This window comes from Dryobates pubescens, chromosome 35 (genome assembly GCF_014839835.1).
Source record: "Dryobates pubescens isolate bDryPub1 chromosome 35, bDryPub1.pri, whole genome shotgun sequence".
Taxonomy (NCBI): domain Eukaryota; kingdom Metazoa; phylum Chordata; class Aves; order Piciformes; family Picidae; genus Dryobates; species Dryobates pubescens.
This window is the reverse complement of record NC_071646.1, coordinates 5,494,038-5,562,019: the sequence shown is the minus strand read 5'-3', so window position 1 is coordinate 5,562,019 and position 67,982 is coordinate 5,494,038. Positions and strand designations below refer to the sequence as shown.

The 67,982-nt window shown below is 59.1% G+C and overlaps 1 protein-coding gene and 1 long non-coding RNA gene across 2 annotated transcripts; both read right to left on the bottom strand.

Annotated features, from left to right (window-relative positions):
- Window positions 1–46,762: 46,762 nt before the first annotated feature.
- Window positions 46,763–49,392, bottom strand: LOC128898926 (uncharacterized). Its single transcript, XR_008463028.1, has 3 exons — window positions 49,331–49,392; window positions 47,891–47,990; window positions 46,763–46,972 (listed from the first exon to the last, which is right to left on the bottom strand). It is a non-coding gene; the product is annotated as an uncharacterized LOC128898926 (long non-coding RNA).
- A 1,162-nt stretch (window positions 49,393–50,554) lies between these two features.
- PNPLA1 (patatin like phospholipase domain containing 1) lies at window positions 50,555–61,593 on the bottom strand. The gene is made up of 6 exons (XM_054176300.1): window positions 61,301–61,593; window positions 55,627–55,859; window positions 53,805–53,870; window positions 51,812–52,024; window positions 51,585–51,663; window positions 50,555–50,598 (listed from the first exon to the last, which is right to left on the bottom strand). The coding sequence occupies exons 1-6, from the start codon at window positions 61,500–61,502 to the stop codon at window positions 50,555–50,557; spliced, it is 837 nt and encodes a 278-aa protein (XP_054032275.1). The 5' UTR covers window positions 61,503–61,593.
- Window positions 61,594–67,982: the final 6,389 nt, after the last annotated feature.

The following is a 67,982-nucleotide window of genomic DNA, read 5'->3' as shown; positions in this document are numbered from 1 at the left end:
TCCAGGGATGGCTTTTCAATCACAGCTTGAAAGCTTCACCCAGGAGAGCTGCTCTGTGCTCTTGTGGCCAGGAAGGCCAATGCCACCCTGGGCTGTACCAGAGGGGCTGTGGTTAGGAGGTGAGAGAGGTTCTGCTTCCCCTCTCCTCTGCCCTGCTGAGGCTGCAGCTGGAGGATTGTGCCCAGCTCTGGGCCCCTCAGCTCAAGAAGGACCTCAGGGAACTGCTTGAGAGAGTCCAGCACAGGGGCACAAAGATGATGAAGGCAGTGGAAGCTCTTCCTCATGAGGAGAGCCTGAGGGAGCTGAGGGCTCTGGAGCCTGGAGCAGAGCAGCCTGAGGGTGAGCTCCTTGCTGGTGCTGGAGCTGTGCAGGGTGCTGCCCAGAGGCTGGAGCCAGGCTCTGCTGGGGGGTGCCCAAGGACAGCCCAGGTGGAAGCTGAGGCAGAGGAAGCTCCATGGGAACAGGAGGAAGGATTTTGTCCCTGTGAGGGTGACAGAGGCCTGGAGCAGGCTGCCCAGGGGGGCTGTGGGGTCTCCCTCTCTGGAGATATTCCAACCCCCCCCTGGCTATGTTCCTGTGTGAGCTGCCCTGGGTGATGCTGCTCTGGCAGGGGGCTTGGACTGGATGGTGTCCAGAGGTCCCTCCCAGCCCCTACCATTCTGTGATTCTGTGATCCCAGGATCCAGCTGCTCTGCAGCTGTGCACAGCTGGTTTCAGGGTGGTGATGCTGGGCCCAGGCAGCACAGCATTGCTCCATCTCCTGTGGTTCCAGGGAGCCAGGCAGGAGGGGAGCAGGTTTGTAGGTTGGCACACAACCTCCCCCTGCCATCCTGTGCCTGTGCAGGGCAGGCAGCCCCCAGGGAGGTCCCTGGTGCTGATTGAGCATTCTTGATTCACTGAGGTCTGTGCTGCCACATTCCCTGCCAGATGGATTATCAGGCACCCCTTCCACACACTCATGGATTAGGTTGGGTTGGGTTGGAAGAGATCATAAAGCTCATCCAGTTCCAACCCCCTGCCATGGGCAGGGACACCTCCCCCCAGCCCAGGCTGCTCCAGGCCTCATCCAGCCTGGTCCTGAACAGCTCCAGGCAGGAGGCAGCCACAGCCTCCCTGGGCAACCTGTGCCAGGCTCTCCCCAGCCTCACTCTCAACAATTTCTTCCTCATCCCCAGTCTGTGTCTCCCTTTTCCCAGCTCAAAGCCATTGTCTCTCATCCAGTCCCTCCCAGCCCTTGTCCAAAGTCCCTCCCCAGCTCTCCTGGAGCCCCTTCAGGTACTGCAAGGCTGCTCTGAGGTCTCCCTGGAGCCTTCTCTATACCAGGCTGAACAACCCCAATCCTCAGCCTGTCGGAATGGAATGGAATGGAATGGAATGGAATGGAATGGAATGGAATGGAATGGAATGGAATGGAATGGAATAGAATAGAATAGAATAGAATAGAATAGAATAGAATAGAATTAACCAGGCTGGAAGAGACCTTTGAGATCATCAAGTCCAACCTATCACCCAGCACCATCTGATCAACTAAACCATGGCACCAAGCACCCATCCAGTCTCCTCCTAAACCCCTCCAGGGATGGGGACTCCACCACCTCCCTGGGCAGCACATCCCCAGGGCCAATCTCTCTGGCTGGGAAGAATTTCTTCCTCCCCTCCAGCCTAACCCTCCCCTGGCACAGCTTGAGACTGTGTCCTCTTGTTCTGCTGCTGTCCCTGCAGCAGAGGTTCTCTGATCATTGTTTGTGGCCTCCTCTGGAGCCACTTCAGCAGCTCAAGGCACCATGCAGAGCCCCTGCCGGTGTGCCTGGGGGGGGATGTGCCAAGCCCTGAGATGCTTTCCAGCAGGCTGAAAAGCTCCCAGATTTCTCCCAGCCTTCCCCCAGACACCTTCAGCTCCCAACCAGACTCTTGCAGAGCTGCCTGCATGAAAAGCAGATGCAAATCTCCCCTGCTGCACCACCAGCCAGCTTGAGAGGAGCCTTTTGGTCCTTCCCAGGCCTAAGTGCAAGCAGAGGGAAGCTCTCCCCTCTCAGGGAAAAGTCTGTCTCACCTCCACGTTATCCAGAGGTGGTTGAACTCCATCTGTCCATCTGCAGCAGCTGGGAGGGAAGCACTGAAGGAAGCTGATAACCATCTCTCGTTTCTCAGGGCTAAGCCTGCAGCCAGCCTGCTGCCAGCCAGCTCAGTCCCTTCCTTAGTCATCCTGCCCTGTGCTCAGCACTGCTGAGGCCACACCTGGAGTCCTGTGGCCAGCTCTGGGCTGCTCAGGTCAGGAAAGAGGTTGAGCTGCTGGAAGGTGTCCAGAGAAGGGCAACAAAGCTGGGGAGGGGTCTGGGGCACAGCCCTGGGAGGAGAGGCTGAGGGAGCTGGGGTTGCTTAGCTTGCAGGAGAGGAGGCTCAGGGGAGACCTTCTTGCTCTCTGCAACTCCCTGCAGGGAGGTTGGAGCCAGGTGGGGGTTGGGCTCTTCTGCCAGGCACCCAGCAGCAGAACAAGAGGACACAGTCTCAAGCTGTGCCAGGGGAGGTTTAGGCTGGAGGTGAGGAGAAAGTTCTTCCCAGCCAGAGAGATTGGCCCTGGGGATGTGCTGCCCAGGGAGGTGGTGGAGTCCCCATGCCTGGAGGTGTTCAAGAGGGGCTTGGATGTGGCCCTTGGAGTCATGGTTTAGTTGTCAGCAGGTGCTGGGGGACAGCTTGGACTTGCTGGTCTCTGAGGGCTTTTCCAGCCTTGGTGATTCTCTGATTCCCCACTCTGCAAGGCACCAGCTGCATCCTTCCAGGTCCCAGCAGCTCACTTCCCTGGCTGGCCCAAGCCTGCCATTTCCACCACCAGAGTTAAGCAATGAGATCAAGAGTTAGCAGCAGAGCTAGGGAGGTTCTTCTCCCCCTCTACTCAGCCCTGGTGAGACCTCACCTGGAACACATCCAGATGGGGCTGGGAAGGCTCCAGAGCAGGAGACTCCACAGCCTCTCTGGGCAGCCTGCTCCAGGGCTCTGTGACCCTCATGGTGAGGTGGAGCCTCCTGTGCTGCAGCTTACATCCATTGCTCCTTGTGCTGTCCCTGGGTGCAGCTGAGCAGAGCCTGTCCCCTCCCTCCTGACCCCCAGCCCTCAGATATTGATAAGCATTGATTAAATCCCCTCTCAGTCTTCTCTTCTCCAGGCTGAACAGCCCCAGGTCCCTCAGCCTCTCCTCACAGGGCAGTGCTGCAGTCCCCTGATCATCCTCATTGCCCTCTGCTGGACCCTCTCCCATCTGACCTCTCTCCTGATCTCTCACATCTGACCTCAGCATCCCTGCCACTAAACCACAGGCCCCTCTCAGGCCAGGCAACAGCTCCAGGGGAGCTGCCCAGCAGCTCATCTGGGCTGCCTTGCACAGAGCTGCCTCAATTCTCCCTGCTTCCCTCACTCAGGCTGCAGCAGGATCCATTCCCACCCCCAAGCACCTGGCCAACACCACCTCAGCAGGTGAGATGTGCTGGGGGCTGTGTCACACTCCAGGAGGATTCTATTTTGAGGTGCTGCTGTGTGACTGCTGCAGAAGTGTTTTGCTCTTTCCCAAACCTTCAGTGGTGTGAAGAAAGCCTCAGGGAGAAGGTGGAGGCCTCAGCCCAGCACAGAGCAGTCACAGGTTTGCCTGTGCAATGGGATCGACACAGTTGCAACCTGAGCCATCACAGATGAAGGGAGAAAGAAGTCTCCCTTCCCTTCCCTTCCCTTCCCTTCCCTTCCCTTCCCTTCCCTTCCCTTCCCTTCCCTTCCCTTCCCTTCCCTTCCCTTCCCTTCCCTTCCCTTCCCTTCCCTTCCCTTCCCTTCCCTTCCCTTCCCTTCTCCCTTCCCTTCCCTTCCCTTCCCTTCCCTTCCCTTCCCTTCCCTTCCCTTCCCTTCCCTCCCCTCCCCTCCCCTCCCCTCCCCTCCCCTTCCCTTCCCTTCCCTCCCCTCCCCTCCCCTCCCCTCCCCTTCCCTTCCCTTCCCTTCCCTTCCCTTCCCTTCCCTTCCCTTCCCTTCCCTTCCCTTCCCTTCCCTTCCCTTCCCTTCCCTTCCCTTCCCTTCCCTTCCCTTCCCTTCCCTTCCCTTCCCTTCCCTTCCCTTCCCTTCCCTTCCCTTCCCTTCCCTTCCCTTCCCTTCCCTTCCCTTCCCTTCCCTTCCCTTCCCTTCCCTTCCCTTCCCTTCCCTTCCCTTCCCTTCCCTTCCCTTCCCTTCCCTTCCCTTCCCTTCCCTTCCCTTCCCTCCCCTCCCCGTCCCTCCCCTCCCCTTCCCTTCCCTCCCCTCCCCTTCCCTTCCCTCCCCTTCCCTTCCCTCCCCTTCCCTTCCCTTCCCTCCCCTTCCCTTCCCTTCCCTTCCCTTCCCTTCCCTTCCCTTCCCTTCCCTTCCCTTCCCTTCCCTTCCCTTCCCTTCCCTTCCCTTCCCTTCCCTCCCCTTCCCTCCCCTTCCCTCCCCTTCCCTCCCCTTCCCTCCCCTTCCCTTCCCCTGAGGGTGAGAGGTGCACAGTGCAGGCAGACCTCCATTACCCCTCAGTGTCACCAGGGCTCAGTGACTTTTCAACCACTTCTCTCTGCCCCCCTGGAGACCACAACTCAAACCCATCTGATAGGTAAGAGCAGATCAGAGAGTCACAGAACCCCAGAGTGGTTTGGGTGGGAAGGGAGCTTCAAAGCCCCTCCAGGCCAACCCCCTGCAGTCCCCTGGGGATTCCCAACCCCAGCAGGCTGCTCCCAGCCCCAAACAACCTGCCCTGCCCTGCTGCCAGGCATGGGGCAGCTCCCAGCTCTCTGGGCAGCCTGGCACAGGCTCTCCCCACCCTCAGGGGCAAACATTTCTCCTCCTCTCCACTCTCAATCTGCCTCTTTCAGTTCCAAACCATCCCCCCTTGTCCTGTCACAACAGGTCCTGCTCAGAAGTCTGTCCCCAGCTTTCTGATTGTCCTCTTTCAGCACTGCAAGGCCACCAGAAGGTCTCCCTGGAGCCTTCTCTGCTCCAGGCTGCACAACCCCAACCCTCTCAGCCTGGGCTCCCAGCAGAGGGCTTCCAGCCCTGCCAGCACTGCTGTGGCCTCCTCTGGCCCTGCTCCACCTGGTCCTGTTTTGTGCTGAGGGCTCCAGAGCTGCCCCAGCACTGCAGGGGAGGTCTCAGCAGATGGGAGCAGAGGAGCAGAATCCCCTCCCTGCCCCTGCTGCCCACAGGTCTCAGTGCCCAGCAGCTGCACTGCTCCCTGCTCTGCACACAGCCAGCCTGAGCTCAGGGAGGGGCAAGGTATGTGCCCCAGCAGCCCTGCCATCAGAGGGTACATTGTGCTCAGCTCCCTCCTGGCCAGCAGCTATTTGTCTTCTGGCATTTGGGAAGGTTAGGAATACAGAAGCAAACCCAAGGAGACAATAAACCCACAGTGCTTTAGCAGCAGCAGATGTTGTTTCAAGGGAAGGTAAAAATCCTGTCAACAGTGACTCCAGCCCAGGGGTGGCCAAGCCCAGGCTGCTGAGAGGGACTTTAACCCAGTGCTGACCTACCCTGGGCTGCTAAGAGGGACTTTAACCCAGTGATGACCTACCCTGGGCTGCTGAGAGGGACTTTAACCCAGTGGTGACCTACCCTGGGCTGCTGAGAGGGACTTTAACCCAGTGATGGCTAACTCCAGGCTGCTGAGAGGGACTTTAACCCAGTGCTGACCTACCCTGGGCTGCTGAGAGGGACTTTAACCCAGTGCTGACCTACCCTGGGCTGCTAAGAGGGACTTTAACCCAGTGGTGGCCAACCCCAGGCTGCTGAGAGGGACTTTAACCCAGTGGTGGCCTACCCTGGGCTGCTGAGAGGGACTTTAACCCAGTGGTGGCCAACCCCAGGTTGTTAAGAGGGACTTTAACCCAGTGGTGGCCAACCCCAGGTTGTTAAGAGGGACTTTAACCCAGTGGTGGCCAACCCCAGGTTGTTAAGAGGGACTTTAATCCAGTGCTGACCTACCCTGGGCTGCTGAGAGGGACTTTAACCCAGTGGTGGCCAACCCCAGGTTGCTAAGAGGGACTTTAACCCAGTGCTGACCTACCCTGGGCTGCTGAGAGGGACTTTAACCCAGTGGTGACCTACCCTGGGCTGCTAAGAGGGACTTTAACCCAGTGGTGGCCAACCCCAGGTTGCTAAGAGGGACTTTAATCCAGTGCTGACCTACCCTGGGCTGCTGAGAGGGACTTTAACCCAGTGGTGGCCAACCCCAGGTTGCTAAGAGGGACTTTAACCCAGTGGTGACCTACCCTGGGCTGCTGACTGAGACTATAACCCAGTGGTGGCCAACTCCAGGCTGCTGACTGGGACTGTATTTATTTGTGATCAGAATTCTTCTGTTAAATCAGCAGGGATTGGAGGCTGTGGAGAGAGAAAAGTGGGTGAGGAAAAAAGGGGGTATTCAACCTGGAAGCCCAGGCAGGGCCCTCTATTGTTTTCCTTATCCCCCAAAGGATCAAGAAGAAGGTTGTCCCAAGGGCTGGGAGGGTTTGCTCTGCAGGGGGATCCACTAAGCTTTCTGCAGACCAAAGGAGAAAGCTCTCTACACAGGGCCCTGCCTGAGGGAAGTAAGGAGAGCCTCACTGATGGGATTGACTCAGGGATTGAGTCCCTGCTCAAGGCAGAGTTTGGATTCAGAAACCAAGAGGGGGAAGCCAGGACCAAAAAAAAAGCAGAGGTGTGGATATTGGGATCCCAGCAGGGATCCCATCAGCAATCAGCTGAAAAAACCCCTGAGCCTGAGGGAGGATTTGTGGTAGGTGAAGGCAGCTGGGGGAAGGTTTCAGGGCTGCTGCCTTTCCCTTTCGTTGGGCACCGAATGCTCAGCTCAGTGACAGCGAGAGAGATGGGGCTGAGGGTTTCACTCTAGCTCAGAGCAGACCCCAAGCCCACCAGAAGGATGCTGAGGTGGGGCTGGTGCCCACCACGAGTTTGCATCCCCCACCTCTTGCTGGGGAAAGCCAGCCCCCTCCCCCCCCGCGCTGCCAGCGCAGCCCTGCTGCTTGTTAGGAGGATGCTCACCGCCTGGCTGATGGATCAGACAGCCTGGGGATGCCTCCAGTCCTCCTCTGCGTGCCCCAGAACCTGCTGCCCTCTGCCCTGCCCCAACCTCTGCTCCCCCAGGCAGCAAACCCGCGCCGAGAGATGCTCCTTCCCCATCGCAGCACGGGAGAGGATGCGGCCCCGTGCCGCACGGCCTCGGCCGCGGGGAGAGCGCAAACCCCTCCTGCCGGCGTGCCTGGAAGGGCTGCAAACCCCAGGAGACCTCAGCCCAGGCAGCCCCCAGGCAACTGCTCCTCTTGCTGTCACAGGACTTGACACACTGCTGCTTTCCCCACGGGCAGTCTGGCTGTCCGGCTGTCCTCGCCGAGGAGAGGAGAGGAGAGGAGAGGTTCAGAGAGGAGAGGTTCAGAGAGGAGAGGAGAGGAGAGGTTCAGAGAGGAGAGGTTCAGAGAGGAGAGGAGAGGAGAGGTTCAGAGAGGAGAGGTTCAGAGAGGAGAGGAGAGGAGAGGAGAGGAGAGGAGAGGTTCAGAGAGGAGAGGAGAGGAGAGGTTCAGAGAGGAGAGGAGAGGAGAGGTTCAGAGAGGAGAGGAGAGGAGAGGAGAGGAGAGGAGAGGAGAGGAGAGGAGAGGAGAGGAGAGGAGAGGAGAGGAGAGGAGAGGAGAGGAGAGGTTCAGAGAGGAGAGGTTCAGAGAGGAGAGGAGAGGAGAGGAGAGGAGAGGAGAGGAGAGGAGAGGAGAGGAGAGGAGAGGAGAGGAGAGGAGAGGTTCAGAGAGGAGAGGAGAGGAGAGGTTCAGAGAGGAGAGGAGAGGTTCAGAGAGGAGAGGTTCAGAGAGGAGAGGTTCAGAGAGGAGAGGAGAGAGGAGAGGAGAGGAGAGGAGAGGAGAGGAGAGGAGAGGAGAGAGGAGAGGAGAGGAGAGGAGAGGAGAGGAGAGGAGAGGAGAGGAGAGGAGAGGAGAGGAGAGGAGAGGAGAGGAGAGGAGAGGAGAGGAGAGGAGAGGAGAGGAGAGGAGAGGAGAGGAGAGGAGAGAGGAGAGGAGAGGAGAGGAGAGGAGAGGAGAGGAGAGGAGAGGAGAGGAGAGGAGAGGAGAGGAGAGGAGAGGAGAGGAGAGGAGAGGAGAGGAGAGGAGAGGAGAGGAGAGGAGAGGAGAGGAGAGGAGAGGAGAGGAGAGGAGAGGAGAGGAGAGGAGAGGAGAGGAGAGGAGAGGAGAGGAGAGGAGAGGAGAGGAGAGGAGAGGAGAGGAGAGGAGAGGAGAGGAGAGGAGAGGAGAGGAGAGGAGAGGAGAGGAGAGGAGAGGAGAGGAGAGGAGAGGAGAGGAGAGGAGAGGAGAGGAGAGGAGAGGAGAGGAGAGGGCCTCAGCCAGGCTCTTCCTAAACACCTCCAGGGATGGGGACTCCAGCACCTCCCTGGGCAGCACATCCCAGTAGCCAATCTCTCTTTCACCATAGGAAGGAGAGCTCTGAGATGTTGTTTTCTTCCTTTAAATTGTAAGAGGAGGGTCAGGTACCACTGGCAGCCTTCCCACAGGGATCCTTGAACAAGGACACCATGAATATGACTCTGCCTCCAGTGCTGGAGTCCCCAGCAGGAGAAGGACACAGAGCTGCTGGAGTGAGGCCAGAGGAGGCCACAAAGATGCTCCAAGGGCTGGAGCAGCTCTGCTGTGAGCACAGGCTGAGGGAGCTGGGGCTGTGCAGCCTGGAGAGGAGAAGGCTCCAGGGGGACCTCAGAGCTGCCTGCCAGCACCTGAAGGGATCCTGCAGGGAGGCTGCAGAGAGACTTTTCCTGAGGGTGTCTGGAGACAGGACAGGGGGAAGGGTTTGAAGCTGAGGCAGAGCAGGGTTGGACTGCAGCTGAGGAAGAAGTTCTTCAGTCTGAGGGTTGTGAGACTCTGGCACAGGCTGCCCAGGGAGGCTGTGGCTGCCTCCTCCCTGGAGGTGTTCAGGGCTGGGTGAGACCTTGAGCAGCTGAGTGTAGCTGAGAGGTGTCCCTGCCCGTGGTGGGGAGCTTGGAGCAGATGATCTCTGAGATTCCTCCCAGCCTAAACCATTCTGTGATTCTCTCAGTCACAGCTAGGCCCCAAAGAAACCCAGACCCTGCAGATTCTGATGCTAAGTAAGGTCCTGGAGGGACCCTGCCACACTCTGCTGCTGCAGGCTGTGGAGCTGCAGGGTCCCTCCCAGCAACCCCAGGCTCAGGACCTGGGCTGCTGGGGATTTAACTTTGAAGCCAAACTCCTCTCCTAGCTCCCATCCCCTTCTCAGCAGCAACAGCCTGGTGAGCTCAGCCTTGGCCTGCCAGATGGAGGACCTGGAGGCAAGCAAGCATGGGTGGATTTGATGTGCTGAACAATCCCAGAGACATCCTGGCCCCAGCTCCTGCATCTGCTCTGGTAGCCTGCAGCCAACCTCCCTGGGGTTCCCCCTGTGTGGAGGGAATCCCAGGGTGAAACTGACACCCAGGGTGGCCAAAGGAAAGGAGGGCTGGGCAGGAGCATCCACCCAGCCCTGGAAGAGCACCTTGGGGACAGGCTGGGGTAGCCTTGGAGCTGATCTAAGGGCTTCATGGGGGCCAGCAGCCATAAAGCAGGGCTGGGTGGTGCTGTCCCCTGTGTGTCAGTGGGGCAGTGACACAGCCAGGCTGGGATAAGGTGAAGGAGAAGCATGGAGATGTTTGGCTTGGAAAAGACCTTGAAGGTCTTTGAGTCCAAAAATTAACCCAGCCCTGCCAGGGCACCACCACCCCAGGGCCCTCAGCACCACAGCTCCAGGGCTCTGAAACCCCTCCAGGGATGGGGACTCCACCACTGCCCCTGGGCAGCCTGGGCCAGGCCTGGGCAAGCCTCAAGGGGAAGAAATTGTTCCTCATGGCCAAGCTGAATTGCTCCTGGGGCAACCTGAGGCCATTGCCTCTGGTCCTGCCCCTTGTTCCCTGGGAGCAGAGCCCAATCCTCCCCTGGCTCCAGCTTCCTCTCAGGAGCTGCAGAGAGCAATGAGGTCTCCCTCAGCCTCCTCTGCTCCAGGCTCAACCCCCCCAGGTCCCTCAGCTGCTCCTCTCCAGACCCTTCCCCAGCTCTGTTGCCCTTCCCTGGCCCTGCTCCAATCTCTTAATGTCCTTCTTGTCATCCATCCTGCTTGATGACAACACACCACAGACCCACCTCAGACCACCCCTGCAGCACCAATGGCATCCAAACCACCTCCACCACCTGCATGGACATGCCCTGGGTACACATTTTCCATGAGGGGAGGGGAGGGGAGGGGAGGGGAGGGGAAGGGGAAGGGGAAGGGGAAGGGGAAGGGAAGGGGAAGGGGAAGGGGAAGGGGAAGGGGAAGGGGAAGGGGAAGGGGAAGGGAAGGGAAGGGGAAGGGGAAGGGGAAGGGGAAGGGGAAGGGGAAGGGGAAGGGGAAGGGGAAGGGGAAGGGGAAGGGAAGGGAAGGGAAGGGAAGGGAAGGGAAGGGAAGGGAAGGGAAGGGAAGGGAAGGGAAGGGAAGGGAAGGGAAGGGAAGGGAAGGGAAGGGAAGGGAAGGGAAGGGAAGGGAAGGGAAGGGAAGGGAAGGGAAGGGAAGGGCAAAGCAAGGCAGGGCTAGGCAAGGCAAGGCAAGGCAGGGCAAGGCAGGGCAAGGCAGGGCAAGGCAAGGCTGCTGGGGCTGCTGAGTGGCAAGCTCCTTGCTGCAAGCCCCTGCCTGCTATCTTTAGCAGGCACACATGCTCTGCTCCATTCCTTCTGCTCTATTTCCTACATGAAGCCCTCCCTGGTGCTCCCTGGCAGGGGTGTGAAGGGAGGAGGGGGGGGTTCTCCCTGCCCCACAGCCACTGCTCATCAGGCACCCAGCACCAAGCAGGTTGGCATTCAAGCTGTGACACTATGATGTGTCTCCTCCTGCTCAGCTCTTTGCTGGCACTTTGTCAGGAGCCACAGGAAGGTTTTGCTCCAGTGAGGCATGGAATGAAGCTTCTCCACACTCAGCACCACGGGCAGCTCCAGGGGCAGGAAGGCTGGGGCCAGGCTGTCTGGGGTTGATCCTCATATTCCACCACCCAGACTCATCCAAGAGCAGGAGCTGGTGACATCCACCCTTTTATACCCTCACCAGTGCCAGCCTTTTGCTAACACCTATCAGAGAGGTTCCTTTGGACCTCTACAGGGCCAGGAGGGCTCTGCATGAAAGAATTCCACCACCCAGACCCATCCAGGTGCAGGAGCTGGTGACATCCATCCTTTTATGCCCTCACCAACTGCTAACACCTATCAGAGAGGTTCCTTTGGGCCTCTACCGGGCCAGGAGGGCTCTGCATGAAAGAATTCCACCACCCAGACCCATCCAGGTGCAGGAGTTGGTGACATCCACCCTTTTATACCCTCACCAACTGCTAACACCTATCAGAGAGGTTCCTTTGGGCCTCTACAGAGCCAGGAGGGCTCTGCATGAAAGAATTCCACCACCCAGACCCATCCAGGTGCAGGAGCTGGTGACATCCATCCTTTTATACCCTCACCAGTGCCAGCCTTTTGCTAACACCTATCAGAGAGGTTCCTTTGGGCTTCTACAGGGTCAGGAGGTCCCTGCATGGAAAACCCACCCAGGAAATCCTGGCAGCTGCTTGAGGCTGATGCTGTTAAGTGAGGTCCTTCCAGCAAGGTTCTCCACCTTTGGCAGAGATGAATTTCAGCCCCCCTGGGCTGGGGGCCAAGCCCTGCATCCCCCTGGGGTGTTCCCCACTGCTCTAAACGGGACAAAAGGCTCTGCAGGGAACGTGCTGCTGGGCTGTGTGGTGCTTGGGTGTGAGCTCAGCCTCCCCCCTCACAGCCCTCCCGAGGCTTAGTCATCCACTGCCCTGGTTTGCAAACCCCAGCGAGGTCAGAGCAGAGGAGAGGCTCTCAGCTCAGCCCAGCCAAGGGAGCTTGACCATTCCCTCTGCATTTCAGGGGCTTCCAGGCAGCAATCTGTCCCCCAGACCCCACGTCAGGAGTGAAGGCCAAGTGTTCACACAGCTTGGGAATGGGGGGGGGGGGGGGGGGAGGAGAAAGAAGTTCCCTACTGAGGGACAGATGAAACTCAGGACCCCCAGCCCAGCCCTGCCCTGCCTGCACACTCCCACCTCTGTGAGCCCCCCCAGCCTGCCCTCTCCTCGGGGGGTGGTGGGGTGGTTTCTCATGTAGCCAAAGCCTGTGAAGCAGAAAGTAAAAACCTCTGGCAAGGAGTCGGCAGCCGCTCGCCTGGGCTGCCAAACCTCATCAGAGCTGCCTGCAGGCGGAGCAGGGACTCCGCCACCTCCGCGCAGCCTGGCGCGCAGCCACCCGGCAGGGCTGCGGGGCCGCAGGGAGCTCAGCGCCAGCCACGGGACCCGGCAGGGTCGGCTCCCCCTTGAGCCGAGGCAGGGGTTTTAGCAGCCAGCCCCGTTCCTGCCGTTCCAAACGACCCCCAGCCGGAGGGAAGGGTCCCGAGCCGCCCCCCAGGGAGCTCAGGCAGGGTCGGCAGGGGAGATTCGAGGGAGCGGTGCCAGAGCTGCCGCCCGCACTGACCTTGCCCGCGGTGCGCTGCCAGCCGCCCGAGGCAGCAGGGAGCCTGCAGCCCCCGGGGCATGCACAGCTGCCTGGCCAGACAGCCGGGATGACCCCCGGGCTGTTGCATCAGCAGAGCAGGAGCGGGGGGCAGGCAGAGAGCCGCTCAGCAGAGCCGAGATTCCGCCTCTGCCAGACGCTGCCAGGGGCCAGCTCCTCTCTGCCTTGCAAGGGGAAGTGGGAATCCTGCAGAGGGATCCAAACTGCCTCAGTCTGGGGAGAGAGCAGCACCCAGCCCCAGGCCTGGCAGAGTGTGGGCAGCAGGGCAAGAAAGGAGACTCTGCCACTCGGCTCTGCTCAGACCTCACCTCCAAGCCTGCCTCCAGTGCTGCTGTCCCCAGCAGAAGGAGGACACAGAGCTGTGGAGTGAGGCCAGAGGAGGCCACGAAGATGCTCCAAGGGCTGGAGCAGCTCTGCTGTGAGCACAGGCTGAGGGGGCTGGGGCTGTGCAGCCTGGAGAAGACTGCAGGGGGACCTCAGAGCTGCTGCCAGCACCTGAAGGGATCCTGCAGGAAGGCTGCAGAGGAACTTTTCCTGAGGGTGTCTAGAGACAGGCTAAGGGGGAAGGGTTTGAAGCTGAGGGAGAGCAGGGTTAGACTGCAGCTGAGGAAGAAGTTCTTCAGTTCTTCAGTGGGGAGACTCTGGCACAGGTTGCCCAGGGAGGCTGTGGCTGCCTCCTGCCTGGAGGTCTTCAAGGCTGGGTGAGACCTTGAGCAGCTGAGAGGTGTCCCTGCCCCTGGCCAGGCAAGCAGTTAGCACAGTGCCAAGGAAGCAGGAGAGTCCTGGTGACTGCAACTGCCCAGCAGCCTCCAGCTCCTGCCCTTCCCTTTTGGAGCCAGCAGAAAACAGAGGAAGGAGTCATTGGCCCTGTTGGCCCAAGGTCCACTTCCACTGGATCACAAGACAAAGCAGGCTGGGGCTCCCTGAATGCCAAGCTGAGATGGGTGAGAGGCTGAACATGAGCCAGCAGTGTGCCCAGGGGGCCAAGAAGGCCAAGGGCATCCTGGCCTGCAGCAGGAAGAGTGTGGCCAGCTCACAGGGACAAGGTTTTCCCTTCTGCTCTCCTGGCACCTCCTCTGCTCCAGCTTGCCCCCAGCGCCCCTTGTGCTCTCCTTGGCCATCCCTGAGCAGAGCCTGGCTCCAGCCCTGCACATCTTCATCCCCAGCCACGAGGGCAGCCCTCAGGCTCCTCTGCTCCCAGCTCCCTCAGCCTGTGCTCACAGGCAGATGTTGCACTGCCTGCAGCAGCTCTGTGCCTCTGGGCTGGACTCTCTCAAGCAGTTCCCTGAGGTCCTTCTTGAGCTGAGGGGCCCGGAGCTGGACACAAGATTCCTGCTCCACAATCCTGCTCCACCTGGGAGAGAAATCCAGGCTGGGGACAAGGTTTGCAAGCTGCACCTTCCAACCTCTGCAGGAAGAAAGAGCTTTTGGATGGCCCCATGGGGCCTGAGCACCACTTGCAGGCAGCATCAGGGAGCAGGATGGGGGCAGTGCTCCCACTCTGAGCCTTTGCTCTGGCCAGCAGTGACCAGCAGGACCTTCTTCAGCTGAGAGGCCCCGAACTGGACACACTATTCCAGCTGTGGCCTCAGCAGGGCAGAGCAGAGTGGGAGGAGAACCTCTCTTGACCTCCTAAGCACACACATCTGGGGACCTGGCTGCACACAGAGCAAACCCCCCAGAGGCTGCTGGTGGCTCCATGCACCCTCCCTGTCGCTTGGTGTCCTGATCAGCATCACCATTTTCAGCTCCCTCACACTCCAGAGCGGGGCTGGGGAGAAATCCAGGCTGGGGACAAGGTTTGCAAGCTGCACCTTCCAACCTCTGCAGGAAGAAAGAGCTCTTGGATGGCCCCATGGGGCCTGAGCACCACTTGCAGGCAGCATCAGGGAGCAGGATGGGGGCAGTGCTCCCACTCTGAGCCTTTGCTCTGCCCAGCAGTGAGAAACCCCAGAGTTTACAGGGCCCCAGAGGGAAGCACCAAGCCCCTGAGACAAAGCAGGTCACAACCCAGGCTGGCTGTTTACAGGGCACAGCAGGGACTCCAGGAGCATGCCTGAACTTGGCTGACACAAGGAGGAGAAATTAAACAGGGGGGAAGGGATGGGGGGGGGTGGGGGGAGGGGTGCTTGATTAATTATTCATATGAAAAAGCATTCCTCTGCTTCATAAATAACAAAGCTGTGCTGCTGCCTCATTAATATGCACCACTCCTAACTGCTCTAATGAAGCCAAGCTCTGTCCCAGGCACTGCACACTAATTCCTTCTGGCAGCCACACGCAGCAGCACTCCCAGCTCCTTGGCCAAGCTGCTTGGGTTTGGGTTTTTCTCCCCCCAAGGCACCAGTGGTGCCCCCCCAGGGATCAGTGCTGGGCCCCAGCCTGGTCAAGGTCTTTCTTGATGATCTGGAGGAGGGGATGGAGTCCATCAGCAGTGGATTTGCAGATGACACCGAGCTGGGGGCAGGAGCTGAGCTGTTAGAGGCCAGGAGAGCTCTGCAGAGGGACCTGGACAGGCTGGGCAGAGGGGCAGAGGCCAACAGGATGGCAGTGAACAAGTCCAAGTGCCAGGGGCTGCACCTTGGCTACACCAACCCCAGGCAGAGCTACAGGCTGGGGGCAGAGTGGCTGAGAGCAGCCAGGCAGAAAGGGACCTGGGGGAGTGGTGGACAGCAGCTGAACAGGAGTCAGCAGTGTGCCCAGGTGGCCAAGAAGGCCAAGGGCAGCCTGGCCTGCAGCAGGCAGAGTGTGGCCAGCAGCAGCAGGGAGCTCATCCTGCCCTGTGCTCAGCACTGCTGAGGCCACAGCTGGAGTCCTGTGGCCAGCTCTGGGCTCCTCAGGTCAGGAAAGAGGTTGAGCTGCTGGAAGGTGTCCAGAGAAGGGCAACAAAGCTGGGGAGGGGTCTGGGGCACAGCCCTGGGAGGAGAGGCTGAGGGAGCTGGGGTTGCTTAGCCTGCAGCAGAGGAGGCTCAGGGGAGACCTTCTTGCTCTCTGTAACTCCCTGCAGGGAGGTTGGAGCCAGCTGGGGGTTGGGCTCTTCTGCCAGGCACCCAGCAGCAGAACAAGAGGACACAGTCTCAAGCTGTGCCAGGGCAGTTTAGGCTGGAGGGGAGGAGAAAGTTCTTCCCAGCAAGAGAGATTGGCCCTGGGGATGTGCTGCCCAGGGAGGTGGTGGAGTCCCCATCCCTGGAGGTGTTTAGGAAGAGCCTGGATGAGGCCCTTGGAGCCATGGTGGAGTTGATCAGATGGTGCTGGGGGAGAGGTTGGACTTGGTGAGCTCTGAGGTCTCTTCCAACCTGGTTAATTCTATTCTATTCTATTCTATTCTATTCTATCCTATCCTATCCTATCCTATCCTACCTCGCTGCCAGCCGCCGCTGGTCACCGCCTGGCTTCCATCGCTGTCCCCTGCAGCCTGTGCTCCCCGGGCAGGCTGCGAGCCGGGGCAGCAGGGTGCAGAGCCGTGTGAGAGCGCTGAGCTCTGCCTCCTGCAGGCTCACTCACCCCCAGGCAAGCAGGAAAGGGAAAGTCCTCCCAGGCTACCAGCAGAGCTGAGCTGTCCAAGGCTTCAGGAGCTGGGGAGCAAAGCTGCTCCACATAGGTTCACTGAGGTCTCCTTAAGTCACTCTGCATCCTGAAATCACCTCTGAGGTACATGAAGAGTGCAGACAGCAGGCTGAGAGAGGTTCTCCTCCCCCTCTACTCTGCCCTGCCGAGGATGCATCTCCAGTCCTGGGTCCAAGAGAGACAGAGTCCAAGTGAAGGCCACAAAGCTGCTGAGGGGCCTGGAGCAGCTCTGGCAGGAGCTGAGAGCCCTGGGGCTGAGAGCCTGCAGCAGAGCAGCCCCAGAGGGCAGCTGAGCAATGCTCAGCAAGAGCTAAAGGAGCTGTGGGGGGCAAGAGGCTGGGGCCAGGCTCTGCTGAGTGGTGCCCAGGGCCAGGCCAAGGGGCAAGGGGCACAAAGTGGAACCCAGGAGGTTTCACCTGAGCAGAAGGAGAAACTTCTCTGGTGTGAGGCTGCTGGAGCCTGGAGCAGGCTGCCCAGGGAGGTTGTGGAGTCTGCTGGGGTGGAGAGCTTCCAACCCCCCCCTGGGCACTGTGCCCCTGGGCAAGCTGCTGGGGGAGCCCTGCTGGGGCAGGGGGGGTTGGAGTGGCTGAGCTCCAGAGCTTCCTTCCAGCCCCCACCATGAGTACAGCTGCAGCATCTCTCCTGCTGCTCCCCAGTTCCTCCTGCCTTTGACAGCCCCCAGGCTGCTGAGCCATGCCCAGCAGCACAGCCCCATGGCTCACTGCTCCCCAGGCTGCTCTGTCCACCCACTCTAGCAGCCCCCAAAGGGCTGACAGCCTCTCTCTGTGTGTCCAGCTGCAGACCAGAGGCAGAGAGCCAAATGCCAGCCCTAAGAGTCCTTCCCAAGGGGGCATCTGGGGTCACTGCAATCCAAGGGCAGATGATCAGCCCCGTGCAGGCTGAAGCCCTGGGGCAGCTTCTGAAGCTGCCATGTTGATACCATCCTCCTCCTGCTCTATCAGCTCCAGCCCTAGGGAGGAGAGCCTCAAAGCAGGAGCAGAGAGGGGTGCAGGAGCCAGAGGAGCTCACAGCAGCTTTGGGGGTGAGGATTTGGGTGGGATTCCCCCATTTAACCCCTCCAAAGTCAGGCTTGCACAACCAAGGAGTAGGCACAGGTTCACAGGTTGATAGATTGCCCAGGGAGGTGGTGGCAGCCTCAGCCCTGGAGGTGTTGAAGGCTCCCAGGAGACCTCATTGTGGCCTCCCAGGAGCTGCAGGGGGCTGCAGGAAAGCTGGGGAGGGACTTTGGAGGGGGTCAGGGAGAGATAGGACTGGGGGGGATGGAGCAGAGCTAGAAGTGGGGAGCTGGAGATTGGCTGTGAGGAAGAAGTTGTTGGCCAGGAGGGTGGTGAGAGCCTGGCACAGGCTGCCCAGGGAGGTGGTGGAAGCCTCCTGCCTGGAGGTGTTTGCAGCCAGGCTGGAGGTGGCTGTGAGCAACCTGCTGTGGGGTGAGGTGTCCCTGCCCATGGCAGGGGCTTGGAGCTGGCTGAGCCTGGAGCTCCCTTCCAACCCTGACAATTCTCTGACTCTCTGTCCAGCTCCTCCTGTGCCAGCTCCCAGCACCTCCCAGCAGCACACAGCAGAGTCTGGACAAACAAGCAGCAAACAGCCTCTGCTTTGTAGCCTCCTCACACAGCTCCCATTCAGCAGGAGCCTGGAACTGCTGCATCCCCAACGTCTGCCTTCAGCAGCCTGGCCCCCAAACCCCTTCTTGTCTGCTTGAGAGAGCACAGGCTGGGAGCCAGGAGGAGAGCCAAGAGCAATCCTTCTCAGCCTGCATTAGCAGCCATGAGTCACCCATTTATTTTCACTGGTATCTTCAGGGTTATTTTAAGCTCTGTCTAAAGAATGCCAGCTCCTGGGGAAGGGCTGGGATGGAAGATGGCAGTGTTTGTGTTTGGCTTTACAACTCCAGCTTTATTTTTAGCCCCTTGAAGCCAATCACCACAATCAGCCAACAACAACAAAAAAAAAGCAGCAGGGAGGGGAAAGTGGCCTCGAAATGGTTTGGAACACTCTGGGCCCTGGATCCCCCCTCAAGGCAGATCTGATGGAGCAAGTTTCCACCCCCAGGGCAGAGAGAGCCTGAAGGGGGATGCTGGTGGCCTGGGTGCCACCAGCCTTGCATCCTGGATTCATCAGCTCCTCCACACTTCCTCCCTGGCTGCCAGGGCCAGGCCACCTCACAAGGTGTAAGGAGTAAGCCAAGCTCAAGCCCAGGTCCAAACCACCCCTGCTGGGTTTGGCCAAGCTCCTGCCTGGGGTTTCAGCAGGCTGGGGATAGGATAGGGTAGGATAGGATAGGATAGGATAGGGTAGGATAGGAGTGGGGTGGGATGGGATAGGATAGGAGTGGGACAGGATAGGATAGGATAGGAGTGGGATAGGATAGGATAGGATAGGAGTGGGATAGGGTAGGATAGGATAGGATAGGATAGGAGTGGGATAGGATAGGAGTGGGATAGGATAGGATAGGAGTGGGATAGGGTAGGATAGGATAGGATAGGATAGGAGTGGGATAGGATAGGAGTGGGATAGGGTAGGATAGGAGTGGGATAGGGTAGGATAGGATAGGATGGGAGTGGGGTGGGATGGGATAGGATAGGATAGGATAGGAGTGGGACAGGATAGGATAGGAGTGGGACAGGATAAGATAGGGTAGGATAGGATAGGCTGGAATGGAATGGAATAGAATGGAATGGGATAGGATAGGCTAGGATAGGATAGGATAGGATAGGATGGAATGGGATGGGATGGGATGGAATGGGATAGGATAGGATAGGATGGGATGGGATGGGATGGGATGGGATGGGATAGGATAGGATAGGATAGGGTAGGAGTGGGATAGGATAGGATAGGGTAGGATAGGATAGGATGGGATGGGATGGGATGGGATGGGATGGGATAGGATAGGATGGGATGGGATGGGATGGGATAGGATGGGATGGGATGGGATGGGATGGGATGGGATGGGATGGGATAGGATAGGATGGGATGGGATGGGATGGGATGGGATAGGATAGGATAGGATAGGATGGGATGGGATGGGATGGGATGGGATAGAATGGGATGGAATAGGATAGGATGGGATGGGATGGGATAGGATAGGATAGGATGGGATGGGATGGGATGGGATGGGATAGGATGGGATGGGATGGGATAGGATAGGATAGGGTAGGATAGGGTAGGAGTGGGATAGGATAGGATAGGGTAGGATAGGATAGGATGGGATGGGATAGAATGGGATGGGATGGGATGGGATGGGATGGGATGGGATGGGATGGGATGGGATGGGATGGGATAGAATGGGATGGAATAGGATAGGATAGGATGGGATGGGATGGGATAGGATGGGATAGGATAGGATAGGATAGGATAGGATGGGATGGGATGGGATGGGATGGGATAGGATAGGATAGGATAGGATAGGATGGGATGGGATAGGATGGGATGGGATGGGATGGGATAGGATAGGATAGGATAGGATGGGATGGGATGCGATGGGATGGGATGGGATAGGATAGGATAGGATAGGATGGGATGGGATGGGATGGGATGGAATGGGATGGAATGGAATGGGATAGGATAGGATAGGATAGGATGGGATGGGATGGGATAGGATAGGATAGGAGTGGGACAGGATAAGATAGGGTAGGATAGGATAGGCTGGAATGGAATGGAATGGAATAGAATGGAATGGGATAGGATAGGATAGGATAGGGTAGGATAGGATAGGATAGGATAGGATGGGATGGAATGGGATGGGATGGGATGGGATGGGATGGGATGGGATGGGATAGGATAGGATAGGATGGGATGGGATGGGATGGGATGGGATGGGATAGGATAGGAGTGGGATAGGATAGGATAGGATAGGAGTGGGACAGGATAAGATAGGGTAGGATAGGATAGGCTGGAATGGAATGGAATAGAATGGAATGGGATAGGATAGGATAGGATAGGATAGGATGGGATGGAATGGGATGGGATGGGATGGGATGGGATGGGATGGGATGGGATGGGATGGGATGGGATAGGATAGGATAGGATAGGATGGAATGGAATGGAATGGAATGGGATGGGATGGGATGGGATGGGATGGGATGGGATGGGATAGAATGGGATGGGATGGGATGGGATGGGATGGGATGGGATGGGATAGAATGGGATGGGATGGGATGGGATGGGATGGGATGGGATGGGATGGGATGGAGTAGAACAGAACAAAACAGAATAGAATAGAATAGAATAGAATAGAATAGGATTAACCAGTTTGGAAAAGACCTTTGAGCTCACCAAGTCCAACCTCTCCCCCAGCACCATCTGATCAACTCAACCATGGCACCAAGGGCCTCAGCCAGGCTCTTCCTAAACACCTCCAGGGATGGGGACTCCACCACCTCCCTGGGCAGCACATCCCCAGGGCCAATCTCTCTGGCTGGGAAGAATTTCTTCCTCCCCTCCAGCCTCAACTCCCCTGGCACAGCTTGAGACTGTGATTAATCCCTGGCACGTTGGATCCATCCTTGCTGCCCATTGTGCCAGTTTGTACCCTGGAGCCCCCAGGGGCTGCCCTGCTTGGTTGCAGCAGCAGCTCCTTGTGGGGGGCTGGCAGCTCAGCATGGTTCACCCTCTGCTCCCGTGGGGAGGGGGGAGGGAGAGGTCTGGGGGGCTGTGGGCAGTGGGGAGGAGGTGAGTCAGGACTCCTGGGCTCTGAGTCCTTCCAGCCAAACCACAGAACCATGCAATGGCTTAGGATGGAAGCAACTCAGACCTCAGCTGCTCCAAGCCCACTGCCAAGGGCAGGGACGTCTCTCAACCAGACTCAGCTGCTGGAGGTCTCATGCAGCCTGGCCTTGAACACCCCCAGGGAGGAGGCAGCCACAGCCTCCCTGGGCAGCCTGTGCCAGGCTCTCACAACCCTCAGACAGAAGAACTTCTTCCTCAGCTGCAGTCCAACCCTGCTCTCCCTCAGCTTCAAACCATTCCCCCCTGTCCTGTCTCTAGACTCCCCCAGGGGAAGTCTCTCTGCAGCCTTCCTGCAGGACCCCTTCAGGCAACAACAAGGTTCCCCTGGAGCCTTCTCTTCTCCAGGCTGCACAGCCCCAGCCTGTGCTCACAGCAGAGCTGCTCCAGCCCTTTGTGGCCTCCTCTGGCCTCACTCCAACAGCTCTGTGCCCTTCTTGTGCTGGGATCAACCATCCCTTCCCCAGCCCCCCAGGAGCCTGACTAAAGACCTTCCCACCTCCTCCCACAGCCTCAGCTCTCCTTCCCACTCCCCCCACACTTGTGTCTGGAGCAGGTTTCAGAGAATCACAGAATCGATCAGGTTGGCAAAGACCTCAAAGACCATCGGGTCCAACCTGTCACCCAAGCCACCCTGACTGCTAATCCTTTGCCCTCCCCGAGGGGAGGAGAGGGCTGAGGAGAGCTGCGGCTGCTCACGCAGGCTGCTGGCAGCAGGGCTGCTCTCTGCTCGCTGCTCTCTGCTCCAGGTTTGCTCCAGGTTTGCTCCGGGTTTGCTCCAGCTCCCCTGGCACCCCCCCCAGCCCCCTGCTGCCTCCGAGCAGACCGCAGCAGCCCCTCAGAGTCTTCCGTGGGGAGGCGGCCGCCAGGCTCCCGGAGCCTCTCTCTTTTCCGCGGCTGCTTTCTGCCCTCTTGCGAAGCTCTGCAGAAATCCAGGAGGAGAGAGCTCTGCGCAGCCCTGGCCCCAGCCTCCTTCCCAAGCAAAGGGCATGAGGAGGTGGTGGCCGTCCCCAGCTCACCTCACCCAAGGTTTCCCGAGCGCGTCTGAAGGGCTTTAAGGACCTCGGAGACCTTCACCTCTCCCGAAACAGAGCATTGCCGCCGGCCCTGCAGCGACCTCCCCTGGGCTCAGTCCTCTTTCCTCCTGCAGCTGAGCACTTTGCAGAGCCCTGAGCCAGGAGATCTCCCCCCCCCGGCGCTGCACAAAGCTCTCCCTCTCTCCATCCGGCTGCGCCCAAGGGCTTCCCCAGGCTCCCCCTGGGAGCAGAGGTTGATCAATCTATTGATTACAAGCAACAGGAGACTCCCTGGGTGCTCTTCCAGCCCACAGCTTCCCAGGTGCAGCACCTGCAGGCTTCATCCCTCTCTCCCTCCTTCCTTTCCTCCCTCCACTTTTCAGGACCTTATTTGTCAGAGCTGCCTCCACAGGACCCCAGGACCTGTGGGCAGCAGCCAGGCACCAGTGCTGTCCCCCAGGGATCAGTGCTGGGCCCCATCCTCTCTAATGCCTGACCTGGTGTGGGGTGTCCCTGCCCACGGCAGGGGGGTTGGAACGAGATGATCCTTGTGGTCCCTTCCAACCCTGACTGATTCTATGATTCTGTGATCTGGAGGAGGGGATTGAGTCAGTCATCAGCAAATCTGCAGATGGCACCGAGCTGGGGGCAGGAGCTGAGCTGTTAGAGGCCAGGAGAGCTCTGCAGAGGGACCTGGACAGGCTGGGCAGAGGCCAACAGGATGGCATTCAACAAGTCCAAGTGCCAGGGGCTGCACTTTGGCCACAGCAACCCCAGGCAGTGCCACAGGCTGGGGGCAGAGTGGCTGAGAGCAGCCAGGCAGAGAGGGACCTGGGGGTGCTGATTGACAGCTGTCTGAACAGGAGGCAGCAGTGTGCCCAGGCAGCCAAGAAGGCCAAGGGCAGCCTGGCCTGCAGCAGGAAGAGTGTGGCCAGCAGCAGCAGGGAGCTCATCCTGCCCTGTGCTCAGCACTGCTGAGGCCACAGCTGGAGTCCTGTGGCCAGCTCTGGGCTCCTCAGGTCAGGAAAGAGGTTGAGCTGCTGGAAGGTGTCCAGAGAAGGGCAACAAAGCTGGGGAGGGGTCTGGGGCACAGCCCTGGGAGGAGAGGCTGAGGGAGCTGGGGTTGCTTAGCCTGCAGCAGAGGAGGCTCAGGGGAGACCTTCTTGCTCTCTGCAACTCCCTGAAGGGAGGTTGGAGCCAGGTGGGGGTTGGGCTCTTCTGCCAGGCACCCAGCAGCAGAACAAGAGGACACAGTCTCAAGCTGTGCCAGGGGTGGTTTAGGCTGGAGGCGAGGAAGAAATTCTTCCCAGCCAGAGAGATTGGCCCTGGGGATGTGCTGCCCAGGGAGGTGGTGGAGTCCCCATCCCTGGAGGTGTTCAGGAAGAGCCTGGCTGAGGCCCTTGGAGCTATGGTTGGGTTGATCAGATGGTGCTGGGGGAGAGGTTGGACTTGGTGTTCTTTGAGGTCTCTTCCAACCTTGGTGACTCTGTGGTTCTGTGACCTGGTGGCTTACCCTGGGGGAATATGGCTGGGAGAGGGCAAAGATGCAGTCAGCAGCCTGGGGCTTGGCACATTGCTGCCTGCTGAAGGAGCAGGAACCTTTGGCTCTAATTCACGTTTGGTGCCTGGACCAAATCTCCACTTCAGTCCCAAATCTGCCCCCCCTGGCTGCAAGCAGGGCCAGAAGGGATGTGACTCATCCAGAGCCCAGGGACAGGAGGGGAGGTCTGCAGCCTTGCTGTGCACATTGCCCCACTGGCAGCCTGCCTCCCCAGCACCTGAGCAGCAAACCCTCTCCTGAGGGTTTGAGTCCTGAGAGGGACTCAAAACCCTGAGAGGGATCCCTGAGAGGGATTCAAAGCCCTGAGAGGGATCCCTAAGAGGGACTCAAAACCCTGAGAGGGATTCAAAGCCCTGAGAGGGACTCAAAACCCTGAGAGGAATCCCTGAGAGGGACTCAAAACCCTGAGAGGGACTCAAAACCCTGAGAGGAACTTAAAACCCTGAGAGAGATCCCTGAGAGGGACTCAAAACCCTGAGAGGGATCCCTGAGAGGGAATCAAAACCCTGAGAGGGACCCCTGAGAGGGACTCCCTGAGGGTCCCTCCCCTGGACCCTCCCCATCAGGCCCATGTCCTTCCAACAGAGCTGCAGATTCCCCCCACCCCCTTCCCCCAGCCTGCAGAGGTGAAGCTGAGGCACAGGAAGGGGCAGGACTCAAAACCATCTCAGGCTGTCAGAGCCCAGGAGATTCCCCCCTGCCCCACGCTCCCCCCAGAGGGAGAGCCGCCTCAGGGGCAGCAGTTTGGCAGCCTCCCCCTTCCTAAAAGCATCTGTGGCAGGTGCCAGAGGCTCCCTGGGGTCCCCTCTGTCTTCCCAAGGCGTTTCAGGCTGCCCCTGGCCCCCATCAGTCCCCTTGGCCTCGGCAGGGTGATGCAAGGCACATCCCAGGCTGCTCTGCCCTGCTGGCTTCCGAATGCCACGGGCAGAAGGAGAGAAGCCCCCAGCCGGCCTCCCCCAGCCATGTGTCAGCACAGGGCTGCTCCTTGAGAATGGAAGGGCTTTGCTGTGGCTTGTGAGCTTGCACAGAGCCCTGCTCCTCCCCACCAAACCCCCCACCACCACCACCAAGAGCTTGGCCTCTGAGCCGGGCAGGTGCTGCAGGGTCCCTCCCCAAAGCTGGCAGCCAGAGGGTCCAAAGCCCCATGCCAGATGGCACAGCCACCCAGCTCTGCTCCCAGGCACTCCCAGCCCAACCTGCTCTCACAAGGTTGACAGAAGGAAGGTCAAACCATCTGTCTGCCCACAGCTCGGTGCCACCCTTGAATATTCAAAGCATTTCAAGCCTGGGAGGCTGATCCTGGGCTGCAGGCAATGGCTTTAGCCCTGCCCTGCCTCATCTCCAGCAGCCTGCAACTGCTTTTGGGGGGCTGCAGCTGAGCAGCCACCACAGGAATAGGAAAGCACCCAACAGCTACAGGGAGCAGAGGACAGCCAGGAGCAGTCTGGAGAAGAAGGATTTTGGGGGGGGGGGGGGGGTCAGGTGGTGCCAAAGTCCCCAGGGGCCAGCAGTGGTCCCTGGCAGCCCAGAGCCAGCTGAGTGCTGAGCTGCAGGCAGGGCAGGGAGAGAGCAGCACAGGGAGGGGATTCTGCCCCTCTGCTCTGCTCTGCTCAGCCCCCACCTGCAGCACTGCCTCCAGCTCTGGGGGGCCCAGCACAAGGAGGACCTGGAGCTGCTGGAGAGGCTCCAGAGGAGGCCACAGAGATGAGCAGAGGGCTGAGAACCTCCCCTATGGGGACAGGCTGGGAGAGTTGGGGCTGTGCAGCCTGGAGAAGAGAAGGCTCCAGGCAGACCTCAGAGCAGACTTCCAGAACCTGAAGGGCTCCAGGAGAGCTGGGGAGGGACTTGGGCCAAGGGCTGGGAGGGACAGGAGGAGGAACAATGGCTTTGAGCTGGGAGAGGGGAGACTGAGAGTGGAGATGAGGAAGAGATTGTGGAGAGTGAGGCTGGGGAGAGCCTGGCACAGGCTGCCCAGGGAGGCTGTGGCTGTGTCCTGCCTGGAGGTGCTCAGGACCAGGCTGGATGAGGCTCTGAGCAGCCTGGGCTGGGGGGAGCTGTCCCTGCCCATGGCAGGGGGCTGGAGCTGGCTGAGCTTTGAGGTCCTTTCCAACCCAAAGCATTCTCTGGAGCTCTGAGCTGATGCCCTCCAGTGCCAGCAGAGAGGGCCAGCCCTGACTGCCTGCCCAGAGGAGCAGCCAAGACTCTCTTATTTTTCTCTCTTCAAGTTCCTCAAGGCCTTATTGCTAAAACGTTTTGAACTCTCCCTGCAGCTTCCATCCCTTCCCAGTGCACAGCAGCTGCTGCCTCTCACTGCCAGCAGCTGCATTCCCTGAGGCTGGGACTGCTGCCAAGCGCTTGGGGCAGCCCTGAGGCATTAATGAGCCTGAGCAGATCTGCCCCTGAGACCCTGGAAATCATCCAGTCCAACCTCTCCCCCAGCACCATCTGATCAACCCAACCATGGCACCAAGGGCCTCATCCAGGCTCTTCCTGAACACCTCCAGGGATGGGGACTCCACCACCTCCCTGGGCAGCACATCCCCAGGGCCAATCTCTCTTGCTGGGAAGAATTTCTTCCTCACCTCCAGCCTGAACCTCCCCTGGCACAGCTGGAGACTATGTCCTCTTGCAGTGCCAGCAGGAGGGATCCTGCTCCCTGGCAGCAGTGCCAGCAGGAGGGATCCTGCCCCCTGGCATCAGTGCCAGCAGGTGGGATCCTGCAGTGCCAACAGGAGGGATCCTGCTCCCTGGCAGCAGTGCCAGCCTTTCCTGGGGAGCAGAAGGAGGGATTGCTTTCCAGGTCAGTGCTCTGTGCTGATGGAATCACAGAATCACAGAGTGTGAGGGGCTGGAAGGGACCTCTGGACACCATCCAGTCCAAGCCCCCTGCCAGAGCAGCATCACCCAGGGCAGCTCACACAGGAACACAGCCAGGGGGGGGTTGGAATATCTCCAGGGAGGGAGACCCCACAGCCCCCCTGGGCAGCCTGCTCCAGGCCTCTGTCACCCTCACAGGGACAAAATTCTTCCTCCTGTTCCCATGGAGCTTCCTCTGCCTCAGCTTCCACCTGGGCTGGCATTGGGCACCCCCCAGCAGAGCCTGGCTCCAGCCTCTGGGCACCACCCTGCACAGCTCCAGCACCAGCAAGGAGCTCACCCTCAGGCTGCTCAGCTCCAAGCTCCAGAGCCCTCAGCTCCCTCAGGCTCTCCTCATGAGGAAGAGCTTCCACTGCCTTCATCATCTTTGTGCCCCTGTGCTGGACTCTCTCAAGCAGTTCCCTGAGGTCCTTCTTGAGCTGAGGGGCCCAGAGCTGGGCACAATCCTCCAGCTGCAGCCTCAGCAGGGCAGAGGAGAGGGGAAGCAGAACCTCTCTCACCTCCTAACCACAGCCCCTCTGGTACAGCCCAGGGTGGCATTGGCCTTCCTGGCCACAAGAGCACATCTGAGCTGGCTGAGAAGGGGCATGGGCTGAGCACCCTGAGCACTGCCAAGCTGGGAGGAGCAGCATTTGCCTGGACAGGAGCAAGCTGAGGCCAGCCTGGGAGCCACACCTTTGCCTGGGCTCCTCTTTGAGTGCACTAAGCTGGGGAGGTGCCAAGGAAATTCCTCCTTTAATCACTTCACAGCCTGCTCAGACACAAACAAACAGCCAGCTGCTCAGCTTGCACCGAGGTGAAACAGAGACAGAGCCTGGGCTGAGCTCAGCCTCTGGCATCAGAGTGCTTCAGCCCCAGATGCAACTTCCCCCTTCAAGTCCTGCACTGATTTCCTCCTTCTCCCCATTCCTTCCCACTCATTTTCTTCTCCTGCTGTCACTGCAGCCAACACACAACCTCCTGCTTTATCACAGAGTTGTTGGGGTTGGAAGAGACCTCTGAGCTCACCCAGGCCAACATCAACCCAGCCCCACCATGGCCACCAAACCCTGGCCCCAAGCCTCGTGGCCACACCATGCTTGACCACCTCCAGCCATGGGGACTCCACCACCTCCCTGGGCAGCCTCTGCCAACCCCTGACCACTCTTGCAGCAAAGATTTTTTTCCTCCTCTCCAACCTAACCTTCCCCTGGCACAATTTCAGACCATTCTCCTTCATTTGCCTGAGAGCAGAGAGAAGAACCCAACCCCCCCCTGGCTCCAGCCTCCTCTCAGGGAGCTGTAAAGAGCAATGAGGTCTCCCTCAGCCTCCTCTGAACTGAATACCCCCAGGGCTCTCAGCAGCTCCTCCCCAGCCCTGTTACCCAGACCCTCCCCCAGCTTTGTTGCCCTTCTCTGGACACTATCCAGCCCCTCAGTGTCTGTATTCCACTGAAGGCCCTTTGGACCCTGCAGCATCACAGGGTGCTTCTGACTGCCCACAGGAGCAGCAAGACTCTGAGGCAGGGCTGGTGGGTGGGGAGGCAGGACCTGGGCTATAGGCAAGGCTGGGGGAGTCTTTGGTGGGGGAGCCTTTGGTGTTGGGTTCTGTGTTGTGGAGCCTTTGGTGGTGGAGCCTTTGGTGGTGGAGTCATTGGTGGTGGAGTCTTTGGTGCTGGAGCCTTTGGTGGTGGACTCATTGGTATTGGAGCCTTTGGTGCTGGAGCCTTTGGTGGTGGAGCCTTTGGTGGTGGAGCCTTTGGTGGTGGAGTCTTTGGTGATGGAGCCTTTGGTGGTGGAGTCTTTGGTGCTGGAGTCTTTGGTGCTGGAGTGGTGGAGCCTTTGGTGCTGGAGTCTTTGGTGCTGGAGTGGTGGAGCCTTTGGTGCTGGAGTCTTTGGTGCTGGAGCCTTTGGTTCTGGAGTCTTTGGTGTTGGGATGGCCTTGCTAATGTCAGTGTGAAGCCAAGCCCAGAACTCAAAGCCTTGTGTCCAGGATGTGTGAGAGAGGACACAGCCTCAGCTAGTCCCAATTGAGAGCACTCAGACTCTGAACAGCAATTTGTCCCTGGTCAGGAGCTTTGCTTTCCAGGCAAGCCAGGAACCTTCTCCAGCTCAGCAGCTTGCACTCTGCATTTCCCAAGTGCCTGTCACATCACCACCTTCAAGGTACAAAATGCTTCCTGGTCCTGCACAGGCTTTGTCCCTACCAGGGATCTTGGGAGTTGGGGTTGTGCAGGCTGGAGAGGAGAAGGCTCCCAGGAGACCTCATTGTGGCCTCCCAGGAGCTGCAGGGGGCTGCAGGAAAGCTGGGGAGGGACTTTGGAGGGGGTCAGGGAGGGATAGGACTGGGGGGGATGGAGCAGAACTAGAAGTGGGGAGCTGGAGATTGGCTGTGAGGAAGAAGTTGTTGGCCAGGAGGGTGGTGAGAGCCTGGCACAGGCTGCCCAGGGAGGTGGTGGAAGCCTCCTGCCTGGAGGTGTTTGCAGCCAGGCTGGAGGTGGCTGTGAGCAACCTGCTGTGGGGTGAGGTGTCCCTGCCCATGGCAGGGGGGGTTGGAGCTGGCTGAGCCTGGAGCTCCCTTCCAACCCTGACAATTCAATGATCTTTCAGCCTCCATGGAGCTTTGACATCCCTGCTGGGCACTGCAGCAAGTACAGCTGCATCAGGACCTTTGGGGAGGTGACTCAGTGCAGAGCTCAGATGAGCTCAACCCCTCCTGTCCTGTGGCTCTTGCCCTGAACATCCTGCCTAGCCCAAAGCCTCCTCATGCAGGGTGGTGTCTTTAGAGCAGCCAGACACTGCTGGCTGTGAGGAATGAGGTTGTGCTCTGCATGGCTGAGCAGAGTGGGGAAAGACTGCAGCAGGCTGCCCAGGGATGAGGCTGAGGCCCCATCCCTGGAGGCATTCAAGGTCAGACTTGATGTGGCCCTGAGTCAGCCTGCTCTGGTTGGAGGTGTCCCTGCTGACTGCAGGGGGGGGTTGGACAAGATGAGCTTTGTGGCTCCCTTCCAACCCTTCCATTCTGTGATTCTGAGTGAAAAACCACCCAGGAGCTGACTGTTCCTCCTCTCTCAGTCTTCAGGAGATGGTCTGTCTGGACATGCAGTGGTCAGTGTGAGCAGCAGCACACCTCCAGCTGCCAGCTGGTGAAATCCTGCCCAAGGCACAGGGGTGCCAGCTCCTCTGCTGCACATCTGATGTATTGGTGCTGGTGTTTGCAGCCTGCCAACAGAATCAGAGAAGTACTGAGGCTGGAAAAGAGCTCTGAGATCACCAAGCCCCAGCCTATGACCTAACACCACCACAGCAGCTAAACCATGGCCACCAAGGGCCACATCCAAGCTTTTCTTGGTTGGGCTCTTCTGCCAGGCAAGCAGCACCAGAACAAGAGGACACAGTCTCCAGCTGTGCCAGGGGAGGGTTAGGCTGGAGGGGAGGAGAAAGTTCTTCCCAGAGAGATTGGCCCTAGGGATGTGCTGCCTTGGGAGGTGGTGGAGTCCCCATCCCTGGAGGTGTTCAAGAGGGGATTGGATGTGGCCCTTGGTTTAGCTGTCAGAAGGTGCTGGGTGAAAGGTTGGACTTGATGATCTCTGAGATCTTTTCCATCCTTATTGATTCTGTGATTCTATGATCAGCCAGGGCTGACCTGTTGGGAGCACCACTGAGAGAAGAGCCCAACCCCCAGCTGGCTCCAACCTCCCTTCAGGGAGCTGCAGAGAGCAAGAAGGTCTCCCCCTGAGCCTCCTCTTCTGCAGGCTAAGCAACCCCAGCTCCCTCAGCCTCTCCTCTCAGGGCTGAGCTCAAGGCCAAGCTTGGCTCTGCCCCAAAGCTGGGATGAAGAAATGAGAGCCAAACAGGCAGGGTCCCTCTGCTAGGAGCTGCTCCTGCCCTGCTGATGGTGACATGGCAGATGCCAAAGAGCCTGAGGGCATCTGGCCTGCTGAAACAACAAGCCCCAAGCTCAGAGCACCGTGCAGGGATGGACACAATGTGTGTTCCACCCAGGTGCTGGGCAGAGAGGGGCTGGGAAAGAGCTGCTGCATTTCCCCAGCAGGATTTCTCAACTCCTGTTGGGCCAGCTGGGTCACTCCTCTTCCCATCCCCTGCATTTCTCCTCCCCTGCAAGCTCCCCACTGGGGAGCTCTCACTGACACAAAGCCCACCCAGTTGATCTGCAGTTTAATTACTCCTTGCTCCCTTTTGCAGGGCACCAGGGCCAGCCCAAGAGCTTGAAGGGCAGGGAGTGATGGCAGCACCTTCTAGTGCTGGAGGAAGCAGGTGGAGACCTGGCTTGCCTCTGCTTTTCTGCCACCAAAACTGTTTACTGCTTGGTGCTGCAAGCTTGGCTAAGAAGCTTCAACCTGTGGATTTAGCAAACTATCACAATAATACCAAGGTGTGACTGGGAGCAAAGCATGGCCTGATCCATGGGCTGGGTTTGGGATCTGAGTCTGGGATTGAGCACAGTTGTCCAGCTGTGTTTGGAAAGCTGTGCAATCCTGAGGCACATTCCTAGCTCCCTGCCCTTGCTGCAGACTTAGGGGAGGAGGGCTGGAACCCAAAGCTTGAACCCAAGGCTTGAATCCAGGGCTTGGACCCAGGGCTTGGACCCAAGGCTTGGACCCAGGGCTTGGACCCAGGGCTTGGACCCAGGGCTTGAACCCAGGGCTTGGACCCAAGGCTTGGACCCAGGGCTTGAACCCAAGGCTTGAATCCAGGGCTTGAACCCAGGGCTTGAATCCAGGGCTTGGACCCAGGGCTTGGACCCAAGGCTTGAACCCAGGGCTTGAACCCAAGGCTTGAATCCAGGGCTTGGACCCAGGGCTTGGACCCAGGGCTTGGACCCAAGGCTTGAACCCAGGGCTTGGACCCAGGGCTTGGACCCAGGGCTTGGACCCAAGGCTTGAACCCAGGGCTTGGACCCAGGGCTTGGACCCAGGGCTTGAACCCAAGGCTTGAACCTAGGGCTTGGACCCAGGGCTTGGACCCAAGGCTTGGACCCAGGGCTTGAACCCAAGGCTTGAACCCAGGGCTTGGACCCAAAACTTGAACCCAAGGCTGGAACCCAAAGCTTGAACCCAAGGCTGGAACCCAAGGCTGGAACCCAGGTCTTGAACCCAATGCTGGAACCAAAGATTTGAACCCAGTGCTTGAACCTAAGTCTGGATCCCAAAGCTTGACCCCAAGGCTGGAACCCAAAGATTTGAACCCAAGGCTGGAACCCAATGCCTGAAGCTAATGCTGGAACCAAAGCTTTGAGCCCAAGTCTTGAACCCAGGCTGAAACCCAAGGGCTGGAAGCCAGGACTGGGACCCAAGGCTGCCCAGAGAGGTTGTGGAGTCTCTGGAGAGCTTCCAACCCCCCCTGGGCATTGTGCCCCTGGGCAAGCTGCTGTGGGAGCCCTGCTGGAGCAGGGGGGGTGGAGTGGGTGAGCTCCAGAGGCCCCTTCCATGCAGGGACTGTGGGACTCTGTGCAAGGAGCTTAGTGCCTTGGCTTCTGGGTGGAGCTGGATGGTGACACACACTGCACACTGCTCCCGTGTGGGCCTGGAGCTGGATTAATACTGTGCTGAGGGTGCTCAGGCAACAAGGGCTTGGGGTTCAGACCACATTCCTCTCACCACCAGCACGTCCAGCAGAGCTGCTGTGCCACCAGCAAGGCTGCTTTGCATCCCCTTTGCACGGAGCTGGGTTGAATCCAGCTGGAGAAGCCACCCAGCACTGCCCCAGCACACAGCAAGAGGCAGAGAAGCATTTCCCTGGGTGCTTTTAGAGGCCTGGAGGCACTGAGGAGTTCTCCATGTGCCCCCAAAACCTGTGTCCAAGTTCTGCTTGTGCTTTGTGTCGCTGCAGAGCTGCTTCTGCTGCTCCCCAGCTTCCAGGGCTGCTCTTCCCATGCCAGTTTCCCTGTGCCTCACCTTGCTGCAGGGCTAAGGAGACTTTCACTTCTGAGTGGCTCACTAACACATCACCACCTTTGTCAGACCTCTCCTCTCCTCTCTGAACCTCTCCTCTCTGAACCTCTCCTCTCTGAACCTCTCTGAACCTCTCTGAACCTCTCCTCTCCTCTCTGAACCTCTCCTCTCTGAACCTCTCCTCTCTGAACCTCTCTGAACCTCTCCTCTCTGAACCTCTCTGAACCTCTCTGAACCTCTCCTCTCTGAACCTCTCCTTTCTGAACCTCTCTGAACCTCTCTGAACCTCTCCTCTCTGAACCTCTCCTCTCTGAACCTCTCTGAACCTCTCTGAACCTCTCCTCTCTGAACCTCTCTGAACCTCTCTGAACCTCTCCTCTCTGAACCTCTCCTCTCTGAACCTCTCCTCTCCTCTCACCCCAACCTCAAGCCACAGGTGGTGACCTGGCTCTGTGTTTCTACCCCTTGGAGGCAGCCCCAGACCCTGGAGTTGTGGAACTGGGCGAGCAGCTCGGGCTGGGATGCCTTCAACAATCCAATCACCTTCCCCAGCTCCTCCACTCCCTGGCACAGGGTTTGGCAAACCCTTCCACGTGGGGCAAGAGAGTTTGCAGCAGCATCTTGCAAGCCTCTTGCACCCTAGGGAACATTTGCTGCCTGCTGCCTCCCAAGAGGCTGGGAGCTCAGGATGGGACCCCCAGGGTGCCGCTAAAGCTGTTCACCAGCTTGGGGGAGCAGCTTTTGCTCTCTGGAGGGCTCAGTTCTGACCTCCCCTGGGCTGTTTGTGCCACCTCACTGCAGCACACGGCCCGGGGCTTCTCCCAGCAGCTAGGGGCACACCCGGGGAACACAATGCAGTGGGGAAATGCTGGTTGGATGAGTGCCCTCAGGCACCAAAGCATCACCCAACCCCCTCCTGCCCACTGCTGCCTTTCACCTGGACGCCGGCCTTGGAAACCTCTCAGATATAAGCCAGCAAGAGTGTGCTCAGAGACAGGAGGCTGGGAGCAGCCACAGCTGAGGAGAGGCAGAAAGCTTCCAGCCTGTGCTGGGCAGCTGCTCTCTGGGGGCTTGAGAGGCTGCTGGAGGCAGAGGGGATGGAGGCAGGGGGGAAGGAGAGGAGGCCTTTCTCCATCCTGTTCAGAGGCTGCAGCTTCATGCTCGTGTACGAAGCTGGGGTGTGGGCAGCGCTGCAGGAGCTGTCCCCTGCCATCCTGCAAGCTGCAGCCAAGATCTATGGAGCATCCTCAGGCTCAATCGTGGCCACCCTTGGGCTGTGTGGCTGTGACGTAGGTAAGGGCCATGCAGGGAGGCGTGGGGTGGGGTGGGGTGGGGTGGGAAGGGACCTCAAAGCTCATCCAGACCCTCTGCCATGGGCAGGGACCCCTCCCACCAGCCCAAGCTGCTCAAGGCCTCATCCAGCCTGGCCTTGGACACCTGCTCCTGAGCACCATGGCTGAGCCAAATATCCTTCTCTGCTCACCAGACCTTCCCCCACCGGCTGGGGCAGCAGTGATGGGGAAGCAAGGAGCAAAACAAGAGGACACAGTCTCAAGCTGTGCCAGGGGAGGTTGAGGCTGGAGGGGAGGAAGAAATTCTTCCCAGCCAGAGAGATTGGCGCTGGGGATGTGCTGCCCAGGGAGGTGGTGGAGTCCCCATCCCTGGAGAGGTTTAGGAAGAGCCTGGCTGAGGCCCTTGGTGCCATGGTTGGGTTGATCAGATGGTGCTGGGGGAGAGGTTGGACTTGATGATCTCAGAGGTCTTTTCCAACCTGGTCTATTCTATTCTATTCTATTCTATTCTATTCTATTCTATTCTATCCTACTCTACTCTACTCTATCCCATCCTATCCCATCCTATCCCATCCTATCCCATCCTATCCTATCCTATCCTATCCTATCCTATCCTATCCTACTCTATTCTATTCTATTCTATTCTATTCTGTTCTGTTCTATTCTATTCTATTCTATTCCATTCCATTCCATTCCATTCTATTCTATTCCATTCCATTCCATTCCATTCCATTCCATTCCATTCCTCACACAGCCTCTTAGCCAAGGGGCTCCTGGTCCCAAATCATAGAATCATGGAATCCTAAAATGGGTTTGGGTTGGAAAGGAACTTAAAGACCATCCAGTTCCAACCCCCCTGCCATGGGCAGGGACACCTCCCACCAGCCCAGGTTGCTCAGGGCCTCATCCAGCCTGGCCTTCAGCACCTCCAGGCAGGGCACAGCCACAGCCTCCCTGGGCAGCCTGTGCCAGGCTCTCCCCAGCCTCACTCTCAACAATCTCTTCCTCATCTCCAGTCTCAATCTGCCCTCCTCAAGCTTCAATCCACTTCCCCTCATCCTGTCACCCCCAGCCTTTCTCACAAGTCCCTCCCCAGCTCTCCTGGAGCCCTTTCAGGTGCTGGAAGGCTGCTCTGAGGGGTGGGGGTCACGGTGGAGGTGCCAAGCTCCTTCTGGGGGCGCCCAGCACCAGGGCAGGGAACAACAGTTACAAGCTGGAACCCAGGAGGTTCCACCTCAACGGGAGGAGAAAGTTCTTTGGTGTGAGGGTGCTGGAGGCCTGGGGCAGGCTGCCCAGAGAGGCTGTGGAGCCTTTCCTGCTGTGTGTGCCTGCGTGACCTGCCCTCGCTCTGCTTCAGATCAGCTGAGGCAGGTCTTCCGGGACATCGTGGACAGCTCCTACCTGCCCTTCATTCTGGGAGGAAAAGCCATGAGGCTCCTGCAGGAGACTTTGAACAAACACCTGCCCCCCAATGCCCACCAGCTGGTGTCTGGGAAGCTGCACATCATCCTCACCCGGCTGCGGGACTGGCGCTGCGTCCTGGTGTCCGACTTCGCCTCCAGGGAGGACCTCATCCAGGTGAGAGCAGCCCCAGAGAGGGCACAAGCAGCAGGAGATGCCCTGCCCCTGCCCCTGCCTCTGCCCCTGGCCATGCCCCTGCCCCTGCCCCTGCCCCTGCCCCTGCCCCTGCCCCTCTCCCTGCTCCTGCTCTGCCCCTACCCCTGCCCCTGCCCCTGGCCCTGGCCCTGCTATTGCCCCTGCCCCTGCCCCTGCCCCTGCCTGTGCCCCTACCCCTGCCCCTACCCCTGCCTCTGCCCCTGCCCCTGTCCCTGCTATTGCCCCTGCCCCTGGCCCTGGCCCTGGCCCTGGCCCTGCCCCTACCCTTACCCCTGCCCCTACCCCTGCCCCTGCTCCTGCCTCTGCCCATGCCCATGCCCCTGTCCCTGCTATTGCCCCTGGCCCTGGCCTTGCCCCTGGCCCTGCCCCTGCCCCTGCCCCTGCCCCTGGCCCTGCTATTGCCCCTGCCCCTGGCCCTGGCCCTGCCCCTGTCCGTACCCATGCCCCTGCCCCTGCCCCTGTCCCTGCCCCTGTCCCTGCTCCTGCCTCTGCCCATGCCCATGCCCCTAATCCTGCCCCTGCCCCTGCCTTTGCCCCTGCGCCTGCCCCATCCACAGCCCATGCCATGGTTTCTGTCCTTGCCACCTTCTGAAGCTAGGCAGGGTCACAAGAAGAAATTAGCTCCAGGCTGAAATTAGCTCCAGGCTGAATTGTCTTACACAGCCTGAGTGCAGGGCATGAAATCCCAGCAGCTTCCCAGCCTCCCCTGGGCTCTCTGCAGCACTTCTCTGTCCCTCCTGAGCTGGGGAGCCCAGAGCTGGCCCCAGGGCTGCAGCTGTGGCCTGGCTGGGGCAGAGCAGAGGGGCAGCAGAGCCTCCCCTGCCCTGCTGGCCACACTCTTCTCCATGCCCCCCAGGACCCCCTGCAGCTCCTTGGCCATGAGGGCTCCTTGCTGGCTCCTGGGGACCTTGCTGGCCCCCAGCACTCCCAGCTGCTGCTCCTTGGAGCTGCTCTCCAGCAGCTCCCCCCTCAGCTGTGCTGCAGCAGGGGGTTGTTGCTGCCCAGGGGCAGGACCCTCCAGTTGCCCTGGGTGAATTTGCATTTGCAGGTTCCCTTCCTGTTGCTCCAAGCCTGGCTGTGGATGCTTTGTCCCACATCAGTCAGTGGTGTCCAGCAGCCCAGCTCCAGGCCCCTATTGGGGCAGCCACAGCTGAGCCACCAGAGGCAAGAGGCTTCCACTGCTCTTTGCTCACCTCCACACTTTCCATCTCCCCCACAGGCCATAAGCTGCAGCTGCTTCATCCCTGTGTACTTTGGATTTGTGCCTCCTACCTACCGGGGGGTGGTGAGTGGCTTTGTGGTCTTGAGACTCTACCCCAGGTCATGCCAGGGACCCACCTAGCCTGGCTCCTCTGGCCAGTGGTGGCACTGGGAGTGGTTGCCCCTGTGCTTGCCACCAGTGTTGCTTGGTGCTGTGTCCACACAGTCCCTGCAGCCAGAAGAACTGCAGCTAGCTGCCCTGCAGTCCAGCCATGAGCTCCTCACAAGGTTACAGCCTCACCTCTCAGGGGGCTCACAGACCACAGATGGCATTGGCTTGCAAGGGACCCTCCAAGGTCATCTTGTCCAAGCCTTCTGCAGTCAGCAGGGACACCTCCAAGCAGTACCTGGGGGTACTAATAGACAGCAGCTGAACAGGAGCCAGCAGTGTGCCCAGGGGGCCAAGAAGGCCAAGGGCAGCCTGGCCTGCAGCAGGCAGAGTGTGGCCAGCAGCAGCAGGGAGCTCATCCTGCCCTGTGCTCAGCACTGCTGAGGCCACAGCTGGAGTCCTGTGGCCAGCTCTGGGCTCCTCAGGTCAGGAAAGAGGTTGAGCTGCTGGAAGGTGTCCAGAGAAGGGCAACAAAGCTGGGGAGGGGTCTGGGGCACAGCCCTGGGAGGAGAGGCTGAGGGAGCTGGGGTTGCTTAGCCTGCAGGAGAGGAGGCTCAGGGGAGACCTTCTTGCTCTCTGCAACTGCCTGCAGGGAGGTTGGAGCCAGGTGGGGGTTGGGCTCTTCTGCCAGGCACCCAGCAGCAGAACAAGAGGACACAGTCTCAAGCTGTGCCAGGGGAGGTATAGGCTGGAGGGGAGGAGAGAGTTCATCCCAGAGAGAGTTGTTAGCCACTGGGATGTGCTGCCCAGGGGGAGGTGGTGGAGTCTCTATCCCTGGAGGTGTTCAAGAGGGGCTTGGATGTGGCCCTTGGAGCCAGGGTTTGGTTGGTCAGGAGGTGCTGGGGGACAGCTTGGCCTCACTGATCTCTGAGGTCTTTTCCAACCTTATTGATTCCATGATTGTGTGAGGGTGTGGGATCCCCTGAAGGCAACCTCAGGGGGAGTGGGCATGGCTGGCAGGGGTGCCAGAGGATTGCTGGGGTGTCACACAAGTGCCTGTGAGCAGCCTGCTGCGGTGTGAGGTGTCCCTGCCCGTGGCAGGGGCTTGGAGCTGGCTGAGCCTTGAGCTCCCTTCCAGCCCTGCCAGCTCTGTGATCCTGTGCTGCTGGAGCCCAGCCCCTCAGGCAGCTGCAGGCCTGGCTCAGCAGCCTGCCCAGCGGGCTGAGGGCTGCCTGGTTGCCCTGGCAGCACTACGTGGACGGGGAGCTGGGCATGTGGAGGGCCAGCTTCGTGTCGCGCTCCACCATCACCGTCTCTGCCTTCGCCGGCGAGTACGACATCTGCCCCCGGGAGGGCCCTGCTGCCTTCCTCACCTTCCAGCTCTCTGACTGCATCCTGCACATCTCCAAAAGGAACTTCAGACGCCTGCTGCACATTTTCCAGCTCCCCTCGTGCCAGGTGAGCCCCCGGGGAGGGATGGAACAGAACCAGAAGTGGGGAGATGCAGGTGGGATGGAAGGGAGAAGTTCTTCCCCAGGAGGGTGGTGAGAGCCTGGCACAGGCTGCCCAGGGAGGTGGTGGAAGGCTCAGCCCTGGAGGTGTTTGCAGCCAGGCTGGAGGTGGCTCTGGGCTACCTGATCTCTGAGGAGACCTAATTGTGGCCTTCCAGGATCTGAAGGGGATACAAGAAAGCTGGGGAGGGACTTTGGAGGGTGTCAGGGAGGGATAGGACTGGGGGGGATGGAGCAGAGCTAGAAGTGGGGAGATGGAGATTGGATGTGAGGAAGAAGTTGTTGGCCAGGAGGGTGGTGAGAGCCTGGCCCAGGCTGCCCAGGGAGGTGGTGGAAGCCTCCTGCCTGGAGGTGTTTGCAGCCAGGCTGGAGGTGGCTGTGAGCAACCTGCTGTGCTGTGAGGTGTCCCTGCCCATGGCAGGGGCTTGGAGCTGCCTGAGCCTTGAGCTCCCTTCCAGCCCTGACAATCCTCTGATTCTATGATACTCAGAGCCACCAGAGCCCTCCTGGGGCTGCTCCATCTGCCCTGACTCTCACTTCCCCCATGCAGGGTCTGGATGAGATTTATGCCCATGGCTACCAGGACACACTCTCCTACTTGCAAAGACTGGGTAAGGCACTGGGAGTGAAGAGCAGGTAGGTTGGGTGCTTCCCTTACAACCTTGATGTGCTGACACCAGGTAAGAGCCATGGACACTGCACCCAGGGAGACCAGGGCAGAGAGATTCCCCCCTGAGTTCTTTGATTCCCACCCTCTCTGCAGCCTCTCCTGGAGCTCTTTGTTCACAACTTCCCCTCTGCTCATTCACAGGTGGGAAGGGGGCCTCAAAGCTCATCTTGTCCAACCCCCCCTGCAGTCAGCAGGGACATCCCCAGCTAGCTCAGGCTGCCCAGGGCCACACCAAGCCTGATCCTGAACGGATCCTCAACCACCTCCCTGGGCAACCCCTTCCAGAGTGTTACCATTCCCACTGTGCAGAACTTCCTCCTGATGTCCAACCTAAAGCTACCCTGCTCCAGTTTCAAACCATTGCCTCTCATCCTGTGCCCACAGCCCCCCCTGAACAGCCCCTCCCCAGCCTTCAGACACTGAAATGCAGCTCTGAGGTCTCCCTTGGAGCCTTCTCTCCTCCAGGCTGAACAGCCCCAAGTCCCTCAGCCTGTCATCTAGGAGAGATGCTGCAGCTCACTGTCAGGTCACCTCTTCTGTGCCATGCTGGCCATGGCAGAGCTGTCCAGGGAGTGCTGATCCCCAGGACCTAGAGAGGAGAGGTGCAGACTCAGGTGCCCTGCGTGGTGCAAGACTCACAGCCCCCTGGTGCAGCAAGGGTTTGGCCACCCCTGACCCAGCAACCCAACTCAGACCAGCCCTGCTCTGTGGCCATCAGCCCAGCCAGCCCTGGGCCTGCCCTGGAGAGCTGGTGGCTGAGCCCCAGGCACTGAGAGTTGGATTCTCTCTTCCTCCCCCAGGTATGTTTGGTGTAAGTTACCTCGATGAGGACTTTGTGCTCTCCTTGAGCAAGGAATCGAGCCCGAAGCCAGCAGCAAGGCTGCTGCACTTCAGAGCCACAGACCCTGAGGGTGGCACCAAGGGGAACCTGGAGCCCACCAGGGCAGCAGATGGAGTGGAAGAGGAAGGCTCACAGCAGCTCCTTCGCCGTCAGAAAGGTAGGGGAGCAGCAGGTCCCTTACTACCTCTTTGTTCTTTACCTCTCTCACTGCCAGCAGAGGCTTTCTGAAGGCTCCAGCAGGGGAGAGCAACAGGGATGGGAGAGGGAAGTAAGCAGTGGAGGTGGAGCAGCAGAAGTGCTGGAAGATGAAGACCTGTCTGGGGGTCAGGAGGGCCAAGGTGCTCCACGAAGCTGACAGCTTCTTAGCCTGCAGGAGAGTAAGAGGCTGGAAGCAGAGGGTGGCCAGCAGAGCCAGGGAGCTTCTCCTCCCCCTCTGATCTGCCCCTCTGAGACCTCACCTGGAATATAGCAGCCAGCTCTGGGCTCCCCAGCTCAGGAGGGACAGGGATCTGCTGGGGAGAGTCCAAGGGAGGGCTAAAAGGATGCTGAAGGGACTGGAGCACTGCCTGGGGAGGAGAGGCTGAGAGCCCTGGGGGTGGTTAGTGTGAAGAAGAGAAGGCTGAGAGGGATCTGATCAATGGCTATCAATAGCTGAGGGCTGGGGGTCAGGAGGGAGGGGACAGGGCCAGGCTCTGCTCAGCTGCACCCTGGCATAGGACAAGGGGCAATGGATATCAACTCCAGCACAGGAGGCTCCAGCTCAGCATGAGGAGGAACTTCTGCACTGTGAGGCTCCCAGAGCCCTGGAGCAGGCTGCCCAGAGAGGTTGTGGAGTCTCCTGCTCTGGAGCCTTCCCAGCCCTGTCTGGATGAGTTCCTGTGTGACTGAGCTGGATTCTCTGGCCCTGCTCTGGCAGGGGGTTGGACTCAATGATGTCTTTGGGTCCCTTCCACCCCTGTGATCCTGTGAAGTTAAGCAGGTGGCTGGAGCTGCAGCTAAGCAGGTGGCTGGAGCTGCAGCTAAGCAGGTGGCTGGAGCTGCAGCTAAGCAGGTGGCTGGAGCTGCAGCTAAGCAGGTGGCTGGAGCTGCAGCTAAGCAGGTGGCTGGAGCTGCAGCTAAGCAGGTGGCTGGAGCTGCAGCTAAGCAGGTGGCTGGAGCTGCAGCTAAGCAGGTGGTTGGAGCTGCAGCTGAACAGGTGGCTGGAGCTGCAGCTAAGCAGGTGGCTGGAGCTGCAGCTAAGCAGGTGGTTGGAGCTGCAGCTAAGCAGGTGGCTGGAGCTGCAGCTGAACAGGTGGCTGGAGCTGCAGCTAAGCAGGTGGCTGGAGCTGCAGCTGAACAGGTGGCTGGAGCTGCAGCTAAGCAGGTGGCTGGAGCTGCAGCTAAGCAGGTGGCTGGAGCTGCAGCTACACACTGCTGGTGCCTGATGAGCATAAACCTGTGTGCAACCCACACTAATGCCTGCCTAAGCCAGAATCCCCCCAGAGGACTTCTGCTGCCTGCCCAGGCTGGCTCAGCAGGTTCATCACAAGGCTTTGCCTCTTTCCCCATGTGCCCACCAGGGCAGTTGCACAAGAAGTTGCCTCCTCCTCAGTATCTAGACCAGAGGCAGAGTCTGGCCTGAAGCAACTGCAGCCAGCAGCCTGAGCCCCAGCCTGGGCTGGACAAGTTTGCACTGGGCTGGGCTGCAGGATCACAGCCCAGGACAACCCTGCCCCCTAGGCCTGCAGTGGGATCTAGCTTTAGACCAGGCTCCTGCTGGGCTGGGCTGTCTCCAGGCTCTCATTCCTGCAGCTCAGGGCTTCCCATCTCTGCTGAGCTCAGTGCAGAGCAGGACAGTGCTCTGAGTGCAGTGCTTTAAGGACATCCAAACCTGCTTATCCTGCTGCTCTCTAGGCAACAGGAGGGAGGGGAGCAGCTCCCATGGGCAGTTTGTCACAGCAGAGCTGCCAGGGCTGTCTGTCAGGTTGAGCAATGTGGTTTTACTCCCTCTAGGGCCATGCCAGCCACAGAAGGGCAGCTCTGCCCCAGCTGCTGCCTGTGGCCCCAGCTCATGTGGTCAAGAGAGAAGGAGCAACCTGCAACTCAGCCTGGAGCCAGCCTCCAAGCTGCACTGAGGAGCACACTGTGCAGCAGTGTCACCAGCAGAGACCACCCCCCAACCCTCCCCCTCCTGCTGCCCTCCACACCCCAGCTGATGCCTGCCACCCACCTTTAAAGGAGACACTTTGGAACAGGTTGCCCAGAGAAGCTGGGGCTGCTCCATCCCTGGAGGTGTTGCAATCCAGGCTGGATGAAGGCTTGAGCTACCTGGGCTGCTGGGAGGTGTCCCTGCCCACAGCAGGGTGGTTGGAACTGGATGGCCTTCAAGGTCCCTTCCAACCCAACCCATCCTCTGGATCCTGGATGGCCTTCAAGGTCCCTTCCAACCCAACCCATCCTCTGGATCCTGGATGGCCTTCAAGGTCCCTTCCAACCCAACCCATCCTCTGGATCCTGGATGGCCTTCAAGGTCCCTTCCAACCCAACCCATCCTCTGGATCCTGGATGGTCTTCAAGGCCCCTTCCAACCCAACCCATCCTCTGGATCCTGGATGGCCTTCAAGGTCCCTTCCAACCCAACCCATCCTCTGGATCCTGGGTGGTCTTCAAGGTCCCTTCCAACCCAACCCATCCTCTGGATCCTGGATGGCCTTCAAGGTCCCTTCCAACCCAACCCATCCTCTGGATCCTGGATGGCCTTCAAGGTCCCTTCCAACCCAACCCATCCTCTGGATCCTGGATGGTCTTCAAGGTCCCTTCCAACCCAACCCATCCTCTGGTTCCATGATGTGAGGATGAAGAGAGGATCTGGTTTGAACTGGGTGCAGCTGGGCTTCCCAGCTTGCCTCCCTAAGGCATGGAGCAAGCTCCTGCTTGGTCTCTGCCCACTGCCTCTTCTGCCAGCTCCAGGCAGACAGCACTGGGGGTGCTTGCTTGAAAAGGTTAATAAAGCAAAAGCCAAACAGATACTTGAGTGCTGAGCCCTGAAATACTTCGATCCCAGCAGATCTCTGCAGGCTTGGAGCATTTGACAGGCTGCAGACCTGGGCCCATGAGGCTCAACAAGCCCAAGGGCAAGGTCCTGCAGCTGGGGCAGGGCAATGCCAGGCACTGACACAGGCTGGGCAGGGACTGGCTGCAGAGCAGCCCTGGAGAAAAGGCCTTAGGGGTGCTGGGGGAGGAGAAGCTCAGCAGGAGCCAGCAGGGAGCACTGGCAGCCCAGAGAGCCAAGCAGAGCCTGGGCTGCAGCAGCAGAAGTGTGGCCAGCAGGGCCAGGGAGGGGATTCTGCCCCTCTGCTCCACTCTGCTGAGACCACAGCTGCAGCTCTGGGGCCAGCTCTGGAGCCTCTGTGCCAGGAAGGCTCTGGAGGGGCTGGAAGGTGTCCAGAGAAGGGCCAGGAGGAGGAGCAGAGGGCTGGAGCTGCTCTGCCCTGCAGACAGCCTGAGAGAGTTGGGGTTGTGCAGGCTGGAGAGGAGAAGGCTCCCAGGAGACCTCATTGTGGCCTCCCAGGAGCTGCAGGGGGCTGCAGGAAAGCTGGGGAGGGACTTTGGAGGGGGTCAGGGAGGGACAGGACTCGGGGGGGGGTGGAGCAGAACTAGAAGTGGGGAGATTGAGATTGGCTGTGAGGAGGAAATTGTTCCCCATGAGGGTGGTGAGAGCCTGGCCCCTCAGCTCAGGAAAGAGGTTGAGCTGCTGGAAGGTGTCCAGAGAAGGGCAACAAAGCTGGGGAGGGGTCTGGGGCACAGCCCTGGGAGGAGAGGCTGAGGGAGCTGGGGTTGCTTAGCCTGCAGGAGAGGAGGCTCAGGGGAGACCTTGCTCTCTCCAGCTCCTTGAAGGGAGCCTGGAGCCAAGTGGGGGTTGGGCTCTTCTCCCAGGCACCCAGCACCAGAACAAGAGGACACAGTCTCAAGCTGAGCCAGGGGGAGGCTTAGGCTGAAGGTGAGGAAGAAATTCTTCCCAGCCAGAGAGATTGGCCCTGGGGATGTGCTGCCCAGGGAGGTGGTGGAGTCCCCATCCCTGGAGGTGTTTAGGAAGAGCCTGGATGTGGCCCTTGGTGCCATGGTTGAGTTGATCAGATGGTGCTGGGGGAGAGGTTGGACTTGGTGAGCTCTGAGGTCTTTTCCAACCTGGTTAATTCTATTCTATTCTATTTGATTCAATTCAATTCAATTCGATTCTATGATGATTCTATGTTGATTCTATGTTGATTCTATGATGATTCCCCACAGCTCCAAGTTCAGAGAGGTCCTCCCCTGGAAGAAGCAGGCCTGTGAGGCTGTGTGAAGCTCCAGAGAAGTTTAATCAGCAAAAGGACTTCAGGGCCCTGGATCAAAATGAGTTCCTGACCGGCTTGCTGCTCCCCCAGGCTGCTCCCCCAGGCTGCTCCCTCTCTGATGAATCTCTCTGCAAGTTTCTGAGTGAGAGGGAAAGACTTCAAGTATCTAAAGTGTGAGTGTCAGGAGGACAGAGGCAGAACCTTCTCTGTGCTGTCCAGTGAGAGGACAAGGGGCAGTGGGCACAAAGTGGAACCCAGGAGGTTCCACCTGAACAGGAGGAGAAACTTCTTTGGTGTGAGGCTGCTGGAGGCCTGGAGCAGGCTGCCCAGGGAGGTTGTGGAGTCTCCTGGGGTGGAGGAGCTTCCAAGCCCAGCTGGACCTATTCCCTGTGTGATTTACTCCAGGGGATGCTGCTCCAGCACGGGATTTGGAGTGGTTGATCTTCAGAGGTCCCTTCTGAATGCTGGGATCCTGCATCACAGCAGCAGGAAGGGACACTGCTGGTGCTCAGCAGCAGGAGTGCCTGGGGCTGTGCAGCAGTGCCAGTGAAGCTGCCCAGGCTCCCCCCCTCCAGGCTGTGGCTTGGTCACCAGTGCAGCTCCACAGCCCCTGTCCTCAGCCACCACATTCAAGCCAGGCAGGGAGGCTGCAGCAGCAGCACTGGAAACAAAACCAGCCTGAGCCCCCAGGTGGAAAAAGAAAACCAAGCAAAGAAACCCAAACCACCCCAAAACGATTCCATCATCAGTTCACACAGCCAGGTGCTGCATGAAACCGGCTCTGGTGTCTCCCACTGCTCCCCAGGGCGGCTGTGGAGGCTCCCAGGGCCTCTCCAGGCTGGTTACCTGAGGAAAGGAAGCAGTGGTTAGTCGGTCTGGAGGCTCCCAGGGCATCTCCAGGCTGGTTACCTGAGGAAAGGAAGCAGTGGTTAGTCGGCTTGGAGGCTCCCAGGGCATCTCCAGGCTGGTTACCTGAGGGAACAACCCTGCTGGTGAGCTGGGTGGGGTGGCTGAGCCAACAAGGGCCAAGGGCTCTGTGGTGCTGAAAAGCTTTTCCGTGGCTGAGGAACTGTGGAGCTACCCCAGGGGGGTTGGGTACTGAAAAGCTTTTCCACAGCTGAGGAATTCTGGAGCTGTCTCAGGGGTGTTTGATGCTGAGAAGCTTTTCCATAGCTGAGGAGCTGTGGAGCTGCCCCAGGGGTGTTGGGTGCTGAAAAGCTTTTCCATGGCTGAGGAATTGTGGAGTTACCCCAGGGGTGTTTGATGTTGAAAAGCTTTTCCATGGATGAGGAATTCTGGAGCTGGCCCAGGGTTGTTTGGTGCTGAAAAGTTTTATCCATAGCTGAGGAACTGTGTTTGGTGCTGCAAAGCTTTTCCATAGCTGAGGAATTGAGGAGCTGCCCCCGGGAGTGTTGGGTGCTGAAAAGCTTTTCCACAGCTGAGGAATTCTGGAGCTGCCCCAGGGGTGTTTGATGCTGAGAAGCTTTTCCATAGCTGAGGAGCTGTGGAGCTGCCCCAGGGGTGTTTGGTGCTGCAAAGCTTTTCCATGGCTGAGGAATTGTGTTGGGTGCTGAAAAGCTTTTCCATAGATGAGGAATTGTGGAGCTGCCCCAGGGGTGTTTGGTGCTGCAAAGCTTTTCCATGGCTGAGGAATTGTGTTGGGTGCTGAAAAGCTTTATCCATAGCTGAGGAATTTGTTTTGGTGCTGAAAAGCTTTTCCATGGCTGAGGAATTCTGGAGCTGGCCCAGGGGTGTTTGGTGCTGCAAAGCTTTTCCATGGCTGAGGAATTGTGGAGCTGCCTCAGGGCTGTTTGGTGCTGAAAAGCTTTTCCATAGATGAGGAATTGTGGAGCTGCCTCAGGGGTGTTTGGTGCTGCAAAGCTTTATCCATAACTGAGGAATTTGTTTTGTCATTGAAAAGCTTTTCCATGGCTGAGGAACTGTGGAGCTACCCCAGGGGTGTTTGGTGCTGCAAAGCTTTTTCCATAGCTGAGGAATTGTGTTTGGTGCTGAAAAGCTTTTCCATGGCTGAGGATTTGTGTTTGGTGCTGCAAAGCTTTATCCATAACTGAGGAATTTGTTTTGTCATTGAAAAGCTTTTCCATGGCTGAGGAATTCTGGAGCTGCCCCCGGGGGTGTTTGGTGCTGCAAAGCTTTTCCATGGCTGAGGATTTGTGTTTGGTGCTGCAAAGCTTTTCCATGGCTGAGGATTTGTGTTTGGTGCTGCAAAGCTTTTCCATGGCTGAGGATTTGTGTTTGGTGCTGCAAAGCTTTTCCATGGCTGAGGATTTGTGTTTGGTGCTGCAAAGCTTTTCCATGGCTGAGGATTTGTGTTTGGTGCTGCAAAGCTTTTCCATGGCTGAGGATTTGTGTTTGGTGCTGCAAAGCTTTTCCATGGCTGAGGATTTGTGTTTGGTGCTGCAAAGCTTTTCCATGGCTGAGGATTTGTGTTTGGTGCTGCAAAGCTTTTCCATGGCTGAGGATTTGTGTTTGGTGCTGCAAAGCTTTTCCATGGCTGAGGAATTGTGTTGGGTGCTGCAAAGCTTTTTGCCCAGCTGAGGAGCTGTGGAGCTGCCCCAGGGGTGCAAGCTGTGCACAGACTTTGCCAGCTGCCTGTGAAGCAACCTGCAAGCAGGATTTGGGGGCCTGTGGCTTCGTAGGTGCCTGTGTGAGGAGCTCAGTGCCTGTGTGAGGAGCTCAGTGCCTGTGTGAGGAGCTCAGTGCCTGTGTGAGGAGCTCAGTGCCTGTGTGAGGAGCTCAGTGCCTGTGATCCACCACAGCTGAGTGTCAAAATACCCCTCAGGGGCTGGGGGAATGTGCCTGGTGGCTGCCAGGAGAGATCCCAGCAGATAAATGCTCTGGAACAAGAATGTGTTGCTGGAGGGAACCAGCTCTAAGCTGGCTGAGAGCTTCTTTTGGATGTCACTGGTTGAATAACATCACAGAGACAGAAATTGGCCGTTTTTGGGGGGGGGTACTACAGAGTTTGGAGGGGTTTGCCCCACTCAACATCAGTGACCCACGGCTCAGGTCCCCCAGGCTTTCTCTGCCCTGGTTTGCAGCCCCCAATCACCTCACCTCCTGGCCACAGCCCTCCTAGGCAAGGCAGGCAGCATGGTTTGGAGGAGCTTCTGGAACTGTTTCACCGCGGAGCTGAGAGCTTCCAGCAGCCCCCACAGCTTCTTCAGCCTGCAGAACCCAAAGCAGCAGAGCTGCAGCAGCAGCACAGGCAACAAAAGCTGACAAACACAGAACCCCACAGTGGTTTGGGTGGGAAGGGACCTCCAAAGCTCCTCCAGCCCAACCCCCTGCAGTCCCCAGGGACATCCCCAGCCAGAGCAGGCTGCTCCCAGCCCCAACCAACCTGCCCTGCACTGCTGCCAGGCATGGGGCAGCTCCCAGCTCTCTGGGCAGCCTGGCACAGGCTCTCCCCACCCTCAGGGGCAAACATTTCTCTCTTCTCTCCACTCTCAATCTGCCTCTTCTAGTTCCAAACCATCACCCCTTGTCCTGTCACATCAGGTCCTGCCCAAAAGTCTGGCCCCAGCTTTCTGATTGTCACTGCAAGGCCACCAGAAGCTCTCCCTGGAGCCTTCTCCTCTCCAGGCTAAGCAACCCCAACCCTCCCAGCCTGGCCTCCCAGGGCTGTGCCCCAGACCCCTCCCCAGCTTTGTTGCCCTTCTCTGGACACCTTCCAGCAGCTCAACCTCTTTCCTGACCTGAGGAGCCCAGAGCTGGCCACAGGACTCCAGGTGTGGGCTCAGCAGTGCTGAGCACAGGGCAGGATGAGCTCCCTGCTCCTGCTGGCCACACTCTTCCTGCCCTCCTGGAAAGCAAGGCAAAGCCTCTCGGGCTGTTTCCTCAGGAGATGTGCTGCAGCTTGCCCTGGCCCAGAGGAAGGCAGAGGCTCAGCACCAGCCCTCCCTTGCCCCATGTGTGTCCCAGCTGAGGGCTGAGCATCCCTCTGCACACCCCGAGCCCGAGCTTGCAGGGGCGCCTCTGAGCCTCATGCTCATCCTGCCCCGGGTGCCTTCAGCTGTCTCACCGCTGCTGGAGGGGCAGCTGCCGGTTTCTGCAGCTCTGGGGACTCTTCCAAGCCCTCCTTACCCCTTCCTGAGGAACGCTGGCAGCCTGTAGGGCTGCAACAGGACCTTGGAGAGGGGATCCTGCAGTCCGCTCAGCTGCTCCTTCCTCCACAGGGACAGACCTGCGCCCGGCGGCGGCAGCAGAGAAGTGAATCAGCGGCGACCGTCAGAAGCAGGTCAATAAATGCAACAGTTCCTCTTGCCCAGGAGCCTCTTGCTGCAGCTCAGCCCGCGGGTGCTGAGGCCCAGCTCAGAACCCAGCCCGAGCTGCTCCTGCACAACCTCTTTGTGCCCTGATGCTGCTCAGCTGGAAACGTTCACTGCCCTGGAGTCCCAGACGGGGCTGGGGGGAAGGGACCCTTCAAGGTCATCTTCTCCACCTGCCCTGCACTCAGCAGGGACATCCCCAGCCCCAGCAGGCTGCTCCCAGCCCCACACAACCTGCCCTGCACTGGTGCCAGCCATGGGGCAGCTCCCAGCCCTCTGGGCAGCCTGGCACAGGCTCTCCCCACCCTCAGGGGCAAACATTTCTCCCTTCTCTCCACTCTCCATCTGCCTCTTTTAGTTCCAAACCATCCCCCCTTGGCCTTGGCCTTGCTCAAAACTCTGTCCCCAGCTTTCTTATTGTCCTCTTTCAGCACTGCAAGGCCACCAGAAGCTCTCCCTAGAGCCTTCTCTTCTCCAGGCTGCCCAAGCCCAACTCTCTCATCCTGACCTCCCAGCAGAGGGCTTCCAGCCCTGCCAGCACTGCTGTGACCTCCTCTGGCCCTGCTCCAGCAGCTCCCTGTCCCTGCTGGGGACTCCAAAGCTGAACACAGTGCTCCAAGGGAGGTCTGACCAGAGCAGTGTGATGATAACTCATTCAATAACCTCTTAATCGGAATCCATAGACTAGAGTAGACTGGAATGGAATGGAATAGAATTAACCAGGTTGGAAAAGACCATTGAGCTCACCAAGTCCAACCTCTCCCCCAGCACCATCTGATCAACTCAACCATGGCCCCAAGGGCCTCATCCTGGCTCTTCCTAAATACCTCCAGGGATGGGGACTCCACCACCTCCCTGGGCAGCACATCCCCAGGGCCAATCTCTCTGGCTGGGAAGAATTTCTTCCTCACTTCCAGCCTAAACCTCCCCTGGCTCAGCTTGAGACTGTGTCCTCTTGTTCTGCTGCTGGGTGCCTGGGAGAAGAGCCCAACCCCCCCCCGGCTCCAACCTCCCTTCAGGCAGTTGCAGAGAGCAAGAAGGTCTCCCCTGAGCCTCCTCTCCTGCAGGCTAAGCAACCCCAGCTCCCTCAGCCTCTCCTCCCAGGGCTGTGCCCCAGACCCCTCCCCAGCTCTGTTGCCCTTCCCTGGACACCTTCCAGCAGCTCAACCTCTTTCCTGAGCTGCGGGGCCCTCAGTTTAGCAAGCTGCCCCTCACCAAGGCTTGAGCAGCCACCTCCACACCCCAAACCCTGTACCTGGCAGGAAGCAGGGGGCCAGGCACTGTGGCCCCCTCTTGTAGAGGCCAGGGCCCGGCCTGCTGGAAGGGGCGAAGTCGTTCTTGCCGCACATGGTGGCGAAGCGGAAGTTGCCGTCGAAGTAGTTAAAGCCAAAGGCATCTGGGGGGAGATGGAAGGAAAGGGCTGAGCTTAGCACCCCGGGCCCACAGCTTCTGGGCTGCCCTTCAGGGCTTTGGGGGAGCACTTACTGTTCCTGTAGAGGAAAAGGGCAGTGTCCTGGTAGCCCTGGGAGAAGATGTCGTTCAGCACCTGCAAGGCATCACAGAGTCCCCAAGGTTGGAAGAGACCTCAAGGATCATCGAGTCCAAGCTGCCCCCACAGACCTCATGACTCACCCATGGCACCAAGGGCCACCTCCAATCCCTTCTCTCCACTCTGAATCTGCCTCTTTTAGTTCCAAACCATCCCCCACCCCCACCCCCTTGTCCTCTCCCATCAGGTCCTGCCCAAAAGTCTGTCCCCAGCTTTCTGATTGTCACTGCGAGGCCACCAGGAGCTCTCCCTGGAGCCTTCTCCTCTCCAGGCTGCACAACCCCAACTCTCCCAGCCTGGCCTCCCAGCAGAGGGCTTCCAGCCCTGCCAGCACTGCTGTGGCCTCCTCTGGTTGCACCCTGTCACACTCACAGAATCACAGAGCTGGCAGGGCTGGAAGGGAGCTCAAGGCTCAGCCAGCTCCAAGCCCCTGCCACGGGCAGGGACACCTCACACCGCAGCAGGCTGCTCACAGCCACTTGTGTGACACCCCAGCAATCCTCTGGCACTCCTGCCAGCCATGCCCACTCCCCCTGAGGTTGCCTTCAGGGGATCCCACACCCTCACACAATCATGGAATCAATAAGGTTGGAAAAGACCTCAGAGATCACCAAGTCCAACCTCTCCCCCAGCACCATCTGACCAACTAAACCATGGCTCCCAGTGCCACATCCAAGCCCCTCTTGAACACCTCCAGGGATAGAGACTCCACCACCTCCCCCTGGGCAGCACATTCCAGTGGCTAACAACTCTCTCTGGGAAGAACTTTCTCCTCACCTCCAGCCTAACCCTCCCCCTGGCACAGCTTGAGACTGTGTCCTCTTGTTCTGGTGCTGCTTGCCTGGGAGAAGAGCCCAACCCCCACCTGGCTCCAACCTCCCTGCAGGGAATTGCAGAGAGCAAGAAGGTCTCCCCTGAGCCTCCTCTTCTCTAGGAGAAGCAGTGGAGCTCACTAAAGAGCTTCCCCCCAGGCACTGGCAGGAGCCACAGGAGCACAGGGTCAGGTTGGAGAGGAACCCCCCCCAAGGAGCACCAAGTCCTACTCTGCCAACTTCACCCCCAAACCATATCCCCAGGCTCCACATCCCAACCACCTTGAAACACAGCCAGGGATGGTGACTCAACCACCCCCCTGGGCAGCCTGTGCCAAGGTCTGGCTGGGGAGGGGTGGGATGGCTTGGGAAGGCAACCAGCACAGGCTGGCTGCCAGCTACCAAAGTGCTGATCCTTTGCAAGTTAGCACAGCAGGGATCACAGAGTCTCAGAACCTCAGGGGCTGGAAGGGACCTCCAGAGCTCATCCAGTCCAAGCCCCTGCCAGAGCTCCATCACCCAGGGCAGGGCACACAGGAACACAGCCAGGGGGGTTTGGATGGCCCCACAGAAGGAGGCTCCACAGCCTCTCTGGGCAGCCTGCTCCAGGCTCCAGCACCCTCACAGGGACAAAGTTTTCCCTCCTGTTCCCCTGGCAGCTCCTCTGCTCCAGCTTGCCCCCAGTGCCCCTTGTGCTCTCCTTGGGCATCCCTGAGCAGAGCCTGGCTCCAGCCCTGCACATCTGGTGCTGGTACATTACATCCCATCCCATCCCATTCCATTCCATCCCATCCCATCCCATTCCATCCCATCCCACTCCATCCCATTCCATTCCATCCATCCCATCCCATCCCACTCTATTCTCTCTTTATCCCCAGCCACAAGGGCAGCCCTCAGGGCTCCTCTGCTCCCAACTCCCAGCCCCAGCTCCCTCAGCCTGTGCTCACAGGCAGATGTTGCACTGCCTGCAGCAGCTCTGTGCCTCTGTGCTGGACTCTCTCAAGCAGTTCCCTGAGGTCCTCCTTGAGCTGAGGGCCCCAGAACTGGACACAAGATTCCAGCTGCAGCCTCCTCAAGGCAGAACAGAGGGGCAGGAGAAATCTCTCCTCACCAATTGAGCACAACCCTTCTAACCCACCCCAGGGTACCAGTGGCCTTCTTGGCCACGAGGCCACACTGGGGGCTGGTGGGCAGGATGACCCCAGCCCAGGCTGCCACCCACCAGCACTGGCCACCAAAAAAGAAGGGTAAAACCCCTCCAAAAGCAGAGAGGTTTGCCCCTTCCCCTTCCAAGCTGCTTCATTGCAGGAGGAGACTGACCCTCACAGCTTGGGAGGGCTTTGGTGAAGCTGGGAAGGGTTGCTGCTGGGCTTACCATGGTGCTGGGTGGGAAGAGAGCATAGCTGATCCTGCAGAGGTTCTCTATGGAGATCTGGATGCTGCCATTGAAGATCTGGAAGCAGAAGAAGATGGCAGGGCAGTCCCGGGGGCAGATGTCCAGCTCCCCTGTGAAGGGGGACACAGTGATCACAGCCTCCTCCAGGCTGGACACGGGCTGCAGGCCAGTGAATCCTCCATCCACGTATCTCTGGGGGCAGAGCAGAGGCAGGGCTGGCTCTCAGGGCTGCTGCAGCCTGTGTGAGGCCAGCAGCACCGAGAGGAGAGCAGGCAGCTGCAGAAACCTCTGCTGCCCTCAGCCAGCCCCAGCAGGTCCTTCCTTTGGGAAGGACACTGAGGGACTGGAAGGTGTCCAGAGAAGGGCAACAGAGCTGGGGAGGGGTCTGGGGCACAGCCCTGGGAGGAGAGGCTGAGGGAGCTGGGGTTGCTTAGCCTGCAGGAGAGGAGGCTCAGGGGAGACCTTCTTGCTCTCTGCAGCTGCCTGAAGGAAGGTTGGAGCCAGGTTGGGCTCTTCTGCCAGGCACCCAGCACCAGAACAAGAGGACACAGTCTCAAGCTGTGCCAGGGGAGGGTTAGGCTGGAGGGGAGGAGAAAGTTCTTCCCAGCAAGAGAGATTGGCCCTGGGGATGTGCTGCCCAGGGAGGTGGTGGAGTCCCTGTCTCTGGAGGTGTTTAGCACATCCCAAGGGCCAACAACTCTCTCTGGGAAGAACTTTCTCCTCAGCTCCAGAGGGGACTGGATCTGGCCCTTGGAGCCATGGTTGAGTTGTCAGGAGGTGCTGGGTGACAGCTTGGACTTGCTGAGCTCTGAGGTCTTTTCCAACCTTTCTGGTTCTCTTCCCACTCAGACCAGCATCTCCTCACACCCCTCACTCCATGCTGGTCTTTTCCAGCTCCTCCTGCTGCCCTGCCTCTGGCCCCCAGCTGGGCCCTGGAGCAGGGGCTGTAGGCAGCAGCACTTATCAAATGGGGAGCAGAACTCTTTCAGTGCACAGAGCTCTGTGAAGCTGCTCTGGCACTCATTAGGCCACTCAAACCTCACCCACCTTAGAGTGGCCTGAACGTTTCCAGTCCTGAGCTTGAGCAGGAGGGCAGGAGAGCTCCCTGCACCTCTTGGCTGCCTGCAGAGCCCTGAGGGCTGCTCACCAGGCAAGCAAAATGTCCTCTCCTTAGCCACAAAGGATAATTTGCCACCCACCTCAGTGGGGGATGAGGCTGCAAGGACTGCAGCTGATGGAAGTCATGAGGTGAGAGTGCAGAGGAGCTTCACACAGCCATGCCCTGGGTCCTGCAGGCTTCATGGAACCACAGAGCTGGCAGGGCTGGAAGGGAGCTCCAGGCTCAGCCAGCTCCAAGCCCCTGCCATGGGCAGGGACACCTCACACCACAGCAGGTTGCTCACAGCCACCTCCAGCCTGGCTGCAAACACCTCCAGGCAGGAGGCTTCCACCACCTCCCTGGGCAGCCTGTGCCAGGCTCTCACCACCCTCCTGGCCAACAACTTCTTCCTCACAGCCAATCTCCATCTCCCCACTTCCAGTTCTGCTCCATCCCCCCCAGTCCTGTCCCTCCCTGACCCCCTCCAAAGTCCCTCCCCAGCTTTCCTGCAGCCCCCTGCAGCTCCTGGGAGGCCACAAGGAGGTCTCCTGGGAGCCTTTTCTTCTCCAGCCTGCACAACCCCAACTCCCTCAGTGGGTTGTGTGCCAGGGTCAGGAGTGTGGGCATCCCCCCAAGCTCAGGGCAAGATCCATCAGCCAGCCTCTGTCCCCAGGCAAAGCAGGAGAGGCCTCTCCAGATGACAGTGCCAGCCAGCTATCATCTTAGATGGGCTGAAGGAGGAGCTAAGAGGCTTTATCGTCCTCCATTGAGCCCAGGGGAAGCCCTGGCACACATTTGTCTCCTCTGTGCTGCAGGGAATGTGAAGCCCCAGGGCAAGGAGGTGCTGCAGGGGGTTGCTGAAGTGTCACTCACCACACCCCGGTAGGATGGAGGGATGAAGCCACAGTAGATGGGAAGAAAGCAGCTGCAGAGGAGAGCCTGAGGGAAGAGAGCAATTGCAGAAGTAAATGCTCCTGTCAGAGGTCTTCTGAGCACAAGCTGATGACTGAGTGCCTGCAGCTGCAGGCTGGGCAAACCTCCTGGAGCCAGGCTCTTGGCACCACCTGGGCTTTGCCCCTGACTGCCTCAAGAAGAAAGAATCACTGGAGGTTGGAAGGGACCTTTGGATCACATCTATCCCAACACCCCCACAGTCCCCAGGGACATCCCCAGCCAGAGCAGGCTGCTCCCAGCCCTGCCCTGCACTGGTGCCAGGCATGGGGCAGCTCCCAGCTCTCTGGGCAGCCTGGCACAGGCTCTCCCCACCCTCGGGGGCAAACATTTCTCCTTCTCTCCACTCTCAATCTGCCTCTTCTAGCTCCAAACCATCCCCCTTGGCCAGTCCCAACAGGCCCTGCTCAAAACTCTGTCCCCAGCTTCCTGATTGTCCTCTTGAAGCACTGCAGAAGCTCTCCCTGGAGCCTTCTCCTCTCCAGGCTGCACAGCCCCAACTCTCCCAGCCTGGCCTCCCAGCAGAGGGCTTCCAGCCCTCAAGAGAGGTTCCAGCATCTCAGCTTGCTTCTGGGATCTTGCCTCTCCAACCTCCTCAGCCTCCTCTCCTCCTGCTTTGCTGCTGCCAGCTGAGGGAGGGCAGCTTAGAACATCAGCCAGGCTCTTAAGGAGCCAATGAGTGCAGAACCTGTGGTCCCTGAGAGGATGCTGACAAGCTTTCATCTCATGGGAGCATGGCTCCAGGCCAGAGAGGAGGCTGTCCCCTGGGATGCTGTCCTGGGGCCTCCCTGTGGGCTCTGGGTGAGGGTGCAGGGCAGATTTTGCATCCCCCCCAACCCTGAGACCCTCCACAAGGAGTGCCTGGGAGGTGCTGTGCTGTGGCTGTGCTGCTTGGCCAGCAGACCCCCAAGCTGTGTCCCCAGAGCCAGGTTCCTCTTGGGCTTTGAGGATGCCAAGGGCAGCCTGGGGTTTCTGAGCATGCCCTGAAGCCCTTGCAGGTGTGAGCTGCCAGCTTTCAGGCTGCTTGGTAAGGAAAAACTGGATAGGATAGGATGGGATAGGACAGGACAGGACAGGGCAGGGCAGGGCAGGGCAGGGTAGGATAGGATAGGATAGGATAGGATAGGATAGGATAGGATAGGATAGGATAGGATGGGATAGGATGGGATAGGATGGGATAGGATGGGATAGGATAGGATAGGATAGGGCAGGGCAGGGCAGGGCAGGGCAGGATAGGATAGGATAGGATAGGATAGGATAGGATAGGATAGGATAGGATAGGACAGGATAGGATAGGATAGGATAGGATAGGATTAACCAGGTTGGAAGAGACCTTTGAGATCACCAAGTCCAACCTCTCCCCCAGCACCATCTGAGCAACTCAACCATGGCACCAAGGGCCTCAGCCAGGCTCTTCTTCCAGGGATGGGGACTCCACCACCTCCCTGGGCAGCACATCCCCAGGGCCAATCTTTCTTTCTGGGAAGAACTTCCTCCTCACCTCCAGCCTAAACCTCCCCTGGCACAGCTTGAGACTGTGTCCTCTTGTTCTGCTGCTGCTTGCCTGGCAGAAGAGACCAAGCACATCCTCCAGCCCAACCATTCTCCAACCCTACCAAGCCCAGCACTAAGCCGCAGCCCTCAGCACCACAGCTCCACGGCTTTAAGCCACCAGTGCTCAGGTACCTCCAGCCCAAGCAGGGGGTAAAGAGCTTCCTACAGCACCAGGGGAAGGTCCTTTCACCTGAATGAGTTCCTCTTTTGAGCTGAAGTCAGAGACCATCACGTTCTGGCCATCAGCCACCCGGGTGAGCGAGATGTGCAGCCGCCCCGAGGCCAGCTGGTAGGAGTCCTCTGGCAGCATCTTCTGCAGGACTGTCTTGATGTTGGCCAGCAAGCTGCACTTGGGAGAGAGAGGCCCCAGGATGGTCTTCCTGACTTCCTTGGCCATGGCAAAGAAAAATTCCTTTAGGTCATCTGGCAAAGAGAAGGGAAGAGAAGAGAGAAAGTCACTGCCCCTGCTGCCCTGCAGAGCTGCTGCCAGCAGAGCCAGGGAGCTTCTCCTCCTCCCTCTGCTCTGCCCCCATGAGACCTCAATGGGAATACTGCAGCCAGCTCTGGGTTCCCCAGCTCAGGAGGGACAGGGATCTGCTGGACAGAGTCCAAGGGAGGGCTCCAAGGATGCTGAAGGGACTGGAGACTGCCTGGGGAGGAGAGGCTGAGAGCCCTGGGGGTGGTTAGTGTGGAGAGGAGAAGACTGAGAGGGATCTGATCAATGGCTATCAAGATCTGAGGGCTGGGGGGCAGGAGGGAGGGGACAGGGCCAGGCTCTGCTCAGCTGCACCCTGGGAGAAGCCAAGGAGCAGTGGATGGAAACTGCAGCACAGGAGGCTCCAGCTCAGCATGAGGAGGAACTTCTGCACTGTGAGGCTCCCAGAGCCCTGGAGCAGGCTGCCCAGAGAGGTTGTGGAGTCTCCTGCTCTGGAGCCTTCCCAGTGCTGTCTGGATGTGTCCCTGTGTGACCTGGGCTGGATTCTCTGCTCCTGCTCTGGCAGGGGGGATGGACTGGATGATCTCCAGAGGTCCCTTCCAACCTCTAACATCCTCTGATCCTGGGATCCTGTGCTTTTGGTCCCTTTGCTGAAACAAAGCCCTCCCTTGGGGGGAGACCTCACCTTGGGGCTTTAAACTCTCGGAGCCAAAATCTTCCCTGGCTCCCCAAGGCTGCAGTGAGTCATCCTGGCACCCAGAAGGCCTCCCTGGGACTTTGCACCCCCAGCCAGCCACAGCCTTGCCTGAGCACCGTGGCACTGGAGGGGCAAAGGTCTCCAGGCTGTCTCGTGAGGTGGGTTTAGCATCAGGGACAGACAGACAGACGGATTAGCTGCAGTGTCCTGAAGGCAACTGGAGCAGCAGAGGTCTTAAGAGGGGTTATAAATGTTAGAGCAGATGCTCAGGCCATGTGGTGTGATGATTAGGGCTGGATGGGTTCATGCAGGGTCTGCAGGGATACCTAAAGGGTCAGAGACACTGCGGGCAGGGGAGGCATCCCACCCCCCCTGCCCTGCCTGCACCTTCCATGGCCTGGGAATGGGGGAAAGCAAGGAACAAACTGCCCTCGAGCTGCCAGGCAGGAGCTGAGGGCCAGCCCCAGCTCTGGGGGCTCTGCCTCTGGACAGGGCTTTGGCTCAAGGTGAGCAAGGCAGGACCTTGGCAGGCAGTGCCAGGAGCGTCCCTGCCTGCACCAGCCGGCATGAGCCCAGCTGGTGACCTGTGGGGTGGCAAAGGACAGCCTGGCTTGAAGAGCTCAGCCCTCCTCACCCAGCCCAGGTGCAGGGCAAGGCAGGGACATGACCACAGCCACCCCAAGCACAACTTCTACCTTCTTTTTTGCCCCACTCCTCCCCAAAGTGGATCTGACAGAGCTTGGGCCACGCTCCTTTTCCACCTTAGAAACCCAAGCAGAGTCCTCACTCCCCAGAAGGTTTTTTCTCCCCCTGGGGAAGATGTTTTGGGCACAAGATCATCTCAGCACCTCTAGGTGGGTGGTTCCTACCAGCCCTGCTGAAGCAGACCCCCACTCAGCACTGGTGCCTGCAGCAAGAGCTGCTGGATGGCCCCAGCTCTACCCTGCTGCCCCAGCGAGAGGAACCAGAGAAGCAGCTTTGGGACCTTGGCTGATTTGTGGAGGAGTTCAGGCCCATGTGGGCAGGAAAAGGTCCTTTTGGCTTTGTCTGAATGCATTCCCCCAACTCCTGCATTCTTTCTTAGGTGCAGCAGGGTGGCTCTAGCAGCCAGCAGAGTCTGCAGGAATTCTTTCCTCTGCTCTTATTTGAACCCTGAAAGCTCAGCTCCCCCTCAGTGTCCCCACAGAACTGCTTGGGGTGGATGAGGTCACAGAATCACACAATCAATAGGCTGGAAGAAGCCTCAGAGCTCAGCAAGTCCAATCTGACACCCAACACCTCCTGACAACTAAACCATGGCTCCAAGGGCCACATCCAGTCCCCTCTTGAACACCTCCCAGGGACTCCACCACCTCCCTGGGCAGCACATCCCCAGGGCCAATCTCTGTTGCTGGGATGAACTTTCTCCTCCCCTCCAGCCTCAACCTCCCCTGGCACAGCTTGAGACTGTGTCCTCTTGTTCTGGTGCTGGGTGCCTGGGAGAAGAGCCCAACCCCCACCTGGCTCCAACCTCCCTGCAGGCAGTTGCAGAGAGCAAGAAGGTCTCCCCTGAGCCTCCTCTCCTGCAGGCTAAGCAACCCCAGCTCCCTCAGCCTCTCCTCCCAGGGCTGTGCCCCAGACCCCTCCCCAGCTTTGTTGCCCTTCTCTGGACACCTTCCAGTCCCTCAGTGTCCTTCCCAAAGCAAGGACCTGCTGGGGCTGGCTGAGGGCAGCAGAGGTTTCTGCAGCTGCCTGCTCTCCTCTCGGTGCTGCTGGCCTCACACAGGCTGCAGCAGCCCTGAGAGCCAGCCCTGCCTCTGCTCTGCCCCCAGAGATACGTGGATGGAGGATTCACTGGCCTGCAGCCCGTGTCCAGCCTGGAGGAGGCTGTGATCACTGTGTCCCCCTTCACAGGGGAGCTGGACATCTGCCCCCGGGACTGCCCTGCCATCTTCTTCTGCTTCCAGATCTTCAATGGCAGCATCCAGATCTCCATAGAGAACCTCTGCAGGATCAGCTATGCTCTCTTCCCACCCAGCACCATGGTAAGCCCAGCAGCAACCCTTCCCAGCTTCACCAAAGCCCTCCCAAGCTGTGAGGGTCAGTCTCCTCCTGCAATGAAGCAGCTTGGAAGGGGAAGGGGCAAACCTCTCTGCTTTTGGAGGGGTTTTACCCTTCTTTTTTGGTGGCCAGTGCTGGTGGGTGGCAGCCTGGGCTGGGGTCATCCTGCCCATCAGCCCCCAGTGTGGCCTTGTGGCCAAGAAGGCCACTGGTACCCTGGGGTGGGTTAGAAGGGTTGTGATCAATAGGTGAGGAGAGATTTCTCCTGCCCCTCTGTTCTGCCTTGAGGCTGGAATCTTGTGTGGAGGAGGCTGTGATCACTGTGTCCCCCTTCACAGGGGAGCTGGCCATCTGCCCCCAGGACACCTTCAAGTGTCTCAGTATCCTCCCACATCATCCAGTCCAACATCAGCTCATGGCCACCAAACCAAGAGCCATGGCCACACCTTGCTTAGAATCACAGAATCAGACTCAATCAGGTTGGAAAAGACCTCAGAGATTATCAACTCCAAGCTACTACCTAACACCTCCTGACACCCAAACCATGGCCCCAAGAGCCAGGGCCGCAGCTTGCTTGAGCCCCTCCAGCCATGGGGACTCCACCACCACCTCCCTGGGCAGCCTCTGCCCAGCCCTGACCACTCCTCCAGCAAAGAAATTGCTCCTCATCTCCAACCCAACCCTCTGCTGGCACAATTTCAGGCCATCTCCTCTCCTTCTGTCACCTGGGGAGAAGAGCCCAGCCCCTACTTGGCTCCAACCTCCTCTCAAGGGAGTGGTGCTTGAAGCAGGGCTTGGATCAGCCTCCCAAGCCTTAAGCCTTGGGTGCCCTGGTTTACACATGGGCACCAAGTGGAAATATGGGAGGATGTGATTATTAGAAGTGGATTAAGTGCTCTGAATTAATTCTGCATAGAGAGGATCTTATTGCTGGGGGAGGGGGAGGAGGTTCAGGGGGAGTTGCTTCCATTGTCTAAAGAGGTTCAGAGTAAAACTTCTTTTGAAGCAGTAAGAGGAACTCCTGAGCCAGGTCAGAGCAGGGACTGCTGCCCCCCCTGGACCTGTCCCTCTGAGGAGCCCTGGTGAGCTTTTGCCAAGGGGAAAGGAGCTCCTGGAGCTGGAAGGAGTCACAGCACATCTTGCAGAGTCATAGAATGGTCTGGGTGGGAAGGGACCTCCAAAAGCCATCCAGTCCAACCCCCTCTGCATCCTCCACTAGATCAGGTTGCCCTCTCGAGCCTCACCTTGAACATCTGCAGGGATGGGACAGCAACCACCTCCCTGGGCAACCTGTTGCAGTGTTCCACCACCCTGATGGTGCAGAACTTGTTCCTAACATCCAGGCAGCCCTTGTGCTGGAAAGGTTGAGTAGCATAACCCAAAGCAACACACAAAGAGAGCTGCCAGCTCTGGAGCTCCCTAAGTGCCTGCCCCACATGTCCCTGCATGGCTAAGGGGAGCTGATCCATAGGGCACCAGAGGGCTGCCCCCACCAGAGCAGGAGCAGAGAATCCAGCCCAGGGCACAGACAGGGCTGGGAAGGCTCCAGAGAAGGAGACTGCACAACCTCTCTGGGCAGCCTGCTCCAGGCCTCTGTGACTCTCACAGTGCAGAAGTTCCTCCTCATGCTGAGCTGGAGCCTCCTGTGCTGCAGTTTCCATCCACTGCCCCTTGGCCTCTCCCTGGGTGCAGCTGAGCAGAGCCTGGCCCTGTCCCCTCCCTCCTGCCCCCCAGCCCTCAGCTATTGATAGCCATTGATCAGATCCCTCTCAGTCTTCTCCTCTCCACACTAACCACCCCCAGGGCTCTCAGCTTCTCCTCCCCAGGCAGTCTCCAGTCCCTTCAGCATCTTTGGAGCCCTCCCTTGGACTCTGTCCAGCAGATCCCTGTTCCCTCCTGAGCTGGGGAGCCCAGAACTGGATGCAGTATTCCCATTGAGGTCTCATGGGGGCAGAGCAGAGGGGGAAGAGAACCTCCCTGGCTCTGCTGGCCACACTCCTCAGTCCTTGTAGCAGAGAGAGACCTCCTCCTTCAGCAGGGGCCAGCACCACACAGGCAGCTCCAGCTTGACTCCTGCAGCACCTCCCCCCCCCAGCTGAGATGCAGGCAGCAGCAATGGGCTGCAGCAGCTGGCACCACCCAAACCTGACAACCTCTGCAGACTCCTCCTGTGCCTGGTGTCTGAGTTCCACCAGCACTGCTTTCCCCCCACCCCCAGCCAGGAGAGTCCTGCAAGGCAAGCCAGGCAGCAAAGGGAGCTCTTAGAATTGTCAGGGCTGGAAGGGAGCTCCAGGCTCAGCCAGTTCCAACCCCCCTGCCATGGGCAGGGACACCTCACACCACAGCAGGTTGCTCACAGCCACCTCCAGCCTGGCTGCAAACACCTCCTAGGCAGGAGGCTTCCACCACCTCCCTGGGCAGCCTGTGCCAGGCTCTCACCACCCTCCTGGCCAACAACTTCTTCCTCACAGCCAATCTCCAGCTCCCCACTTCCAGTTCTGCTCCATCCCCCCCAGTCCTATCCCTCCCTGACACCCTCCAAAGTCCCTCCCCAGCTTTCCTGCAGCCCCCTGCAGCTCCTGGAAAGCCACAAGGAGGTCTCCTGGGAGCCTTCTCCTCTCCAGCCTGCCCAGCCCCAACTCTCTCAGCCTGCCCCGAGGGCAGAGCAGCTCCAGCCCTGCGCAGCCTTACCCAGACCCACGCCGCAGACCACGGCGGCGGCGATCAGGGAGCCGGCGGAGGAGCCGTAGACCTTGCAGGCAGACTTGAGGAGCTCAGGAGCCAGCTCCAGGAGGGACTGCACCACCCCGACCTGGTAGAGGACGAGGAAGCCGCTGCCCGAGAAGGAGAGGGAGAACGGAGTGCTGGAGCCCTGCAGGCTCTCCTCGGCCATCTCGGGACGGGCTGCCCGGGACCTGCCCGGCTGCGTGCAGGGCTTGCTGCTCTTCTTCTCCACCAGATGAACCTCAGGCTGTCTTCTCCTCTGCTCTCCCCGGGCTCATCCCTGGCTGGGAAGGTGTCCAGAGGATGGCTTTTTCCACCTCCTTTCCCGACGGCTCCCCGAGGCGCCGAGGTCCTGCAGCCCTTTGCACTGCTGCCTGTGCTAAAAACAGCGATGCAGCCCCTGCCCCAAATAGCCTCTGTGCTGCCCCCCAGCAGGGCCAGCTCAGGTGCTCAGGGCTGAAGCAGGGCTCTTCTTCTCTACCAAGAGAGCTCAGGAGGCCTCCTGGAGATGGTCCCCAGGTCGCTGTGCCCGTCCAGCAGGGCAGATCCAAAGTGCCTCTTTGCTCCGTGCTCTCTGCAGCCAGGGTGTTCCCCTCAACAGGATTCTCTGTCAATCCCAGCTTAGGCACAGCTCAGAGCTGGGTGAGCAAAGCCTGGGATAAGGCACTTACAGGCAGAGGGAGTTACACAAGGGGTGGGTGAGGGCATTGCCTTGGGGTAGGGCTTGGAAACATTCCACAGCTCTGCTGGAAGGGGCTTGGTGCCACTTGGGTGGCCTCTGAGGAGGGGGAAACAAGGAGCTGCATTTGCTTTCTGAATCATAAATCACAGAGCTGTCAGGGTTGGAAGGGAGCTCAAGGCTCAGCCAGCTCCAAGCCCCTGCCATGGGCAGGGACACCTCACACCACAGCAGGTTGCTCACAGCCACCTCCAGCCTGGCTGCAAACACCTCCAGGCAGGAGGCTTCCACCACCTCCCTGGGCAGCCTGTGCCAGGCTCTCACCACCCTCCTGGCCAACAACTTCTTCCTCACAGCCAATCTCCAGCTCCCCACTTCTAGCTCTGCTCCATCCCCCCCAGTCCTGTCCCTCCCTGACACCCTCCAAAGTCCCTCCCCAGCTTTCTTGGAACCCCCTTCACATCCTGGAAGGCCACAATGAGGTCTCCTGGGAGCCTTCTCCTCTCCAGCCTGCACAACCCCAACTCCCTCAGGCTGTCTGCAGCGCAGAGCAGCTCCAGCCCTCTGCTCCTCCTCTTGGCCCTGCTCTGGACACCTTCCAGCCCCTCCAGAGCCTTCCTGGCACAGAGGCTCCAGAGCTGGCCCCAGAGCTCCAGCTGTGGTCTCAGCACAGTGGAGTAGAGGGGCAGAATCCCCTCCCTTTCTCTTCACCCCCAGCACTGTGCTCTCTAAAGCCCCACAAAGATGCTGACAGCAGCACCATGGTCACAGTCTCACAGGTTGCATCGGGTTGGAAGATACACTCAAAGGTCATCTTGCCCAACCAACAAGGTTAGAAACACCCTCAGAGATCATCAAGTCCAACCTATCACCCAACACCTCCTGACCAACTAACCCATGGCACCAAGTGCCACATCCAATCCCCTCTTGAACACCTCCAGGGATGGGGACTCCACCACCTCCCTGGGCAGCACATCCCCAGGGCCAATCTCTCTGGCTGGGAAGAACTTTCTCCTCCCCTCCAGCCTAAACCTCCCCTGGCACAGCTTGAGACTGTGTCCTCTTGTTCTGGTGCTGCTTGCCTGGGAGAAGAGCCCAACCCCCCCCTGGCTCCAACCTCCCTGCAGGGAGTTGCAGAGAGCAAGAAGGTCTCCCCTGAGCCTCCTCTCCTGCAGGCTAAGCAACCCCAGCTCCCTCAGCCTCTCCTCCCAGGACTGTGCCTCAGACCCCTCCCCAGCCTGTGCCAGGCTTTGAGGACCCTTCCAGTGGAGGAGGTTCCAGTCTGGGGAGCTCATCAGAGTTTCTTTCCTTGCAGGTTGTGAAGTCTCCTTCTCAGGAGCCTTTCCAGCCCCATCTGGATGTGTTCCTGTGTGACCTGTGCTGGATGCTATGGTCCTGCTCAGGCAGGGGGAGGGGGGGGGTTGGACTGGATGATCTCCAGAGGTCCTTTCCAACCCCTAACATCCTGTGAGCTGCCATGAGGAAGGCACTAACTGGGGTTTTCCATTCCCAGAGCCAGATGGTGAAGGAGCCTTTGCCCCTGCAGGAGGAGAAGAGTGTGGCTGCATGCTGAGGTGCAGAGGGAATGCATGGAAGTCCCTAAGCAGGCAAAGCCCCAGCAGAAAGCACAGTCCCAGGCTGAGGAATGGCAGCCCCAGGAGAAGCTCAGGGTAGGGGAGGCAGGACAGACAGGAGGACAGGGGAAAGGGAAGATGGAAGCCATCAGAGCTGGCAAGGACAGGAGCTGGCAGCTCACACCTGCAAGGGCTTCAGGGCATGCTCAGAAACCCCAGGCTGCCCTTGGCATCCTCAAAGCCCAAGAGGAGCCTGGCTCTGGGGACACAGCTTGGGGGTCTGCTGGCCAAGCAGCACAGCCACAGCACAGCACCTCCCAGGCACTCCTTGTGGGGGGTCTCAGGGTTGGGGGGGATGCAAAATCTGCCCTGCACCCTCACCCAGAGCCAACAGCGAGGCCCCAGGACAGCATCCCAGGGGACAGCCTCCTCTCTGGCCTGGAGCCATGCTCCCATGAGATGAAAGCTTGTCAGCATCCTCTCAGGGACCACAGGTTCTGCACTCTTTGGCTCCTTAAGAGCCTGGCTGATGTTCTAAGCTGCCCTCCCTCAGCTGGCAGCAGCAAAGCAGGAGGAGAGGAGGCTGAGGAGCTTGGAGAGGCAAGATCCCAGAAGCAAGCTGAGATGCTGGAACCTCTCTTGAGGGCTGGAAGCCCTCTGCTGGGAGGCCAGGCTGGGAGAGTTGGGGTTGTGCAGCCTGGAGAGGAGAAGGCTCCAGGGAGAGCTTCTGCAGTGCTTCAAGAGGACAATCAGGAAGCTGGGGACAGAGTTTTGAGCAGGGCCTGTTGGGACTGGCCAAGGGGGGATGGTTTGGAGCTAGAAGAGGCAGATTGAGAGTGGAGAGAAGGGAGAAATGGTTGCCCCTGAGGGTGGGGAGAGCCTGTGCCAGGCTGCCCAGAGAGCTGGGAGCTGCCCCATGCCTGGCACCAGTGCAGGGCAGGTTGGTTGGGGCTGGGAGCAGCCTGCTCTGGCTGGGGATGTCCCTGCTGAGTGCAAGGGGGTGCACTGGATGGGCTTTAAAGCCTCTTCCCACCCAAACCATTCTGTGAGTGGATGATTTCATGCACTCAGGGGAAGGGCTGCAGCTGTCACTGAGCACCAGGTGGGCAGGGGGCTGTGTGGGTCACAGGGCTCTCTTTGGCAGGGCAGGATCAGTGCTGCAGATGTCCCTGGGGACTGCAGGGGGTTGGACTGGAGGAGCTTTGAAGGTCCTTTCCCACCCAAATCATGCCATGATTCTATGTTGGAACAGGCAGCTCTGTCTCAGGGGCTCAGCCCTGGGAGATGCTCTGTCCCTGGGCAAGGCTGAGTGGGAGCCAAGAGGCAGGGCAGGATCAGTGCCCAGCTGGTTGCTGTCTGTGAGCCCAGGATGTTCCTGAGGTGGCTCTGAGCTGGCTGCAGCCACGGCAGGGTGTTCAGGGGAGGATGAAGGTAATACCAAGAGCTGGAAACCACTCAAAGCCCTGGGGCTAACAGCTTGGCCTTCTTTAATACCTTCTTAACATCTTCAGTGGCCACAGGCTATCAAAGCCTCAGTTTTATAACCAAGGGATTAAGGCAAGGTGCTGGAAGCACACAGGACAAGGGACCTGGGCTCCTGGGGTGCTTCACTAGCAGCAGCCATGGCTGCTCCCACTGTGAGCCCACCATGCTGGGCTGGAGCTGAACCTCTGCTTTGGGCTGGGCTGCTTTTCCCCAGGAGCCAGCAGTGGTCCCTGGCAGCCCAGAGCCAGCTGAGAGCTGAGCTGCAGGCAGGGCAGGGAGAGAGCAGCACAGGGAGGGGATTCTGCCCCTCTGCTCTGCTCTGCTCAGCCCCCACCTGCAGCACTGCCTCCAGCCCTGGGGTCTCCAACAAAAGAATAACCTGGAGCTGCTAGAATGAGTCCAGAGGAGGCCAAGAAGATGATCAGAGGGTTGGAGAACCTCCCCTATGGGGACAGGTTGAGAGAGCTGGGGCTGTTCATACTGGAGAAGAGAAGGCTCCAGGAAGACCTTAGAGCAGACTTCCAGCACCTGAAGGGGCTCCAGGAGAGCTGGGCAGGGACTTTGGCCAAGGGCTGGGAGTGCCAGGATGAGGAACAACGGCTTTGAGCTGGGAGAGGGGAGACTGAGAGTGGAGAGGAGGAAGAAATAGTTGAGAGTGAGGGAGGGGAGACTCTGGCACAGGCTGCCCAGGGAGGCTGTGGCTGCCCCCTGCCTGGGGGTGTTCCTTGGGAGGTGTCCCTGCCCATGGCAGAGGGGTTAGCACTGGATGGTCTTTAAGGTCCCTTCCACCCCAGCCCATTCTAGGCTTCCATGATTCAATGACCTGGGGCCAGGAGCCCCTTGGCTAAGAGGCTGTGGGAGTTTTGCTGCTTGATTCCCCATCACTGCTGCCCCAGCCAGTGGGTCAAGGTGTGGTGAGCAGAGAAGGAGGCTACTGGGCTCAGCCACGGTGCCAGGGAAAGCTCAGGAGCAGGAATGGGAGGGAGGAGGTGTTCTGCTCACCGGGGCCGTGCCAGGCAGGGGCGTCCCAGGGGCCAGGCGGAGAGGAGGTCCTGCGGGAAGTCAGTGAGGAGACAAAAGCCTTTTCTGCTCCATGCAAACCCCAACCTGCCCCGGGCACCACCTCAGCTCGGATGCAAAGCACACAGATAACAGCATGTGATCCTCCCAGGCCGGCCCGGCTGTGGCCCTGACACCAGCCCGCCCTGCCCCGGTCACAGTCCAGCACAGCTCCCCCCGGCTCCAGGCGGGGAAGGGGAATGTTGTGAAGGCTGCAGGCAAGCAGCAGAGCTTTCAGTTTGTCCTGCAATAAAAGCTTCCCAGCCTGGTTGCCAGCCACAAGGAAGCGTGGGGCTGGCCCTGTCCTTGCTGCTGGCATCCCCGGGCAGAGTCCAGGAGTGGGGTTTGGTGTTTGGCACAGTCCTAAGCCTGGGCTGAACTAGGCAGAGCTCAAGCAAGTTGCTCTCTCCAGCTCCCTGAAGGGAGGTTGGAGCCAGGTGGGGGTTGGGCTCTTCTCCCAGGCACCCAGCACCAGAACAAGAGGACACAGTCTCAGGCTGTGCCAGGGGAGGTTTAGGCTGGGGGTGAGGAAAAAGTTCTTCCCAGCAAGAGAGATTGGCCCTGGGGATGTGCTGCCCAGGGAGGTGGTGGAGTCCCCATCCCTGGAGGTGTTTAGGAAGAGCCTGGCTGAGGCACTTGGTGCCATGGTTGAGTTGATCAGATGCTGCTGGGTGATAGGTTGGACTTGATGATCTCAAAGGTCTCTTCCAACCTGGCTAATTCTATTCTATTCTATTCTATTCTATTCTATTCTATTCTATTCTATTCTATTCTATTCTATTCTATTCTAGGGGTGCCCCTCCCTGGGGCTTTCTAGCAGCTGGGAATTCCTCTGCAGCTCTGGCAGAGAATCCCAGGCTGGTTTGGGTGGGAAGGGACCTTCAAAGCTGCAGGGACATCCCCAGCTGCAGCAGGTTGCTCACAGCCCCAGACAACCTGCCCTGCACTGCTGCCAGGCATGGGGCAGCTCCCAGCTCTCTGGGCAGCCTGGCACAGGCTCTCCCCACCCTCAGGGGCAGCACCACAGCCCAAGAATGGCTCAGCCACACTGGGCTCCCAACCAGCCTGCACCACTGCACAAGCAGCTGCCTGCTATGGAACCACCTCAGCAACTCCCTGGCAATGAAGGGGAATCCACAGGATGAGGGACAATGGATGGAGCAGGGCAGGTTCAGGCTGGACATCAGGAGGAAGCTCTGCACAGTGAGAGTGGTGACTGCTTGTCTCCTTTAGGCACTGCAAGGCCACAAGAAGGTGTCCCCAGGGACTTCTCTGGGGGATGCTGGTCTGGGGGAGGGGAGCAGGGCTGCTTCCTTCCTATTAGGGCTCCACTTCCCCACTGTGTTCTGCTTCAGGTCTGAAAGGAGCTGAAAAGCTCAGCTCATGCGGGAGAGGAGCTGCTGGGCAGGCACTGGTGGCCCCCAGAGCGCTGTCACCGCCTGTCCCTGCCCCAGCCCCTCAGGTGTGTTTGCCCCCAGCACCACCTTGAACTCCCTTGGTCATTCCACCTCTTGCACACTGCCAACCTCAACATTTTACCTCCTGAACCCCAGGGCCGGCTGCAGCCTTGGCCAGGGAGCTGCTCCTGCTGCTCCTCTTGCTGCTGGTGGTGGTGCCACCACCCTGAGTGCTGCCAATCCCCCCCCAGCCCCAAGCTGCTTTAATCCATGACACTGCTTAGGGGTCTGGGCAACGATTAGCTGAGAGCCTTCCCAGAGATTAGGCTTTAATCCCTTTGACATTTTCCATCTCCTTAGGCCTCGTAGGTGAGACCCCAGCAGCTGCAAATCCCCTTGGCCCTCGCTGGAGCATCAGGAGGAGCAGCTCCTGTGCCAAGGGAAGCAGCTTTAGC

Bases quoted from the DNA above. Each gene is read 5' to 3' on its own strand.
- PNPLA1 (XM_054176300.1), bottom strand. From the start codon at position 61,502: ATGGCCGAGGAGAGCCTGCAGGGCTCCAGCACTCCGTTCTCCCTCTCC. The intron at 55,860-61,300 runs GTAAGGCTGCGC...TCTCTTTGCCAG, and splicing joins GGTCTGCGGCGTGGGTCTGG to ATGACCTAAAGGAATTTTTC. The intron at 53,871-55,626 runs GTGAAAGGACCT...CTCTTCCCTCAG, and splicing joins CAAAAGAGGAACTCATTCAG to GCTCTCCTCTGCAGCTGCTT.